The sequence below is a fragment of the Ostrinia nubilalis genome, chromosome 6, assembly GCF_963855985.1.
Source record: "Ostrinia nubilalis chromosome 6, ilOstNubi1.1, whole genome shotgun sequence".
NCBI lineage: Eukaryota > Metazoa > Arthropoda > Insecta > Lepidoptera > Crambidae > Ostrinia > Ostrinia nubilalis.
This window is the reverse complement of record NC_087093.1, coordinates 1240927-1313015: the sequence shown is the minus strand read 5'-3', so window position 1 is coordinate 1313015 and position 72089 is coordinate 1240927. Positions and strand designations below refer to the sequence as shown.

At 36.8% G+C, this 72089-nt stretch overlaps 1 long non-coding RNA gene across 1 annotated transcript; it reads right to left on the bottom strand.

The window, feature by feature from the left end:
- Nucleotides 1–70467: 70467 nt before the first annotated feature.
- LOC135072867 (uncharacterized) lies at nt 70468–71123 on the bottom strand. Its single transcript, XR_010257497.1, has 2 exons — nt 70926–71123; nt 70468–70750 (listed from the first exon to the last, which is right to left on the bottom strand). It is a non-coding gene; the product is annotated as an uncharacterized LOC135072867 (long non-coding RNA).
- Between the last annotated feature and the right edge of the window lie 966 nt (nt 71124–72089).

Here is a 72089-nt window from a genome sequence, read left to right as displayed (position 1 = left end):
ACCAGCAACCAATCACAGCATTCTATTCGGTTAACGTCAGTCGCGCTTCGACCATTGGGGAGGTGAGATAGGTCGATCGTCGCTCCGCGAAAAAAATACGTAACTTTTTGTGATTATCCATAGACATACCGTCGCTTGCTTGAACAATATTTTCTACCTCTAAAATTTAAACAATTTAATTGAAACTTTGCCATTGAATACTTAACATGTTAGACTTATTTGTGTAGTATTCAACTTGAACCGTTAAATTCAAATTTAAGGATAATTCATAAAAAACTAAAATTTTCGTCACCTTCGTGGCATCACCTTCGTGGTGTTTTATACACGAAGGTGATTTTAGGCCACGAAAGTGATTTCTTGCTTTAGTTTATTTTAAAATATAGTGACTGGTGTTTATGTTTTTACAATATTTTAATAACTAATAAATTATACGTGGTTGGTAGAGATCAGTACATCAATAAATAAATAAGGGTATTTTTGTTGTCTGTCTGTATGTACTCGTATGTCTGTATATGTGACTGTGTAGGTATCTGTTTGTAAGATAAATTTAATCTGAAGTTTGAGTTAAAAGATTGGAATAAAAATTATTTTTGAAAAACAAGCTTTTAATGCGCTAAAAAGAATAAAATAATATACAAATTGTTTCAAACCCATCAACTTATTACTTTACTCAATTTATATGACTAAAAGCTTGTCGCGAGATTTACTTGTACAAATAGAGGCTTTGGGTTTGGCCTGTGGGTCGCGACCCCCTGGGGGGTCGCGACCCACAGGTTGAAAAACACTGATCTAGGGCAACGTACTCTCTAAGACGAATTAAATGAGCCCAAAGTCAACGGGGCTGTGTCGCTTTATTGCGGAGTTCCTATGGCCACCTTCCACTCCATCATCAGACTGGTTAACATATAAGTAGGATTGAAGTCGTACTCGATGAGGTAGTGTCGCTTTAGTGCGGAGAATTCGTATGCCCACCTTTCAGCTCCATCATCAGACCCTAGTTATCATATGTGATTGAAGTGCTCGTCAATACGAATTACCAAACTTGATGTAGTATTACGTAGTTATTATGGCTACCTTCCAGCTCCATCATTAGACCCTAGTTAATACGAATTACCAAACTTGACGTAGTATTACGTAGTTATTATGGCTACCTTCCAGCTCCATCATTAGACCCTAGTTGGAGGATTGAAGTTCTCGTCAATACGAACCAAATGAGCCCAAACTCGATGAGGTTGTGTCGTTTCAGTGCGGATTTCCTATGGCCACCTTCCGGCTTCATCATCAGACCCCGGTTACCATATAGGATGGAAGTTCTCGTCAATACAAATCAAATGAGCCCAAGCTCTATGGGGTTATGTCGTTTTATTGCAGAGCTCCTATGGCTACCTTCCAGCTCCATGTCATCATAATATTGCATTGTCATCCGACTTACACATGCATGAAAAATTTCAGCTCAATGGGAAACCGGGAAGTTGGTCAATTTTAAGTTGCAAGATTTGCCTACACCAGACATGTGAAAGTAAATAAAAGCTTGCAATGATAATAAAATACGAGGCCCTCTGGCCAAAATAAAAAATATATTTTTGTTGAGGGACTGATAATCAGTAAGAGTTCTTTATTATTGAGGTACTGATAATCCGTTTTTTGCTTCTTTAGCATTTCAGAATGCCACCAGTGTCACCCTTAAAACCAATTGCGTAGAATCTTGTAACTTAGTAGATGAGTTAATCGGTAAAATTGTATCTTGTATTTAAGTAGGTACCTATTTATATTATGTAATTGCTATTTATCTATGAAAATAAGACAAAATATGTGTTATATAAACACTTAAGAGTCATTTACAGTAGTAAAGTTTGAAAAAAATATTGCTGTGAAATACAGAATCACTTTCGTGGCATCAAAAAATTCAAAACGTTAAAGCTTCCAAACGAGACTCACTATTTGACTGATTTACTGAGAATACAATCTTCACATCAAGCGCTACAATTTTTGTTTACAAAAAGTTCAAATAAGTTAGAAATAAAATTCGCCACGAAGGTGACGATGAGAACCGTGGCGATGAGAAATACCCAAAAACAAACAACACAAATGCACGCCATGTTGTATCGTTGATTCTATTAGTAAAATAGAGTGGAACAAGAAAATAAAGGAACAGCATGTAAGGGTGTAAAAACGTGGACAAGCCCACAAACTGTCATAGCTCAGTAAAGAACAGTAAGACCACCTGTATCAAATATTTATCCGATAAAGTGAAAATATAATCCGGGCCTTTTCAAGGCCAGAGTGAATTAAGCACTTACAGGGCAGATTATGTAGCATCCTACACAGCATATTATTATCATCAGGTGCGATTGCGGTCAAATACCTGCCTTGTTCTGCATAAAAAATATAGGTATTTAATTTTTTTTTTGTGTTTTTTGAACTGGACTTCAACGTCAGATGTAATTTTGTGAGCATACACATTGTTTAGTTTATCTATTTTAAAGGGGCTGAAACGAACATACGAATGAACGAATTCAGAATCTACTGATTGGGTGCAATAAAAGATGAAAGTAAGATGATTGCCGTGACAAGGTTAATCAGAAGTACAGATGAAAGAATATCCAATTTTCCAGCTAAACACTTTGAGTCTGTGACATCTTTCGCAATTGTAATAGGTGCTACTTTGCAACATAAATGTATATTCCGATGTTATGTCAACTGTATAAAACAACTACCTATTATTTTCTTCTGAAACATGAAAAAAAGACAAAAAAGCCTACTGCATACAACCCTTTTTGACTGTGGCGTTAATTAAACGCTTGTGTCGCGGCCGCGGCGCGCGGACTAGTAAATCAATCAGGCGGCGGCCGGTTTTCATTTAATCAAGCGTTTATCGGTCGCCAGTAGGGTCACTGTGCATACACATAGCGAAAATAGAACGGCTAACCAATTTCATGAAAAAATCTTCCGACAGTCACAATACACGCGTATATCTTTGACTTAATGATGAGCGCTAGTCTTACAAAATAATATTGAGCAAAGTAGGAATCGAACTCGCGACCACTGACCATTTGGACGCTCGGAATTCCAATATGATGCAGAATAAAATTGTAATTCAAAGTATTTCTGTAATATTCAACATCTTTAGTATTTTAGGCGAGATATAGACGTCTAGAGAGAGTCAAGGAACTAGGTGGTACTCAGAAAACGTCTGTGCAAATAGACCTAAATAAAATCGTTTACCTAAAACTTAGTTCTAATTCTAGAGAATGTATTTTAATTCAGTCACAGATTTCATAAATATATCAGTCTTAAATATTAAATCCAATCAACTAATGACGTAACGTTTGTGTTTACTGTTCAGTTTGTGCTACGGCGGTTCCGCTGTTTCGTCGCATGATTGATTCGTTTGTGATAATATTTCGGAGTTCAACAAGTTAATGGACTTAGTAAGTATATCTCCCGCGATTTTACGCGAAATTAATTTGCCTTTTTACCTTGTTATTTTGGGCGGCTTGAGATAATTTTATCCAGGTTGGATGTCATTAGTAACAGACTTTTTGACAGAAGGACTTAACACATATACACCGTGTTACTTTGCATTATTGCCATATTCACAGGGATAAAAGTAGGGAACAATACCTATTATTTACGATAAACAAAATACTCCCATAAAGAAAGTACACTAAGATTTTAGTAAATTTGGTTTTTCAGTACAAATTGGAATAAACCAATTTTGTCTCGCACGTTCTACAGGTGCAAGTGGAATAAACCTAGTGGGCGTGGCCTAGTTCTTATTAATCTGTTGTTTTATGGCTCTGGGTACCAGCCTTTTTATCCAGTCATAATAATTATTTTAAAATACTCTTCAGTTGATTTCAGATTTTCCTTTCTACTTTACGGGCTTAGGACCGTCAAAAATACGTAATAATTATTAGGGTTTTAATTAATTTATAACATTGTACCCTATTTTTGCAAATTAATCAATTAAGTATGAAATGAAATCACCTTATTCACAATTAATTATTTATTTATAAGTTCCTACTTACAAAGTTTACGTACTGCGAAGCAAGTGTTCAAAGTGTCCTTCTTTCTGATGAAGGCACAGTCTAGCACGGCGAAGCGTAGGTTTTTCGCTTTAGTTTTCGCAACACATAAACGTTTTGTCTCACAGTTTCACTAAAACAACCCTTTCATGTAATGTGTTTACACTGTTTATCTCTTCTGCGCATACCATTCGTTTCAAGTCACTCCAAAAATCCATTGGTGTCAGGTCCGAGGATCGTGGTGGCCAAGCTACTGGACCACTCGTCCAATCCACTGTTCACCAAACGTATTATTCGCGCACTTGACGTCCTTATTGTGGGGGAGCACCATCCTGCTGGTAGTAGAGCATTTGGTGTAACGCTAAGAGTACGTCATCAAGCATTTCGTCTAAGACGTCTTGCAGACACTCCAAGCACCATTTTGATTAAATTATTCGCTGTTTGAATACACTTCAGACATTTTTGTATTATTTATAACGTGATTTGTGATTGATGGATTTCTCAGTTTTTTACAAGTGTCAAAAAGACATTTTAAAGACAATAGATTGCAATAGATATTTAAAAATACAATAAAAAGTAAAAAAGTCTTCATCGCCATCGCCAACAAGTGATGTGCATGCGTTACGATAATTAGTGATGTGTTTAACAGATTGTCGATAAAATAAAATACTCAAGATTAAAAAAAAATTTTTCGGGCATTATTTTTTTACGGATTTGTGTTCAGTATCAGTAATATAGTAACCTCTGTAAATATGGCAAGAATGCAAAGTAACACCCTGTATATATATATAGCTAGTATATATGTTACGGCTAAAGATAGGTGTGAACATAAACTTAAGATAAGCCGGCTAAACTTAAGTCTATCTTCGACGAGGTGTTAATGTTAGTTTCTTCTATCTTTAGCCGGCTAAACTTAAGTGTAACCGCAGGCCCTTGGCTAAAAATGTAGAAGGAAATGGAAAAGGAAACAATGTAATAATGTTTACTATTTTGACACGAAAACTTTATTAACACGTTCCGACGCTGTACTCCAGTCCACCATGACACTAACAATCTTCACATAAATGTTTCATACACCTATACCCGTACTGTTGTTCACAATATTTTGCAACAACAAGTCTGCTCTCTATGAAACTCTAATGTAAAATCGACTGTTGTTGCCGTAGTGATTTTTAGATTGATTTTCGTGAAAACGGCGAGACCCGTAGGTACTGCCATAATATGAATAAATTCCACCTGAACTGTATGTGCTGTTACCGCGGCGGAACGTGTTAAAAAATAATCACTTTCATTATGAATTAACATCACTTAAAACAATATCTACCTAATCATTAAAATAAAATAATAAGGAACCATTTGGTCATTAAAATTGAATCTTCTGTAGGTATTTAAAATTACAAAATAAAACAAAATAAAACTGCGCGCGCGTTGTCTCCCCACCGCCCGGGCGCCCCCTCAAGCCCTCCGCCGGCCTGGGCGCGCCCATCGAATACATTTTTAGCCGTTTCGTTTTGGCTAATGTGCACATTAGCCGGCTAAAGATGGAATATCACGAAGCAAACTAACATGCTATCGAACTTTAGCTGCTTTTCGAAGATAAACTTAAGTTTAGCCGGCTAATCTTAAGTTTATGTTCACAACTATCTTTAGCCGTAACATATATACGTGCTATAGCAACTCAGCCTAAGCTTCTATCTATACTAGCTATAGCTAGTATAGATAGAAGCTTAGGCTGAGTTGCACTACCTAACTTTGACCATAACTTTAACGATAACCGGTGTTTTTGTATGGAGTTTGACAGATTTTTGACGTTTGTCAAAGTTAAAGTAAGATGGTGCAAACCAGCTTTAGCTATACGACGTTACAGTACCTATGTATTTTTATGTTAGGCACATTTGAAGTTTTCTCAACTTGATATTTTACTAAAATGAGATCAATCTTACATGTCTATGTAAATCATCTTAATTGAAGGCAGGTATGTCATGTTGGTTGATACATAAAATAATATTAGGTAGATTTTTCATCAGATCAAATGTGAACTTAAATAGAGAAAATAAAGCTAACTTTAAAGCGTTAACTTTGAACTCCTAATGCTTTTAAGCACCAGTTCTTATCACTGAAAATCTCTTTCAAACGCTAACCTATTGTTTAAAACCACTGCGTACTTTTAAAAGGACCTCTTGTGCTAAAGACAAAGATAAGGTCTGCTTCCTAATGAAAACTAACAGGTTCTTTGTAGAGGTCGTTCTTGTGATAGCGCTCTCCACACTTATTTTTTTAAAATATCCTTGGACATTTTACACTGCGCTTCTAGCCCCAAACTAAGCAAAGCTTGTACTATGGGTACTAGACAACGGATATAAACATACTTAAATACTTTTTTTTTGTAAATACATACTTATTATACATAGAAAACACCCAGTCCAATACAAACAAAATATGTTCATGCACACAAATGTTTGTACTGTGCGGGAATCGAACCCGCTACCTCCGGAATAGTAGTCCGTTTCGAACCACTACACCAAACGGCCGACATAGTTTGTTATAGGTGATTGTGGATGGGAATTGAGTACAATCTTATTCTGTTTATTGTTTTAATGTAAAGTCGACAACACATTTTTTAGGCTGGGTTGCACCATCTTACTTTGACTTTAACAAACGCCAAAAATCTGTCAAACTCCATACAAAAAACACCGGTTATCGTTATAGTTACGGTCAAAGATAGGTAGTGCAAGTCAGCCTTAGATTTCATCCATTATTTTTTTCAAAATCGCACTAATTACAAATGAAATAAGATGATACTGGGCTCAATAAGCTGTTATCAGTAGTACAGAATAGCTCTACCTATTCTTTGAATATTTAAGTTGAATACTTGTATCGATGGCGCCAGAACTTTGGACTCTATCGACTCTGTGATTCAAATTCCAGCTGGTGGCATGGCATACACAGTAAAATTAGTTTTTACAGGTATTGTACAACAAAAAGCAGAAGAATTGTTCAAGAGAAAGGTGTTTTGCAAAGGCAAAACTTACATAGTGATCTATCAACGCACAGCCCAAACCATTGGACGGATCGGGCTGAAATTTGGCATGCAGGTAGATGTTATTATGACGTAGACATCCGCCAAGAAAGGATTTTACGAAACTCCACCCCTAAGAGGGAAAAACGGGATCCACGCGTACGAAGTCGCGGGCGGCCGCTAGTTATAAGAATAAACGCTATGTCATATGATAGTTCCACCTATCGCATTTTCGATAGCCTGTAAAGTTAAAATGTTGTACAATACGTAGATATAAAAAGCTTTTAAAATACAAATAAAGCATGAATGACGACCTCAACAATAAGCAGGCGGCATAAAAGATAACACCCGCGGATGAAACACATACATTGTCACTTCAGAGTAATGTCACGTCATTGTCACAGAATTATTACGCTTCTAGACGTCATAAGATGCATTTTTGAGGCCACTTACATTTTAGAGCAAATAAGTGAAGGATTTTAATATACCATAAACCAGGGATGCCATTATCAATGTGGCATAGACAATAAATCAACCTTATTATTACTGTGATAAGGCTGAGTATAGGAATTCAGTCTTCGACGTGAACGCGGTAGGCGCGATTCTTGCAAAGTTGGGTTGCGTCTGAAGTTTTCAGGTTTTAAATTATTGGTTCTTAAGAGTTTTCGAATAAGGTTGACAATGGATTGTGTAGAGTTCATAGTGGTTTCGGTTAGAGAGTTCACAGACGAGCAACTGCTTGCGATAGTGGGAGCCAGCTGTCAGCGACTGTAGCGGACTGTTGGCGACAGTCCCCAACTCGCGTCTTTCGCTGTCTTGACAATATGTTGACATTCTTACTAAGTATACGTTAGTGACTGCGCCCGTCTTCGACAATGCCGCTAGAGGCTGCGTGACCGCAGTGAAAAAGAAAACGTCAAAGAAACTACGGTGGCTTGCAGTTTGCGGTTGCAGCTTGCAATCTGCAGTCCATCTTGGACTTGTAACTTTAAACCCCTTATTAATATAAAGTTACACCTAGGATGAACACTGGATTAAAATGACATTTCCATACCAAATGACAATTTAAGCCAGAGTTCAACTACAACTTTCATTAATAAGGGGGATAAGTCTCAAGCAGTCGCCGATATACTGTCGCTCGTCTGTGAGCTCCCTTAGTGGAACAGTTAGAGTGCACACTGTCCTTGCAGCAGCTTTATGTCTTGATTTTATCGGCAACTGTCGCCGACTTAAGTCGCTAGCAGTCACCGGTATACTGTCGCTCGTCTGTGAGCTCCCTTAGTGGAATAGTCATAGTGCACACTATCCTTGCAGCAGCTTTATGTCTCGATTATCAGCAACTGTCGCCGACTAAGTCTCAAGCAGTCGCCGATATACTGTCACTCGTCTGTGAGCTCCCTTAGTGAAACAGAGTGCACACTGTCCTTGCAGCAGCTTTATGTCTCAATTATCGGCAACTGTCGCCGACTTAAGTCGCTAGCAATCACCGATATACTGTCGCTCGTCTGCGAGCTCCCTTAGTGGAACATTTAGAGTGCACACTGTCCTTGCAGCAGCTTTATGTCTCCCCGAAGATGCTGCAAGCGGCTTACTGTTTCTCAGTAAAATGTTTTCCTAGTAGAACATCGGACGTGCAAGACATGCACTTATTTCTTTGCTTGAAGCGTTAGAATGTTGCTGTTTTAGTTCATTTCATATCATTGGGGTTTCCATTAATTTTAGAATTTAGAGTTTCATAGAAATAACTTTCTCTAGATTGATAGTTACCGCAATAGACATCTTAAAAATCGACGGAAAAAATTTGCTGTGCCTTTTTAACTATAAGGTTTTAAACTTTTTGAACTAATTCAACTATCATTAGTGCCAAAATACTGGTTAACATTGAATAAATATTTTTGATTTGATTGTGTATTTTTCTACTATGCTACATACGAGTAGGCACATACGTGTGTGAAAATAAACACTACCTACGAACTTTTCAAACAATCATTCAATTTATAACACTCACACAATGCTGCCTAAAACATCGAGCGTACCTGTAACAAAACAAAAATATTAAATTAGATACAAAAATTCTGTCAGTCATTAATTAGGTCAGCGGACCGTGGGCCTTCATTTAATTACGAGAAAGATTAAATTTTCCGTGTCACAGAGTTATGGCTTTCATATGCAAATCGCTGGATGAGAGGAGAGCGATGAGTATTTGTGACACATGGGCCGTTAGTTCGGAGAGCTTTGCTTATCATAATTAAATCAAATCAAATGATTTATTAGCATTACATGTGTGGTTTGACAGCTAAAACTTCATCACCAAGCTCCATTCGCAGACTGGCCTTATTTTTAAATCAAATCTTGTTTATTTGCTTGTTCGCTACGAATCAGTGGTAGAGTTATGAACGACGTTCTGTGTACTTACCATGAGTTTACGTTAGGTGTGCTAGCTAGCGACTGCGGCAAAAAATCTATGAAGATTTTAGTTCTTGAAAGCTATACAATTTGTCAGCACACCTAACGTAAACTCATGGTAAGCACACTTCTAAGTAGCTGTTTGCTTAGTATATTAAATTTTGACATGTTACACCACACTACAATAGGTACACAATTAAAAATAAGAGCCAATAGTTTTTTTTAAACTAGATTCCAGTAGGTAACCGTCCTCTCCAGTACTTATTATGCTTTAAAAGACAGCCGCCTGATTAGTGTACTTCTCACTTTGTTTGATTGTTTCGTGCAACTGCTTGGTGTAAGTGTAAAAAGGAACAATTACTTTTTTTTAGCATAACAAAGTTAAACTTTAATAATATCATGAACTTTTCATTGCATTCCATGTACTCGTATGATAGGTCCTTATTTTGCTCGCCACTCTGTGCGGCTGTGTGTCGAACCACAACAGCCTATGTAATATTTATTTAGTCTTCATATCAATTCCCTTTTGTTGAAAAGCGAATAGCCAAATTTGCATTGCAATAACCCGAGCATTGTGTATTGTGGGCTCTATCAAAACTTAAAGTAATTCAAACCGTATGTGTATTGGATTAAGTATCAATGTAGATGTGACCGACCCTCAGTTTCAGTTTAACCCATTTAAATAAACTTACTGTATGAAGATATTACCATTACTAACGGTGATTAAAAGTAGATATACAATATTAGTCGTTTATCGTAAAGTATGTTTATATGTTTGGCTTTAATCACCAGGAATTTAATCCTTTTCAGAAAAAAATCAGCTTATTTGAACGTAGATTTTCAATATTTTAAACACATTATCATTTTAACGATTACTTATCGAGACAGGTATTAGTAAAATTTAGCGATTGCGCTTAAAGTTTTGATAAACACGTAAATAATTTTGTTAAAAGATACAAGCATATTATCTATGCTTCAGTTTGTTTTCTATCGTTTTGGCATACGAAGCTTTGATGCCTGAATTCACATCGAATTTTTCATTACCTACTCAGATGAACAAAAAGCATACAGACTAACAATTTTATTATTTTTCAAATACAAGCAAAAAACACTTAATGCATTCCATTTGCAACGGTCCACCTCACGTAGTTTGAGTGACAAAAACGTGACAAAGTTTCGAGTGCTTTCCAGATTCTTCCATTACGAAGAACGAGCGAAGTTCCCCCGGCCCATTTAGGGCACGTTAAAAACAATTGGACGCAACTGTTCTGTGCCGGGACGGACCGGAGTAGCACACAGGATCAAGGTTCAGAAGACCCGTTCCTAGATTATCTTTGGGCATATAAAACCTGCGTAAAGGGATTTCCAGAATTCGAGAATTTTACCACCTCTTGCTCCTACTTTTTTAGAAGGGGAAAAATGATTCAGACTGTATAACTTGCCATAAGTTGTGTAGAGAAGACTATGAAGGGCTCACCAAAACAGAAAGACGAGTTATACCTACTAAAATGACCCCGTTGTTCTACTTGCTTTGCTTGGGAGGTCAATATGGGATTCTAGACAAAAACTAGTAGCCAGGATTTACAGCTTCATCGCCAAAGGGATTCCAAAAGCGTAAGGTAACGTCTCTCTCGAACGACCCATGTTAAGCACACAGCTGGCATTAACTGAATGAGAAAAGTCTTTAGTGGTACTGATCCTTGGGGGAGGCTGCAGCAGTGGAAATGATGACGAAGGCTTCTCTTCGTTCCGAAATAATTCGTGTGATCGTGTCAAGACATTGAATTTGAGTTGGTACATTTATCTTGGAACCGGCAAGCAAACCTTACTTGCTTGGAATAGAGGTATTTTGGTACCTACTACCACTACCGGTCTTACAACGCTACTCGTTTAACGCAGTGTGCACACTGCCCTACAACGGGGTAAACATCGAACTGCGAACTCGATCGAGGCTACCACGTATCTTAACGACTTATAAAATATCGCCCCTGTTTGTCTTTTGTCGTCGCTGCACTAAAGTTTACTGCATTTTTACGACGCTTTAGCACCAAAGGCCAGACAGGTTTATGTGCAAGTAAGTAACATTAAAATTTAAAATGCAATAATACAGGGAAATGGTACAGATATTTACAAAATGTCGTCTCACACGGAAATTTGAAATTATTATAATATTTATTTGAAACAATAGTGTGCCTATACAAAATAAGTCTTAATAGTAAGTATATTATTATTTTTCCTTCCACATATTTTTAATTTTTTTTTTGCCCGATAGAAAAAAGCTTATTTTACTATTAAATTATATATTTGTAAGCTGTTTGTTTTCTGAATAAAACAAAATAAAATAAATAATTAAATTGAGTGATTGAGTTTTTACTACTATGCGTTTTGAAGCACTAACAAATACGGTTGTTTCTATAAAGAATTTTTTTTGTTAAAAATGAATGTTAAATGATTTAATTTTAGTGGTCTCCAAAGCAATAATATAACAAGCTTTTACCTAAAATCGAATCCATTCAACATCGAGTATCGTTCGAGAACGTCTCGTACCGCGCTGGGGGTAAAGTGCACTTGGAACGAAATGAAAGTTCTTGTTTCTTCGCGTCGATCTGATTTATCGTTCGCGGCGGCGCCACCGTCGCTGTTCGCTGCAACATGTTGCGATGCGAGAAAAAATTGCTTTTATTTGTTGGGCCACTGTCGCACCAGATGTTCGAGATTAACATTATAAGTTCTATGATATTTTATGTGCTTTAGAGTTTATTTAGAACTTAATAAAATTAATGTAGGTTTTTTGTAACTTAATACGAGTCTTTCTGAAACTTTTGTTACTGTAAACTTTCAGATATACAATACGTATTTGTGATAACATGTTCTTTCGCCTGAAAAATTCTACATAAGTGGGACATGAAACTTTCGTTTGACTGACGTCTGTTAAATAGGTGAATACTTAATTGATATCTTTATTAAGGAAAAAGGTCGTATAAAGTTAGATTTTTAACTTCTATTTTATTTTATTTATTTGATCACCAACAAGGTTACATAATATATCAATTGACTTGCACTCTTTTAACTTAGTATCATTTCTATGTATTTGATTTGAACAAAAACGATAGAATACTGTGCCTTCATCAATCTCTCAGCACTAACCCTCCTCAATCATCCTATTTATTACATACAACTGTAAACTAAAAACGTATACAAACAGAATTTACTCCCATTCAAAGAATATCCATAAATCATACAATAATTACACAGTCACCGCCACAAAGGTTAGTTACTCGGTATTGAACATAGCTAATAAATTGCAGGTAGTGCGTACAAAATTAATCTGGCCAATGCTATGCGTATGAAGTTATTGTATGAAGTTCACGCGTTATTATTATGACAGTGCGTAGTAAACGCGGGAGCGGACGCGAATTTTCCAACTATGTATTGAAATATTCAATTCTAAATTATAAAAAATGCAACAAAATACATTAGTTAAAAATATTTTATAGTGAAATATTTTCTAAATATCATATTTCCATATTGGCGATAGCGGCTTGTATCCCAGCCAGTGCTTTCCTGCAATTCTAAAAATCATGGAAAGGCCTATGTTCAGCAGTGGACGTCCTGTAGCTGAAATAATGATGATGAGCCGGAATCTATAATCTGAAAAATCTGTCTTCAAAGCTCTCCCTTTTCTAGGTTGATTAGTATTTTATCATTTCAGGCCTGTATTAACTTGATTTTCTCGTATCAAGTTACCTGTGGCGTTACACTGGTTGGTCCGATTGAGTTTCCTACATCAGACACCTATGGTTTCAAAAAATCAGCTACCATGGTGTCATATCTCACTCAACTCGTTACTGTAAACACGCGCTTATAAAGCTTACAACCATAATTATGTGTTACCATAATGTTTAGCAATCATGAACAAGGAACGGTCAATCTACGTCAGTAATAAATCGTTGTGAATGTGTCAACAGATTGGGCCATTAGTCAAATATTTACGTGTGTATTATTTACCAATAGATGTTCTAATTATTATTATTATGTAACAAGTTATAACACACTTCGTGATAAAACGAGAAGAGAAAATGCGCATCTTCCAAAACTGTATGGTTGGACACATAATTTTCTATTTCATTTTGCTTATAATAACTAAAAAGAAAAAAACTAGGTGTATTTGTGTAAAAAAAATTAATATAAATCTTTTGGTTTAAATAAACGTGAAAAATGGTACCATCAGCAAACAAAATAGTCAAAATGACAAACAACACAACCTACTTTTTGGAAATTTTTTACTTTGGGTGTCACTAACTATTTGTCGCTGACTGTACATAATCTCTTTGATCAATAAAAAGTTTAGTTTTGGTATTGACCGATTTCTGTTATTTTTTCCTATACTGAATTTTCACTGGGAATCAAAATGTCAGGCTCAAACCGCCAACCCTTGGGCATTCCAGCTCAGCAAAGGCACACGCTCTGGGAGCACCCATTTTTTGCGGAGGGATGCATTATGCATACCTTCTGCCGAGGACGACTGCGCTCGCCTCCTTTGGAGTCTACTTTACATAGAGTCAACGTTATCCTGTATACCACTTTTACCCTATTCTCGGCTGAATTTTTTCCACCTTTCAAAAGTTAAGTTTCTCACTTACGCCCGTATTCACAAACGATGCTTGCTTGAGTGAAGCAGCAACTCGAACGCGCAGCGTTGAATAGAGCTCTGTGATTGGTTCGTGTGTCACCCTGTATTAGAGACCTAAGTACTTATTATTATTCTGTGGCATTAGTTAAACCTTGTGAACGTGAATAATGTCGTTCAAAATGGATAGTTCTGTGTGTACTCCGTGCCAGTTAATTTTAAAAATATCCTAACAATGATAAAAGCCTGAAAGTTTGTACGGATGATTATTACTCTGGAATATGATGAAATTTTTCAGCCGCGGGCAGAAGCTATGTATAGTTTTATAAATTACTTAGCCAGGAATTGAACAGATTAGCCGATCATTGTCGGTGTAAGTCACATATTTATCGATTCTTTTCGTCTCCTTGCATGGTCGGTACCTACTGCCGACAGTCGCGACGTTCAGATTTGCAATAGCTCACTCGTTTCCTCTTTGGAATGATTTAGAGACGGTAGGAATAGTTTTGTCGATAGGAAAGTACCTGGGTAACAATCGCTTATCCTTGAAAATTTTGGATAGAAACATTTGAATATAACTGTAACTTTTCGAGTTTCTGGCGATAAGTTATTTCGGTACGGCTAGCACGAAAAACTTTCGAGTTCAAATCGTTTGCGTTCTCGAATCGCCATCAAAAGACTTAGTAAGAGAACTACAACAGCGCCCTTGTGAACGTGTCGTAAAGTGAACTTAGTATGAGATGTGGTTGCACGAAACTTATTTTGAGAATCAAAATTGTCACGTTATCGTTTAATTCGAAGATTGAGTATCGAATTTTATCGAATACGCAAACGATTCGAAGACGAAAGTTGTTCATGCTAGAGGTACGGAATTAAAGTTTCGCAGAGCTAAAATCATTCAAGAAAATCTTGTCAAAGTCTCTAAAATTAACCGAAACATAGACCGTAGGGCAGACCGACAAAATAATAACTAATTGATTTATACACCGTTGCATCTAAGCTGACAACTTTACTGAGAATACAAATTTATATTTTCTTTTGGCATCTAGCAAGCAGTTCTAAACGAATGTTTCCACTCTAATCTAAGTTTCCTGATTACAAATCACATTACAGATTATGCATGGCACTCAACTTCCGATAATCTGTAAATAGCCCCCATCCATCTCCCACTTAAAAATATGTCGGCGCTTGCCTGCCTTTGATGCCGCCATCATAACAACCGTCTGTAGTGCATCACGGACCATTATAAAAAGATCCTTTATACAGGGTGGAAACGATAAGAAGAACTATTCCCAGTTACCATCTCTCGTTCCCACCGCTGCAACTCCTGTGTAACCAAGATCTACTACAGCTTGACGGCCAGCCAGTGAAGGTCAAGTTTGTCCCGGGGAATGTAAAACTGACATTGGACCCGCAACGAAATTAATCAGAAGAATATAGGAGGAGTTCGAAGTTAAGGTTTGGCTTTAAAAGTGGAAACAATAAGTGATATCATTCGATTATTTCTTAACTATACAAGATATCGAAAAACTGGTTTCTGGTATGCTTCACGAGCACTGGATCTATCCGAAAATTCAATGTTTCCAGCTTTCATACATTTAGTACAGCCACACAATAAATAGGTGTTAATTATTTTTATTAAATAATAAACTGAAAATGAACTCGTGAATTGCATTCTTATTTAAAATTATTTATACAAAACATTGTTTTCAGGTTGATACTGTTTGATAGAGCTCGTGAAGCTCTTTCAGGAGCAGTAACCAGTTTTTCGATATCTTGTATAGGTAGTTTATAAATAATCGAGTAAGATCACTTATCGTTTCCACCCTGTATATCTGTAGGCATGAATCGTTCCTGAAATCTAGAGATCTGGGGAGTGAGGGATCAAGTAACTTTGGTGGATTCGTTCTGAGAAGTACACGGTGATGCATCAACAATGTTACCGTTGCTGTCAAGTGTATTTAATTGATCTGTATTGCATTGTAATAAGGTTACTAATACAATGGTTTGATAATTTGACTAAATGGCTAGGGTGGCTTTTAGTAGCTTTTAAATAGATGTTGAAAGAAGTCGACAGCCAGTTCAAGGAGCCTAATAGGCGTTGCTGCGCCAGAAATAATTTACAAATTACTTTGCTGGTGGGTCTTACGCTTGTAACGGTTTTAGGATATTTTTGGAATTTAATTATCTATTTGTCAAAGTCAATGCGAGCTATCAATTTTGGACTAGGAATAGGTTTTGACTGAAATGGGATAAAATAGAAATAGAGCCAAAATCAAGTGTAGATAGTTACTGTAGTATGACGTTCAAAGTTCAAACGTTTATTTGCCAGAAATACAAAAGAGCATTATCGTTTAAGCAAAAGTTTGAATTGTATTAAATACTAGCTGACCCGGCGAACTTCGTACCGCCTTAGCGTAGAGATTTTCTTAATATTTTTTTCCGTAAGAACCATCCTTGGACTTCCACAAACATTTAAAAAAAAGAATTATCGAAATCGGTTCAGCCGTTCACACGTGATGCCGTGACAACGCGAAACGGGTTTCATTTTTATATATATAGATAGATAAAGCCGAATACAATAATTGATAAACATTCTGATAAATCTAGGGAAAAAACAAAACATCATTTAACTATGATTAATAGATATTTTGCCGTGAACTTTGGATAGGTACTTGCATTACGATAAAACTTTTGCTCTTTGATGTTTCGAAAACATTTAACTATCATCCTAACTTTATTTTTATTTCCAACATCGCCACTTAGAACGCGCTCCCAATAACTTAGCTGGGGGCATTCCCAGCCGTAAAACGTATAACAGAAACATATTTCGTGAAAAATAAATAGAAACGGAGTCTGTCATAAACTGCTAAGTGACGTGGAACTAGGGCTGCCATCAGTCCGGGTTTCCCTGGATTTGTCCTAGTTTAGAGGGCGTCCGGGCGGGGATTCATTTGGTGTCCAGGTAAAAAAAAAATAAGTCTTAGGCCAATACCGGGTGATGCGACTAATTTTTATAAAAATCTGTTGACATATCCGGGTTCTAGGCTCTAAAATCCGGGGTTTTCACGCGTTTTGCCCTGATTGTCAAATTGTAGAGATGGCAACCCTACTGGAGCGGACCCGCCACGTGTTGTACTTATTTTTAGGGGTCCCTGGAGATCGTAATTCTCATCGGGACACTAAGTGACTGCTCTATTTTTGACATTTGTAATAAAAACATGTGGTAATAATGGTTAAAAAACTTTCAAGGTCTAAATTTGCGCTGGAAATCAGTGGTTTGCCCTTTTAAGGGCAGTGTGTACGCGGTACAAACACACTTAACGCAGGAAATATAATTTAAAAAAAATCTCTAAATTTTTTTACCTACTTTTGTTGTTTTATCTCCTATTGTTTGTCCACTAAAACTTTGCAAATACCTATTTGGTTAGTGTTTGCAAATATCAATCTGCCTGATATCTCATCTAAAAATTTCAGCTATGTCACCTGAAAATTGAATTGAATATTGTGATTATAAACACCCAAGTCCATTACCATTAAAAACAATGCCTAAAAATACTCGCAAAATGCAAAAATAAGTTGAAATACTTATTTATTGTTAGCTGAAAATGTATATTGCTGTAATTGTTTTGAACTCATACCTACTTAATTCTCAGGAAAACCCGCAGATAAATTTTTAACTTTTAGTACAACGCGTACTTTAAACCTGACAGATCCAGTTTGATTTTGACCCTTATTGCTTTCCACTTAACGGGATAAAGTTCAAAATGTCACGTTGACATGACATCACACCCTACTTTTCCCATACAAAATGGATTAGCTCACGACTCGACTGAACCCATGCAAATTTAATAAGAAGTGAGAATGTCTGTCAGGCTGTCTATGTGACATGAGATTGCTTTCCATCCACTCTGCCGGTGTGTCGGGCAAGCCACGTGGATAATCTTTGAGATTTGGTTACACACGGTTGATCAGAATGGTCAACAAAATAAGTACGTAACTAAAAATAAAAAAATTAATATCAACAAAGAAACGAATGTATTCGCATGCATTTCTAATAATGAAAAATGGAATACACCAAAAGTAAGTATGAATGTGAAATGTAAAGTAGCTATTATCGTCGTGAATAGGTAATTTCAATAAAATCAGGGTTACAATAGCAATGAAATAAAGAAAAGTTAATATTTTTTGAAATATTAAGCTCTACATTTTGGAGTGCAATGTGTATCAAATCCTTTAATGTTATGAATCAGTTAGAATGAAATTTGCATGGATTTAAATAATTTAAACTACTTCCTATTGTATTTTACAGCTTGAATTCGTGTGGACAGACTTATTAATTTAACATAGTTTTGTCGGTCTGGGCTTGATACCTAGTATATTTATGTTTAATTTTGCATTTTCATATAAATTACTTTACAACACATAGGTACGGCACTGGCGGCACATTGATGATCCAAAGCAATATGAAATAATAAGCATAATTAATTAAATTAGAAACCGTTATTTTGAAAATAAACGTTTAGATGTTTCTAGAGTACTATTGAAAAAAAAATCTTATTTAGTCTAAGATAAAAAAATAGAAACATGCATAAACATATTTATAAGCTAAGTAATTTAATCTTTTTAATATCTTATAAGAATCTTTCATGATATTCTTTACAAACAAAATAAATCATTAATTATGCCCTCAGCGGGTTTCGAAGCTGCAACCACTTCTGCGTTATAGTTCGATATGCAGCCATATTTTACTAGCCATCTAAAATGCAACCAAAAATAAAATCAATTCAAGCGATAATAATCATCCTAAAAAATAACAAGAAAAAAAAACATAATACACAAATCATCAAAAAGCGCCATCTACACGCAGAAGATAGAATTAGAGCCCATAGCATTCCCGACTCCCAAGCTCATCCCGGGGGAACTCTGTAGTTCTCAAACGCGCCGCATGGAGGCGCTGCCAGCTTTCTTCGCGTAACTTTTACACAATGTTTCAGGATACTCATAATATGGCTTAAGTTTTTTTAATGAAATAGAAACACAAATATGGCAAAATCATTCGATTTCGTAATCGTTCTTCATGTAGGTCAAATCATTCAAACAGTTTTCAGACCTCAATTCGTAAGTAAAACCTCATTTTCAGCTTATCAGCAATAATCATAAGACTCATCAAACGAAAATTCACCGCAGTATAGGTATGATGGAAAGCTCATTTACCTACTGATGGATACGATCTTATTTTGAACCTTAAATGCTTATTCAGTTAGGAAAAATTTTCATAAACTGTCATGGTAATCAAAAATAATGACTGAATTTATTGCGCTACTTCTTCTCAGTACTGGCTGGCCGACATATTGCCATGAATAAGTGGTAGGGTTAAAGACTTTTTCGTGAAAAAAAAATGTATTTTTTAAGTTATTTCATCTGTTAGAATAGTAACGGGACTAGCTATCCTTATGGGGTGAAAGATTTTAAAGAAACAGTTGAACCAATTCATTTTTATTTATACCGTAGCCTTCACTTGTCCATTTCTAAAGAAGCGAATCTAAAATTCTGTAAGACGCAATCTACTTGAGTGGCGGTCCCTTATATTTTCATTGCCTCTATCCGGACCTTTGTTTTCGATCGCTGTCTTTCAAGGCTTGAATAGTGCTGTCATGGTAATCGATTAAAAAGCATCGATTAAAATTTTCAATTTTAACTGTATGTAGCTGATCATAGAGAGAGAAAGAGCGAGCCAGGAAATACAGGATGTGATCAGTTTGAAAGAAAGTTTGAAACAGATATCATCAAAGACTTGAAATTGAAATATTATATGGAGGAAGAAATCAATGGATGCAGCTCGCGGGTTTACTCGTAAATCTCGCATAATAAACGTAAACAGCAATTAATGAATTTGTATGCGGATGTTATCCGTTATCTGGTCACTACATACAATCAAGCTGCTCTTAGTCAGATTAACGTAGGACCTGACCAAAGACGTCATTTGGCTGAAACGAACGAACGTACGAACTTTATTTTAGGACAACGTGATTTTTGTAATTAATGAAAATAAATATCTAAGAGGTTAACAACATAGAGCCATCGATGCTTACTCCATCGATAATTGGACAACACCAGTCTTTAAAAGTAAAAATGAGCAATGACAATAAGGATGAGGAAAAGGAATCGGACGCATTTTCCCGTTTGATGGGGAAAGCGTTGTTATTGTGAAATCACGTTTGTCACAAAGGTGGCATTTGGCTAATCTTCTAAATATATAAAAGGAGAAACTGACTGACTGACTGACAGATCAACGCACAGCCTAAACGGCTAAACGTAGGCACTTGAAATTTGGAAGGGACGTAGCTTAGGTACCGTAGAGGTGCACTAAGAAAGGAATTCCCGAAATTCCCACGGGAACGGGAATTAGCGGGAAAAACGGGATTCACGCGTACGAAGTCGCGGGCGGCCGCTAGTAATTGTATAAAGAGATGTATTGGCACACTTTGAAAAACGCATTAAGGGTTGCGGTACTGCGGGTGACACATTTAAATATACAGACATCATCATCATCGTTTCAGCCATAGGACGTCCACTGCTGAACATAGGCCTCCGCCAGTGCTTTCCATGTTTCCCGGTTGGTAGCGGCTTGCGTCCAGCGCCTTCCTGCTACCTTTATGAGGTCATCGGTACAGTGAGTACGTGTTATTATTAGGCCAGTAGAATTAAACACAAAAATTGATTAAATCGGAAATAATTCCTACAAAAGATTTTTTTGCTTTAATGGCTTCATTGGTTGCCCATTAAGACTCTCCTAAGTTTTCGACTTCGACAAAGTTGTGCTTAAGTGGTGGGGGCCCCCGAAAGGGGCGTTTTTTCGGTTTTCCGGTTATACCGCGTAAAGGACTTACCCTATCGAAAAGTGGTCTTCATGACGGTTGAAGGGCACTTAATCCTGCATTGAATAAGACCAAATTCAAATGTTTTGGACAAACCGTTCCCGCGCTAAAGTTCGGAAAAGTAGAAAATATACGTATAATTAATGACCCTCTCCACGTCCAATGGCTTGTTACCCACAGGCTTCCAAGTCTTGAAAAGGGCCACCTTAACCAGTGTAACCCTATCAAGGCTTACGAGCTTGATGCGCCTATCCTTGTGCGTCCCAGCCGTTCCTTAACTGCGGTTGGTGCACCTCTTCCTTGCACTCTCCTGAACGACCCTGTGTTACCTACTGTGGCTGTCTCTCTTCCTTGCAGCCTCCTGCACGACTACGTTGCCTAGCCGTATGCCTGGTCCAAGGTTCGACGCCACAAAATCAACTTCGCACGCGTGAAAATAGTTTAAATACTATTTTCCGTGCTTGCAACATTTTTCTTTACTGCTTCGGCTCTATTAGTCGTAGAGTAATTGTATATATCCTATAGCCTTCCTCAATTTATGAGCTATTCAACACAAAAATTATTATTTCAATCAAACTAGTAATTCTTGAGATTAGCGCGTTCAAACAAACAATCAAAAAACTCTTCAGCGTTTTAATATGAACTTGTTGTTGTTGATTTTTGGCGTCAAACCTTAGACCAGGCATACGGCTAGGCAACGTAGTCGTGCAGGAGAATACAAGGAAGATGGGCAGCCACAGTAGGTAACACAGAGTCGTTCAGGTGAGTGCCAGGAAGAGGTGCAGCAACCGCAGTTAAGGAACGGCTGGGACGAACAAGGATCGGCGAATCCAGCTCGTATGCCTTGATAGGGTTACACTGGTTGAGGCGCTCCTTTTCAAGACTTGGAAGCCTGCGGGTAACGAGCCAGTGGACGTGGAGAGGGTCATTAATTATAGACATATTTTCTACTTTGCCGAACATTTGCACGAGAACGGTTTGTTCAAAACATATGAATTTGGTCTTATTTAATGCAGAATTAAATGCCCTTCAACTATCAGGAAGACCACTTTTCGATAGGGTAAGTCCTTTACGCGGTATAACTGGAAAACCGAAAAAGCGCCCCTTTCGGGGGGCCCCACCACTTAAGCACAACTCCGTCGAAGTCGAAAACTTAGGAGAGTCTTAATGGGCAACCAATGAAGCCATTAAAGCAATCAAATCTTTTGTAGGAATTATTTCCGATTTAAAAGCTAATTCTACTGGACTATATTAGTTTGGTTTCATTCAAAATGAAAGTGAGGATTGTAGTTGGGTTTACTGGTAGAGTGAGTTGGTCCTACAGATTCACTGGTTCTAAGAGAGCTTAAGGTCATAGAGTATTAGGAGCTTTATGTTAATTCAATAAACTTGCTTTCAATGCTTTCCATGTTGATCGATTGGTAGTGGCCTGCGTCCAGCGCTTCCCCGCTATGATACAGACATGATAGCAAATATTGTGATAGGTGTTGGGAACCGATAGGTGAACCAACCTCTTTTGATATTTTGTCTATGTTTTATACTTTTTTTTTGATACCTTTTGTTTTTAAGTCTTGAAATGTATGTTTTTGATAGCCGTCTGGAAATTTAATGCAGAAATAAACCTTTATTTCAACTGAAGGTATTTTCTTATTTTTGCTCGCCCGAGCGGCTGTCCACCACAATAGGCTTTCAGGAAGTTGCATTACCGTGCATAATATTTTGGACTCTGGAAAGATGTCTGCCAATTTAGTAACACATTTAGGATTGTACCTGAACTATTTAATGATTTTTAACTGTTTCATATTAAAAGCACAAAAAATGTTGTGCAAAAATGTTTTTCTGGATCAACAAGCTCACAGAGGCTTATAAAGTTTTAAACCTGTCCGTCAAAGCTTCATACCGCGAGCTTTTTGAATAAAGCTAACGAGTGAATGAATGTCACATGTTAATTACATTCTGCCTTGCCAAAAATAAATCCTAAGCTTTTAAATCTATGGATATTTTTGCGAGTTAGAAATTTTGATTACGCATGTAAAATTTTTAATTAATTCTTTAAAAAATATAGGGCAATCGTATGCTATTAGCATATACTAGTAGTACTATTAACATACATCTAGGAACTAGGATAGTATTCCTCGTTCCTAGATTTATGTTAATGATGAACTATATAGTAGTGCAGTGTTGAAGAAATTAAGATTATTAAAAGAAAAAAAAGAGAGAGATGAAGCAACGATCATGAGTATTTTAGTAGAGTGACTTTACTTACATTACGTATTTTATTGGTATATGTATTTGAATGTGACTTTTATAATCTGTTGTTTATGTTTATCTGTCACTCTGATAAAATATATGGTCGTTTCCTCATCTCACTCTTATTTTCTTTTAATAATCTTAGTTCCATCAGCACTCTGCATTACAACCAGTTCCTAGGTTTCCTAGTTCCTAAAATAAATGAATAGGCGTAAGTAACCGCTAGCATTCAGGTAACCATAATAATTTGATCATATAAGAGTAGGCGTACACCGTTGATTTTTCGTCGGCCGATAGTTTAGTCGGGCAGTTGATCAGTATGGGCATGTATGGGAGTGCGCACACTACGCCGATTCGATTTGGCCGATTCTTCATACAATTTAAAATCGGGTACAACTATCGGCCAACTAAAAATCAACGGTGTGCGCTTACTCTAAGAGTGACCAGTCGATTCAATTTACGTTATCCCAAGCGACGTGTTATAATCGCCTATCTACCCTGAAAATGTAATTTACAAGTAAAGAATTCGAATAAGATTCGTCTTGCAGTTGCCGACGGGTGTCATCCACAGAAGCGCCGTCATTGTGAGCACGCACCTGGAATACTAAGCACATCGTTTGGGCAATCAGCGAGTTGATAACTGGGTTAGGACTTCTTTTCGTAATCGTCTAATTTCTATCAAAATGGGATGAATAATTAGGGCAGTTACAAGTTTACTTATAAAATTAAGATGTGAATTAATAAGCGGGTTACAAGGATTTGGAGACACCCAACTGTAATCTTATGTCCTGTTTTTTTGCGCGCTCAAACGCTGTTTTCGATATTATTATGAGCCATAGGCATTTGAGGATCTCTACTTCAAATTCGAATTAAAATTCTTTATTGCTTTTCTACGCGTAAGCTTAATATCATAATGTATCTTCAAAATAAGTTTCGCCTATAATATGGACCCCGTCATCGGACACAGCAAATGTGTTAACAGTACTTTTGTACCCTATGTCCCATATCTGACCCACACCAGGTGGCTGTCTTATTATTTGTTATTCGGAATCCATCCGTGTCCCGTCGAGCCTACAAGTCTCGAGCGGCCATTTTTGGGCAGCTCCTCGAAGTGTCAAAGGGCCGCGTTCCAATCACGGCACGGTGCGTGCGGAATACTAATGTCCATGGTTGTCCAGCCATGGAATATTGTCTAGTCTGGCGGAACAGCGGAGCTGGATTTGGAAAATTTGGGAGTTAGGTCATCGCACTTTGAAGCCTATTGAAATGCCTTGTAAACATATCACGAACAAATTCAGGATCTAGAATCTTACACCTTATTTCTAAAGTATAAATTGTTTTTTTTTTACACTTTATTTACTCCTTCGGCAAATAGTATCATCATCCGGAGCTAATAAGATCTATTGTTGCAAACGAATTCAATACTGTAAATATTAAACAGTATAAATAATGTGACCGCTTCGTAATTAAGATCTTTTCAATATAACATTTTTTTGTAAGAATAGGTCAAAATAAGTTAAGTATGTGGTAGGTTAAATGTATAATTTATGCCTTTATGATTACCATGCGGAGTTGTGCGGCACTCTTTCTTTGGTGGGACGTAGTCGTGACCTTTCTGATACTTCCGACGCTGTTTTAATTTCGTTTTTATATTCCATATGACTATCTAAGACCCCCTAAACCGGTTTTTCGTGACAAGCATCATAATTAATTTTTATGGAACTTTGTTATTAACATTATAAAAATTAGATAAGTAGATAGGTAAGGCTTACTTTGCGTCGCATTTAAGTAATTAATCAGTACTTTCCTGGCTTACGAACTTGCCAGAATTTTTGAAAATCAATAGCTTACAATGTTTAGTGTGTATACCTATATCATATTAATTTTAGTGCTAGATATTTATGTAACTAGTATACTAACGAGCAGAGTACTCAATCATGGTTTGAAGGTACCTACAGTAGGCGCGCGAGTTCATGTCCATCCTGAGGAATGCGGTAGTGCTGTTACCTAACTAATTATGCTAATGTCGATATCGATAATTATTACCAATTAAGTAGGTCAACCTTATCTACTTATTCCATATTTTTTGCAACTTATAAGTAAGTATAAGTAAATAAGTAAGTAAGTAAGGTAGATCATGTAAGTCCCTGGCTGTTCCAACCTCCAAACTGCAAGGAAACGAGTTAGCAAAACGCTAATTTATCTCTATTATGTTGAATTATAGCCAAAAATGATAGCTAATAACAGGTAATCGGTCTCTCTCACTCTCATTGCTGTTGCATTGAAAAATTACATCCACGAATTGCAGATAAAGATCGCACAAACGCTCGCACATCAACTCATAAAACAAACAAAAGTATGGAGGGGTATAGGCACTGTGAACGATGAAACCGTAGAAATAAACGCTTTCGTTACTCGTTAGAAAAAAATTCCATCAAGTCACACTGTTACTCTTTGGACATTTTTGTTTACGGTACTTAATGTGTGACCGATTGGGAATATAGGTAGGTAGTGCAGTGTGACTGATTACGATATTTTCCCTACGAGTGAAAGTGTTACTCGTCTGGATGTAACTCGTTGCGAACAAACGAAAATAACTCTTTATCGCAAGCTTTTTAAAGCGAGTCAGTCACCTTCAGGTTTTTCTTTACCGCATTCCGAACCTTTAACAACATGAAACATAATTACTGTAGATACTTGTGTGCCTTTTTCGTCAGTGGAGCAAAAGTTGGTGATACACACGGCCGCAACCAACAATGAACAGAGCTAAACTGTGGGGTTACTTTAATGTGATTGGCGCAGCGTCCCCCGTCTCGGCTGGAGTTCGTTCGACGCATTATTAATGCATCCTTTACACCAGCGACATACGGACGGGAAGGATGGCGAACTTTGCATTGAAAGGGTTCGCTAATGAAATAGTAATGTGACCGTTAGAAAATTCACATAAATGGGCCATAGCGATTTTGATAGAGTACCTAGGCGTATTGTTGACGCTACATTATGTAAATGCACTGGACTCTTAAAATATCTATCTAAATCCGTATACAGCAGTCCAGTCAAAAATACATAGAATGGTATGGTGATCCTACAATAATTCGCATAAAGCTAAATTCTGGCACAGGTCTTCTGTGTTTAATTCGTTTCAGCCAAATGACGTCCACTGTTGGACAAAGGACTGCCCCAAGGATTTGACGACCGGTCCTGCACCGCATCTAGGTACTTTCAGCGACATTCACCAGATCGTCGGTCCACATAGTAGAGGACTTGGCCACTACGTATTCTGAATTTACAGTAAAACACTTATGCCAAAATTAAGCTCTGAATTATTATTCATTGGATGTGTGTGTGTATTTTGACCAAACCAATGGCGATATTAGGTAACTAATTAGTATTATTCGAGACTGTCGGATAACGTTACATTGTTCGCTAATCCACAGCCTTGTGTCGTATCGGATTGCGCTTCTAATTATTTCGCCATGTTCAGGAATTCCCTTTGACGAGCAAAGCGCCGAAAATATTGTTATAACTTTTAGGGCGTGTCTATATAGAATATTTGTCAAGTTTTTATTACGTTTAGGAAGTGTAGACACAATAGGAACAGGTTGGTAAACAATTTGAGTACTTTATTAAAAACTAGCGGTCGCCCGCGACTTCGGACGCGTGGTTCCCGTTTTACCCCCTTAGGGGTGGAGTTTCCAAAAAAATCTTTTCTTAGCGGATGCCTACGTCATAACATCTACCTGCGTGCCAAATTTCAGCCCGATCCGTCTAGTGGTTTGGGCTGTGCGTTGATAGATCACTATGTCAGTCAGTCAGTCAGTCAGTCAGTCAGACAGTCAGTCAGTCACCTTTGAGTTATTTAAATGAAGTTTTAGCTATCTATCCTATTGATTAGCTAGTGTTGAAAAAAGATAAATGTTATTTTTTATCAAATTCGAGGGTTAGACATTAAAAGAACATATTTTATGTATATGTTACGGTCAAAGTGATAAATGTGAAAATTATGAATAATCGCCGGTTATTATGAATAATTACCGCATGATTTGGTAAATGTGATTAATATGAGGTCATTTATGTGTGTATAAAACTAAATAGGCGGCTTAGGGGTGGCCCAAGAGCCACCCCCGCCGCACCTCAACCTATTTTTCACTTTAAATCAAAACATTATGTTATAGGCATCATGAAAAAGTAATATTATGCAAGAAACATTCCAAACTCATTATGCCAAATTATATTAATATATGATATCAAAACGTTCAAAAGTTTGGCTGTAGGTACACGAGCACGTACACAAGATGTTGTTCTCTTTTATGAAATTTGTTAGTACTAAGGTTGAATTATTAAATAATCACTGTTAAATGTGATTAATTTATCACTTTAACCGCGACTGTCGGTAATTATTCATAATAACCGGTTATTATTAATAATTTTCATTTTATCACATTAACCGTAACATATATTTGAATTACTCTAATTATTATTTTCTGTTTGGCCCAAAGGTGTAACTGAAAGATAATACCATATGGCATCATGTTCACTTGTTGTGCTCTACATTTGGAAAATTGGTTCCTAACTCTTCAGTTTTCTCGTTGTGTCCTCTTTTGTAAATTATAATAAAAATAAACTTTTTAAAAACAAGCTTTTATTCTGAATTTCGAAAGTTTGTATCGCGCATGGAATTTATTCCTCTTTTTCTCTGTTTGCGCTACAAGCTTTCGAAATTCAGAATAAAAGCTTGTTTTTAAAAAAGTTTATTTTTATTATAATTTTATTTTACACTTTTTAGTTATATCTTAATCTCAGGACCCTGGACATTATCTAACACTAAAGTGCTCGAAAAGAAAAATCCAACGAACCCAAACTCGATGAGTTTCCGCCGTTTTGTTTAGGAGTTCCTATGGCCACCTCCCGACTCCATCATCAGACCAGCTCAATGGTACCATAATATTGCATTGTCATCGTACTTACATAAGTATACCAAATTTCAGCTCAATCGGTTGAGGAGAACTGGTCTTAAATTCAGTTGCAAGATTTGTCCCACACATACTAACAAGTGAAGTCAATATAAAGCTTGTAAAAAATACCGTTAATTATAAAAAGTCGCCGCACCTTTAATCTCACGAATTCTGTTATATTAAAATACTTTTGTTGCCGTTATGGCCGGAGCTTAAACGCTAGACTTTTGAATTTTTCATCGCTCAGACAGACTACGAAAGGTCAGCCTGAATACCAGATGTGGCTAGAACAATATTGAAAACTTATTACTAGACTGGAATATCAAAATTTCTAAGAATTATTCTTCAAGGTAGAACAACCACGAGGGTGGAAATCAATATCGAGATCGTATTAACTTCAAGGTAGAGTCTTATGAAACTGCTCATCAAACTTGAAATTGTTTTTGAGTTTATTTAGTAACAAAACAACATAACAAAGAGAATACTTATTACTAACAACATTTCAAACTTTCTTCATTTCCACCTTTGCATGCCTGATGGTTTATTATCACACTAGAAAGCCATCTGCAATAGTGGATTTGATTCCTACTAGAGGCAAATAATATTTCATGTTATGTTTTAACATGTTTATGTTATTATTCGTATGTATATTACAGCTAGATTAACTGTCAGGATAAATGGAATAATTTACGACTATCATTATTCATAAATGTGTCCATAACTTGAAATGAATATGCTAAATAAACAAACTAGTGCAATTTAACGTCTAGTTGGACCCACCTTAAACACATAACAACCATCTATCGAGAGTGCAAGCTTGCATAATTATACATACATGCTGAAATACCTAGGTATACGGTAAGGTATGGTAAACTCTGAGATACCTAGGTATTAGGTATACACGTTTAATTTGAGTTTAGTTGCCTCCAACCCCAAGCTGACTCGTCCCAAACCGTCCTGCTTTGTGGGGTAAATAAGACAATAGAAATAATTATCGTCGGTCCAGCATGCCGGGATTCCGGTCGGATAGCTCTCTTTCAAGAGACAATGCTCCCTGACCTTTTGTAATGTATGAAATCTAATAGAAAGAGCCCCACGATTAGCGAGCCTTAAAATGGGGACAATGAAGTCATTTTACTAATTGCATTTTATTGATCTTAATATCGAGAATGAGGACATTAAAAATGGAAACTCAATTCGCAAGGTAATTTTATCGCTGGAAGTAATTTAGGCACTTTGTAACTAAATTATACTTTTTTGTAAAATTGGTGAAACTGTCATTCCTTAGAAGTATTATTTTAACTAAATACGATCAGCTTTTAATATAATAGCATATATCTTTGAAGCAGGGATAAGCTTGCATATTTCTACATTTTAGTAATTGTGACGTAATGAGAAACTGTAAAAATTCATCTCCGTAGAATTAAAATTTTACCAAACAAATTATCACAAGCTAAGCATTTTACAATTTATTATGGTCAATTTTGACACCATATGGCACACAAACAATAATTAATATTAATAGGAAACGTCAATATGATAAATTCATGCCTACTAATACTTACACATCTATATGGTAATAACCTGATGCAAGTTCCATCGATTCGGGTGACACTAAAAGTTTGACAGTTGAAATGAATTATTATTTTTAATTAGTAATCAACTGGAAGTATGATTTATTCCGTCCCAAATGAAGAGGGCTCGGGGCTGCGTGAATAATAACTACGAACAAAATTAAATTCGAAAACTGAAAACTAAATTTGTCTTCTATTTCAGTTCGCGTGATCGTTTTCGCTTACGTTATCGGTGTACCGAGCTGTCGGCATTCGATAAACGGGTTATTAATCGCTTTACTATTTACAGTTAAATAGTTGGAACGAATGTCCCTCAAAATTTTAACGAACCAACTACAGTTAGCGGTCACGCAATATCAAACGGCGTACGAATTAACGGTGCTTTATTGCAGTTTATACAACACGTATGTTTGGTAAAAATATGAATTATAACTAATTTAGATACCAAAAAATATATTTTACTTGAAATTTTACAAAAAAAATGTGAAATAGTTTATCGACAGTAAATCAGACTTTACAATTTTGATGAAAATGGCACCTATTTCTTAGACATTTTAATTTGTTCAGATTTCTAACAATGTACGAATATTTGGACTATTGCAATGCCTACTTGCCCAGTCATAAAAAGTAATAAATATTTAGATAGATAGATAGATATATTGTTTATTTACAAAACACATTGACACACAAGACGCAAAAAGTAAGATTAATAAACACAGGAGTTTGGAAGTATCATAATATGATTTCTCACACTTTAATTATTGTATTTATTTTTAATTCTTTAACCCACCACGACTGGTAGTTATTTCAAGTTAAAAAGCGCCCACACACGACGAAAAGAAAACACGTGAACGTTTCCATGAACTGAAATCATTTTCGTTGCATCCATAGCGTGACCCACAAACATGGCGGTAAACAAAAAATCTTATCGCGACCAAACAAGCCATTGTGTCCATAAAAACTCGCATTATTCTAACGTAATAAACAACTCCAAAGCGCATTACATTAACTATAATACGGTTCATTAACAATACCTTATCGGGGCATACACGTTTAATGATACTTTAAAGAGGGCGTTACTATGAATATCGTTAGTTATTTTATCGTACCATGTTTCAACGGCATGAGTTAATGTGTGGGGGCACGCGAGTGTGGTGATTAAAATTAATAAAATTAGTTCACAGGTGGAGTGGTCAATATTTGCCGAGTAAAAGTTTGGAAGTGTACAACTATTCAAGCACGAGTGGGGAATGTTTTCAACAAACGGCACACGCGCGGTGAGTAAAACGGAACGCAAATAGGGGCGTGTAAATGGTTTTTCGCGCGCTTTTTGTACACATGTGTCAAATCAAAAGAGAAAATACAAAATACTCCGAAATTACAATTTTAAACAACTCCCATAATATTACAAACATTTTATGGTTATGGCCATAGCTAAAACACTCAATTTACATGTTTTCGTTTTTGATTTCACTACTACCGACTGTTTTATTTTCTCTTCTGTCAATAGTTTTTACTTTGGTGATATTTTCTTTGATAAATCAAGCCTTTGAGTTACCCTAGACAAGCATCCCTTTATTCATATTTACTCTATGAAACCCGGAGGGTTTAGAATCAGAAAGTACTTTTAGCAAAAGGTGTCAACTGTCAATAAATTGTTCATTATAAGTAGGTAGACTACTTACTTTGGAAGGAGTAAGGTGTGGTATTCACATCATTTTTAATTTAAAGAATAATTCAATAGAAAATTGCGTTCCCACGCCCTAAAAATTGAGGTATTTGATCGTAATATCGTATGGCCTTAAAAATGGTATTGAAACTATTAATAAATGATAGGGGAGCGGATATCGTACCCTTTCTCCCCACTTTATCAATAACCACCCGGGTGTAGTGATGCGAAAATATCGACTATTGTCTGTTATTGTTCAAGGTGTAATCTACAATCGATATTAAGGTCTTCGGGAATAGAAATTGTATTTATTGATTGCATTACAATGATCATTAGCATAGAGACATTCTTCTAGATCTCAGGAAGGAAGATCTTGACAGGATAAAGGGTTGGGTAGATGGGTGATAGATGTAGCAAATTGGAGGGTAAAACAAAATTATTTTATGATTTTAGTAATGAGAAGGAAAAAGCTAGACATAAGTTTAAGGTATTTTAGTCTAATGTACCAGTGACTCATCGATGACGTTAGCAGCTGTCAAATCTTAAGATTGTCGACATCATTGTCACATACCATACTGATATTTGTTACTGTGCTAGTTGTTGTTATTTCCAGGCTATCGACAAATTATCCATGTTGACACATCGAGGAGCATCACTAGTTCAGTCCTGAATATTGCACAAGCGTTTCGAATGAAGATATCGTGAATATTTTATTTGGGAAGGTAAAGAGGCTGACAAAGAAATGCGAGTTAGAACGCGGCCTAAACAAACTGAGGATTACTAAGGACTCTCGAATTGAGCACAATTTGCGCTACACTTGTTGTTTAAGTATCGCACTTGTACGTTTTGTAGTTTCAGCTGAGGATTTTCTTAAGGTGTTTTATAAATAAGTGATAAATTGTCCCAACTCAGTTCCTGAACCCTTTAAAATAAAAGCATGTCTGGGAAATTTCGCTTTACCATTTGTATGTAGATCACTTTTACTTTATCTCAGATATCATTATTATCTAGATCATAATCATCAGCCATAGGACGTCCACTGCAGAACATAGGCCTCCCCATATGATTTCCATAAAGGTCGGTTGGTAGCGGCCTGCATCCAGCGCCTTCTCTCTACCTTTATGAGGTCGTCGGTCTACCTTGTGGGTTATTGTCATATCTAGATATAAAACCAATATCTTATTCCAAACTAAACAAAGCTTTTAGTGTGGCAAATGATATTTAGGTACAAATCAAATCATTAAAATTCTGCTTTACCGTAAAGGGCGTTATAGTCGTACCAGTCCATGTCAACTAACAGGCCAATTTACAGCGAGATGAGCAACTCTGCAAAGCTTGAAAAGTTTGTAGGCGAGAAACCAGCACTTGATTATTAACGTGCGCATTTTTTACATGATTTGAAGATAATGGAAGTAGACGGAAGACCACGCTGTGTCATAGTAATTTTTGTTCCTCTAAAGCCTGGTCCGTGAGCACGTAGAATCCCGTCCAATGACCCCAAGCTACCCATCCCTATCGCTCGCGCGTAATTATGTTGCTGTCGTGCTCGCACACTCACTGCGGGCGCCCGTCGCACAGTCGCGACAGCAACATAATTATGCGCGAGCGATAGGGATGGGTAGCTTGGGGTCATTGGACGGGATTCTACGTGCTCACGGACCAGGCTTTAGTTGTGGAATTGTAAGCCTAGGCGCAGACCACCGACTTTTAGCTGGCCGATAGTTGGGTCGGGCTGTTAATCAGTATATGGAACACATTACACCGATTTGGTATCGGCCGATTCTTCATACAAATTAGAATCGAGTCCAACTATCGGCCAACTAAAAGTCGATGGTCTGCGCCTTGGCTTAGTCCTTTTTACATTAGTAGGGGTCCTGAAAGGAAGCAGGTCGGCGGGCGAGCCTCAGGCCCCGAAATTATTTATTTAATACACTCAAAGGCCTCACAGTAGTTAGATAATTGTTTCCGTGCAATTTACCTTGAAAATTTCAAACGTAGTTTCTCGGTTCAAAGGAATTTTAATATGCTAACTGAATATCTGGGAAAGGTTGATTGTTTTATGGACGTAGAAAAGTGATGTATAAGGCTGTAGCCAGACAAGACATGCGATACGCTGCGTTTCATTCAGGAGGCAGGTTTATTTCAGGATCGATTTCTGAATCGTAATAGTACAACTCGATGGCTCATCCTCACCAAAAAATTTTTCGAAGTACGCGCAAGTAGGTAACTGTGGGTAAAAAGCCTCGTATATTTTCATCGTAGCGCATCTATGAATGAATAAGAATGGAAGACTGAATAAAAATAAACTTGCTAAAATAATTTTCCACAGTAGCTTTTGACGCTTTTAGTAATATAAATGTACACAACGTTTAGTGGTAGGTAAGAGTAATCGCCTGGCAAACAAATGGTAGTTCAAGTTTCACCTGAACAAATTAATGTATTTTAATAATTTAAGTAATTAGCAAATAATATTAAAACACTCGAGCTAGTTTTGTTTGTTTTAATTAATTTTAAGTTAAAATTATTTTCGTCCATTATTTCTAGCATAATGGTATTCTCTTGTACATTTATTAACTAAGTTGAAGTTAATTTGCTAACTATGCTCTCAGACGAAGTACATTCCACTTTACATTGGTGATTTAGGGTTTTAAAGTTCTAAATGAATGGACTCCTTTGGATGCTATGTTTTTAATTCATAATAGAATAAAAAATTAGGTAACAGCAAAATGTTGTGTACTAGATAGAAAAAAACAGTATTTGGGAAAACTAGAGTTTTGAGTTTGAATAGATTGACAGAAGTAATGATTGTAATCTGCAGTGAACTCCAGTTTTAATTCTTTCCAAAATGGAAAAAGTCTATGGAAGAAGTCTTTTGAATTTGATATAAATAAAGCAACCACTCGGGGTGATTTAATTATCAAATAATATGACATTCACACCTTTAGACTCCGTGTAATTTGTCCGTGAATGTGGAGTCGCATTCAGATGGAGGAATAATTAGTTTTTTTTGCAGTCGCGAACTGAAGTAGAGACGGGCTTGGCTTTACACTATCCTACTATAATAATTCTATTTTAGTTTTGTTCAAAAACCCTTTTATAAAGTCATTGAGAGTCCTTTTTCGTTAAAGTAGCATGTGAACGAAAAATAAATTAATTTCTAGTATAGTTTTGATATTGATTTTCTACTTTTTACCCAAACTGATATTATGACCTGATTGGTTTAGACAAAAAGTATAATTTTAAGTAGAGCTTATGACATCGGTGATATTTGTCAATAGTTTTTATCGTTAGGTAATTGGGTGTTAGGTAACTGTAATAATTAATCTTGAATTAAACCTTAGAACCTCAGAATTCCTGCCATTTCCTTCCTATATTTGTGGAGCAACTTTTTTTCGTTCAAGTAAACTTTGCTAATAAATCCATCACGTCTTAATTTTATTAAAAGTTATATAAATAACATTCTTCTATGTTTCTTTATAGATAGAGTCCGTTAAATGTAAACGCCACTAACGTTCGTAATGGCAGTCGCATAATTAGATACTTTGCTTTTAATTAAATAACGAAGCCAATGTAGTCTGGCCTACGAGTTTTAAATATTTAAAGGACGGCGCCACTCGAAATAGAAATAGTTTCGTGAAAATAAACAAAGGACTTCTGTTTTTTGTTCACCTGTTAAATTATAACTAAGTAGTGGTACTTAGGTAGCTGTGGTAATAATAGAAACTCTGGTTGATAAATTGATGGATTTTGCATTATAAATACATAACAATTACTTGACATTGCTTTTAAAAGCTAAGAAGTAGAAATTACTACAGACTGAGTAGCACCGCCTTTTTTAGCCGTGACTACGTGTTTTTTTTTGTATGGAGTTTGACAGACTTTTGACGTTTATTAAGGTTAAAGTAAGATGATGCAACCCAGACTTATTTCCATATGCGTCTTCACAGAAGCTCGTTCAGACGAGATACTTTAGTTCGGAGAAATTAGTCAAACACGAGAACTAAACTTAACGTGGATTCTACATTTGATGCCATTAATTAGTTGGACTTACAAGATAGCACAGTCTTAATTAGGTATGTTTAATGACAAAAATATAGTAATGTGCGTTTTGACGTGGAAACATGATTGACTAATTTAATTTAGTTTTTTATTTATTTAATGTATTGGTAGTAAACTACTTATGTCTACCTAGTATAATGAATTAGCTTACTGTTCTGTCTTTCTGCAGTGCCAAATAAAATTAAGTACCTGTAACAGAAGAGAAATAAAGAACATTAATTATTCGTCCAAAAAATCCAGCATTGAATTTAAACAAAAATACGTAACCAAAAAGTTCTACTGGAAAAACATTAACAATGGATTAACAAGCTAAAAACTAGAAAGGCATATTATCTAAGAACTAAAGCAATGGTCGATTTGCAATGAAAGGCGAATCTGCCCGATGGACGGCCGACCTAATTAGTCCGGGAACCAAAGGACACACGCTGCCATTGTCAGTCCGGCCAATGTCATATTATGCCGTATTGCATAGTGGACATCGATGTGATTACTGGAGGAGAATACCGAATGGCATTAAGTTCGCCTTATGTAGTGTTAGTGACTTCGTGCATATAAGTTTAGAATAAATAAATGTGTTCAGATAATAATGACGATTTTGACAATGAATCAATATTGAGATAAATCGAGAGAAGTTAAGAAATTATCTCCTACGAATCCCAAACAATGCAAAAAATTATACTTTTAACTTTTTCTGTATCTTTGTAAATCAAACCCAAACTATACTAGTAGGTAGTAGGTTATATGCGAGATACAAGATTTTACTTAGTTTGGAACTAAATGGCTTAATGACTATAGAATGTAAATAAAATCAACGAAAACATAAGGATTTGTCTATCTTTTTTATGTTTTGTGCAATACTTATATTTTACCTAGGTAAATATAAGTAATATACATTGATAAGAGCATTTTCCAGAATTGCATCTAGTTAATTAGGAGAGAGATGCTAAGAGCTCTTTGACTCGAGAACTAAGTTATTTCGGAGATGAAAGGAACGGCGGAAGAGGTACTGAAATGCTAAAACAATTTCATGTGTTTAAGTAATTTGATGGAGCAAATATTAACATGCAAGTTGATAAGACGAAGCAAAGCTCGATCTCAATGATTTTGCACAGCACAAAAAGATTTTTTTAAATCTAACCAGTAGTTCCTGAGAATGACATTAGAGTTAGCGTTCCAACAAATAAATAAACAAACTCTTCATGTTATAATATGTCATTATAATATTAGCGTAGGTACATAATATGTCAAGAATTTGAAAATTTTTGTTTGGCTTTGGGTTAACCGTTACTGTTTTTGAATATTATTTATCTCGTCGTCGCACCTGCTTTCTGTTTGCGCAAATATGAAATTCTTGAAAAATAAACCGCCATCTTGAAATCGAAGTCTATTACCAGCTGTCCGTATCTCGGTCGAAATTAAATAGCTTTTACTGTCAATTCCGTCCGTTTACGTCTCATTTAACGTCCGGCGTAAAACGGGCTGTAAAGTCTTACTGTCAAATTACTGTGCGGATTTGATGGAGTTATTTATTGTTTTCAGCTCGATGCTGTAAAGTTTTATAATTGCATATCGACGTTTTGGAGTAATTTCTTAAGATTGATTGAATGTGAGTAGACTGAATTTATATTAGGACGGCCATAAAATACTTACCTATTAAAAACATTTTTAAAGAAAAAAAAATATGCAAATGGATACTTTCTAAATAATTAAAGAAGACACTGAGATGTTAACGAAGAGCCTCAAAAATAATTCGACTGTTTTTAGAGACATTTTATTTATTTACTGACTTTAATTAAAATTAACAATCAATTACTAAAAAGGTTTAGAGGTGGTCCGGGCGGAGCCACCTTGTATGGAGTTGAAATGAGTGATGAATGTGATGATGATGATGAAGATCAATGGAGAAGGCACCTACAAAGGTAGGTACCACCAAAATAAATGTTTTTAAATAAGACGAGCCCAAAGTTAAAAACACCCGATTCAAACGAAAATGCGTTTCGTTTGAATCGGGTGGTTTTAACTTTGGCATAGGCATACCTTTGCTAGCACAGCTATGTTCTCCAAATGGTCCAAATACCTCCCATAGCTTAGGTATGTCATACTCCTCAAGACCTAAGTTTATCACCCGGGGCGTTCAGCCGAACAAGACCGTCTTAAACCCAAACCCAAACGCACCGTAGCGGTGCGGAGACGAGAGATGTGCGGCGAAGCTGGCAGGCTATTTACACCAAAGCGGAGCGGAGAAGAGTGGAGCGGTGCGGAGACAAGAGATGTGTGAGCTGTGCGCAGCTGTCCGTCTATTGCTATTTATGAAACCCGCACCGCTCCGCACATCTCCGCGCCGCTCCGCTCTTCTCCGCATCGCGCCGCGCCTCCACCGCTGTCAAATTCTATAGAAAACAAGTGCACCCGACACTTAGTCTTCTCCGCTCGATCCATTTCCACCGAAGCGGAGCAGAGATGTGCAAATAATGGAATCTGATTGGTTATTCAAAAAACTTCTCTGCTCCGCTCCGCACCGCTCGCTCTCCGTCTTGGTGGAAACCGGGCCTTAGGCACTAAAGCGAAATTATATTATTCTAAGCTGAGCTAAGCGCTAAGATGAATAAATTAAAGCGAACACCTCGTTCCTCCTACCTCAAGATTTTATTTCATTACTGACATAGCATTTAGGATTTTCGACTTAAATCCTAGAGAAATGCAATGGATTTTTATAAAATTAACAAAATTAAATTTATAATTTCGTGACATTTATAATGTGGGCTTGAAACTTTCAAGGCAACAAAAAAGTTTTGAACTTTTTAGGTTATCTTTCAACACCAGTGATGAACATTGTTTTGAGGCTTACCCTGAATTCAAGAAAACATTGTTTGTACATACAGGATTATTCTACCTCTCTTTCGCGTTCGTGTAGCCAGGATCTACTCCTTGTCACGTTTTTCCCAGGGTAAAGTTAAACTGTCTTTGGACCCGCAACGAAATTAATAAAAATATTATAGATATCTTAAGAGGAGTTCGAAGTTATGAATGGAAAGTCCATCATTTATGTGATATTTCTGTCTTTTTTTCGTATACGTTCTCTGTCCTTAACTAAGTGATGTTCATCGTAATAAATGTTTATTTCTTTCTTTCTTTAATTTAACCTCCCCGCAGACCACAGACTTTTTGCCGGGCGATAGTCTAATCGGACTGTCGACCGTATTAAAACAACGTGATAACGGTTTGACTTGGAATGAATTGACCACAGACCAAGTTGAGTTTTATTTTCAATAACCCTAACTTATAACATAGTCACTAGGTGGCGCCAGCTGTACATTTGATATTATTTTTATATTAAACTAACACCCCCACTATATAAAAATAACACTAGAATCTATTTTTAGTTAAACCAATAGCATTTACAAAAGCTTGATGCTTAACTGAAGGTAAGCTTTTGGTAAGCAAATCAGCTGGCATATCAGCCGTACATAGGTACTGAACATTTACCAATTTTTGAGCAATTATTTCTTTACAAAAATGATATCTTATATCTATGTGCTTTGATTTATTATGGAAAACAGGATTCAATAATAATTTCTGTGCACTTTGGTTATCATTGTACAGAACAATAGTGTATAAATTATCAGTAATTTCACATTGCAAGTTTTGTAAGTAAATAGCTTCTTTACAACATTCTGATATTCCTATATACTCTGCCTCTGTACTAGAGAGTGCAACAACCTTTTGTTTTCTGCTTTCCCAAGATATTGCAGCTCCTGACAATTCAAAAATGTAACCTGTATAAGACCTTCTGCTAATTATGTCACTACCCCAATCTGCATCAACATAACCAACTATTTCAGAGTTCAGTTTTGAATCATATTTTAAAGCATAATGTTTTGTCTTCTTTAAATATCTCAAAATTCTTTTCGCATGATTCCAATGTTCCCTGGTATAACATTTATTAAATTGGCTCATGTAACTAACTGAATATGATATATCAGGCCGACTTATAACTGACAAAAACATCAAACTACCTATCAGCTGTTGATATGGTACGCTGGTATCACACTTTTCATTTACATTGAGATTCAATTTACATTCCATTGGTGTATTTCTGTTGTATGTTTTTGGCCAAAATAACTGCGGTTTTTGATGATTTACATTTTTATATTGTTTATAAGACTATTTAAACAATATTAAAGTGTAAATGCATCGAAAATTTTGGAAATATAATCTAAAACTGAATTCAATTTGACAGTTGTAATCCGGATTTGGACAAGGATTGAATATGGGAATCGGGCGTTAGTGACTGCATTTGTGAACACTAAGTTGTCTTGTTTCTACCTTTTCTGTTCATTTTTACGTAGTTGTGTTTCTTTCGCTACTTTGATATACATAGTATAAAAGAGGCGATAGAGCGAAACCAAGGTTCCAAATAACTTGAAAGAGACAACTCTATCGAGCAAAGTCAGCTGACGATGCTGAAGACGGCGGACGGTAACGTCAACAAAAGCCGAGGTTCTGGGTGAGATCGAAAAGATCTATGGACAGCTATACTATACCTCCCAACCTGTAAATAGCTCAGCGACAGACGCAAGAGCTAGGTTAACGCGACACTATACCAAAGGCATCCCGTATCAGGCCTGGCTCACTCCGCGCGGTACATCCGATAATTACCTACAGCGAAGCGCCCCGCCGGCGGGTATTATATCAGTCGAGTGTCACGCGCGCGCCCGTCAGGACGCTGGCGTGCGTTGTAGTAACTAATTCTATGATCGAAGTATTATTTAAAAATGGACATAAAGAGAAAGAAATATTATTGTGCGGCGTTCGGGTGTTTAAATTCGAAAAGAAATCTACCGGATTTATCTTTTTTTTCGCTTCCCAAAGATGCTGAAAGGTAAGAAAGGTTTATTTGCTGATGACACATCTTTGATTTTTAATATTGATAGAAGTAAAAATAACTTTGACGATGTAAATAATGCACTAACAAGAGTTTTAAGTTGGTTCACTACAAATAATTTACAACTCAATGCAAAGAAAACAAAATGTATAAAATTCTCTTTGCCTAACGTAAAAACAGTTAGTACCCAAATAGAACTTAATAATAATGCAATCGATCTGGTAGACTCTACTGTATTTCTGGGAATTACCCTGGATTCAAAACTCCAGTGGGGCCCCCATATAGAAACTCTGGCGGGAAAGCTCAGCTCAGCGGCTTTTGCAATAAAAAGGATACGGTCATTAACCGATGTTTCAACAGCTCGCTTAGTCTACTTTAGCTACTTTCATAGCCTAATGTCATATGGAATCATGCTATGGGGCAAAGCTGCAGATTTTGAAACAATATTTATTTTGCAAAAACGTGCGATAAGATACTTGTATAAAATGAAAGCAAGAGCGTCCCTTAGAGAATTGTTTAAAGAAATTGGCATTCTCACGGCCGCTTCACAATACATCTTAAACTGTATTCTATTTATTCAACAAAATATTAACAAATTCAAAAAGAAAAGTGATATTCACCAAATTAACACTAGAAATAAAAATAAATTGGCTATACCCGCTTTTAGACTTAATAAAGTGTTTGCCACTTTTATGGGACAAGGTATCCATTTTTATAACAAAGTCCCTGATAAATATAAAGAGCTACCGTATAATAAATTTAAAGGTATAGTTAAAGATCACATGCTTAAAAAAGCCTATTATACAACTCGAGATTTTCTTAATGATAAGTCATCCTGGGAGTAGGATTATGGTCCTCTCATGCTCGCACTAAAAAGAATTAAAATGAAAAGTAATATTGTATAAACTAATAATAATTTCTCAAATGTTAAAGTGTCATGCTTCTCAATCTGGACTGTTACTTAGCTTTATTATTAGTTTTTTTTTTTTTAAGAGATAACTTGGCATTGTCATTCTCACTAAAATGTCTCTGGGGTGGTGGCGTAGTGAGGCGGGTCGTTACATTCCCTCTAATATGGTCGAGTGAAGCGATGGCTGGTTCACTCGTCATGTCTGTGAACAGGCGCTGCTTTCGGGGACTGGTCAATCCAAGTTATTCAAATTTATGTATGCGAGTCATTTCCTTAGTACCTTAATATGTAAGTCTAGATATTAGCACGTCACTACCTTGTTTAATATACCACGCAATCTTGTATACCCATTCTTATGATACACCATACAAGAATGCATGGTAAATTCAGTGAACTGCTCCTGAATCGAATGTACCTACTACTACTATTTCTATTTATTTATATTAACCGGCAGACAGTGGTGACTGAGTTTGTTGCGGCGCTTCTTCTCAGCACTTGCCAAATGTTGGTCTCGAAGCGCTGGTAGGGTAAAAAGATTATGGGACATGTAGAGGCTCCTTAAGAGCATATGACGATTTGTAAGAACTATTTATTAGTCTAAACAAATAAAGAAATTTTTACTTTACTTTACTTTACTATGTTGACCATGTAGGTAATCAATAATTCTTAGGATAGTATAGGAACCTAACCTACCATGACTACTGCTCAGAATGCGTTCGTTCGTTTCAGCCAAAATAAATGACGTCCACTGCTGGGCAAAGGCCTCTCCCAAGGTTTTCCATAATGAATGCGTACTTACCTACATACGTACCTCATAACAAATAAGTAGATTAATTATTTTTTTACTAGACACTACTAGACAGCAACCCTATCAGCGTAAGAAGAGTTCAGAGGCACGCGATAGAAAGAGACAAAACTTGTAGGTGAATAAAATTGTAGGTACGTAGTGCTGTGCGAGCTGAATTCCACTGTATCGCGTCGTAGCAAGACTCGCATTTATTTAAATCGTCTTGCGGAGTAATCCTTCTGTACCTGTACTATTACTTATTCTGTGCCCGTATATCAGCCTATACGAGATTAGGAAGGCTCTCAAACAGCTAAAGAACAACAAGGCTCCAACAAGGTGATGACGGCATAACTTCGGAGCTTTTGAACGCAGGTGGAACACCGAAACTCGTTTAGAGACTCTTTAACTCCGTCTTACTTCAGGGAACAACGCCAGAGGCATGGAATAGAAGCGTGGTGGTGCTCTTCTTGGACTATGAGAAGGCCTTTGATTCGATCGAAACTTAAGCAGTGCTGCAGTCTTTCCGACTATTGGTATATCGAAGTGCTGAAGTGCCTGTACAGAAACGCTACCATGTCGATCCGAGTACAGGAGCAAAGCACAAGGGTGATTCCTCTGCGGCGAGGCGTGAGGTAGGGAGATGTTATATCTCCGTAACCGTTGACTGCTGAATTGGAAGACGCTTTCAAGCTCCTTGAATGGAAAGGATTCGGCATAAATACCTATTAATGGCAAATACATCACTCAGCTGCGGTTTGCTGACGATATTGTGGTCATGGCAGAATCGCTTGAAGACCTTGGCACAATGCTCGAAGACTTTAATCGAGTCTCCCAACAGGTAGGCCTTCGGATGATAATGGACAAAACGAAGCTTATGTCCAACGTCCATGTTTCGGTTAGAACTCGATTCTCGAGACTGTTGACTGTTGACAAGTATGTCTACCTCTGACAAAACGATTCGGCTAGGAAGATCAAATTTCGAGAAAAAGGTAAAGCGCTGGATACAGGCCGGTGCCAACCGGTCATTGTGAATGTCATTGGGGGAGGCCTTTGTTCAGCAGTGGAAGTCCTATGGCTGAAATTATGATGATGATGAGAATTTTATAACTGTTTTAAAAATAGAAAACTATCGAATATTTGCAATCTCTAGATGCAATAAGTGGTTGAATATTAGTGGTGTTAATTGATTTGTACAAGAAGAAATTTCTCATTTAATTTTCATTTTATAATCTTAGTAGGTAAGTATAATTTGGTCTCATTATTCCTAACGATTACTATGATAAAATAATTTTTGATTATTATGTGGATATTTCATTTAAAAACCTTTTAAAATGCCTATTTTTTTAACAATTATAATTTCTTGGACACAGTAATTTTGATAGGTAATGTTATCGTAAACGCCCGAATATCTATAGACTGTGACAGCAAAAATATTGTATGCGCCATAAATGGTATAAATACTCATTATTTTTGTTTTATTTTCAGTCATATATTTAAATCTCTAAAAATCATTAACGTATGTCATTTTTCTTGTTATTAGCACACTTCTGATTAAAGATATTTAAAAAAAACCTTCTCCTGTAAAATTTGGTTTTTGTCGGTTGCGCTAAAATGACGGTAAAGGCTCGATTTGATGTATGACTATCTAACATATTGAATTTACTTAACAATTGATCTATATAATTCTCCTGATCTAATGTTACAGAATTTTCATTACACACAACTCGCATACCCAAACATTGTTTTATAGTACCCAGGTCTTTAATTTTGAAATTGTTCGCTAAAACCTTTTTCAAGTAATTTACCTCATTGCAATTATTAGAAAAAATGAAAAAATCATCGACATATAAAGCAATTACAGTTATAGATTTGTTGTTTCTTTTTATAAACACACAGGGTTCATGTTTAGACTTTACATAACCAATATTGCTCAAACAGTCATCAACCTTTTTATACCACATTCTTGAAGACTGCTTTAACCCATATATGGCCTTTTTTAATTTTAAGACTTTACCATCATTTAAGTTACCAAAACAATCTGGTTTTTGCATAAAAATTTCTTCTTCAAGATGTCCATTTAAAAAGGCTGTTTTTACATCTAAATGTGTGGTTTTGAAACCCAATTTTACAGTCAATGCAAATAATAATCTTAAGGTTGAGTACCTGACCACTGGAGAGAATGTTTCAGTATAGTCCACTCCGTGTCTCTGTGTAAAACCCTTCGCAACTAAACGCGCACGATATAATACTTTACCATTCACATCACTTTTTTTCTTTAAGACCCATTTACACTGCACTACACAACCACTGGGTGGCGCATCGACAAGCTCCCAAGCTTGATTCTCTTGGAAGCACTGAAGTTCATCCTCGATAGCTCGTTCCCAAAACTCTTTTTCAGGTCCTGTTAGTGCCTCCTGCAGTGTTAAATCTCCGGCTTCCTGAAAACTGTCACTTTGGAGACTACTGAAACCATATCTGTCTGGTTGTCTTCGTGTTCTGGTTTCTCTTGTGTTTACCACAGGTTCCTCTACAGTCTCTTCCACATCTTCATACTCGCTGGGTGTATACTCTGAATCTGAATCATTTGTAGAATCTTCATGAGATATCAGAGTATCGGACAGTTTTTCCTTTGTATCCCCCACTGAAGATGTCTGGTCTGGATCTACCAAAGTTTCATTCATGTTTTCTTTCTCGGTTACTGCTATGGTAGTGTTTTCTTTTTCAACAATGATTACATCTCGGCTGACAGTAATCACTTTCTTTACAGGATCATACACTCTATAGCCTTTACTCTCATTAGCATAGCCAACTAGTATACATTCTTGGGCTTTCCTATCCCATTTGCGTCTCTTTTCTTTGGCTATGTGTACCATTACCTTGCTACCGAAGACTCTCAGATGACTTATATCCGGTTTGGTATTATGCCACAGTTCATAGGGAGTTTTTCCTTGTAATACTGACAAACTTGTGCGATTATGCAAATATACTGCTGTGTTTGTGGCTTCAGCCCAGAATGCTTTGCTTAACTGTGCATCAAAAAGCATGCACCTTGCTTTCTCGACAAGAGTTCTGTTCATTCTTTCGCATAGTCCATTCTGTTCTGGCGTATATGGACAGGTGGTTTGATGAACTATACCCATTTTCTTTAAATAGTCACTAAACTCAGCATTGCAAAATTCTCTTCCATTGTCACTTCGCATAATCCTTATTTTTTTATTTGTCTGATTTTCTACTAATGCTTTATATTCTTTGAAACATTTTAAAGCATCACTTTTGTTTTTAAAAAAATATATAGCTGTCATTCTGCTATAATCATCCACGAACAATATGAAGTATCTGGAACCACCAATAGAGTTGCTCTCCATCGGACCACAGATATCTGTGTGAATAATATTCAACACCTCTGTGCTTCTGTTGCCAACATGGGTAAAAGGTAATCGAGCTTGTTTACCCTCACAGCAAACGGTGCATGAAGACTTTGTAATGTCAACTCTCTCTTTCAAAGTAAGTCCATCAACTGCACTTTGCATTTTATTCAGACATTCACTATTTACATGTCCCAATCTGCGATGCCATAGTTCACCAGAAATAATTGCTGCTGCAGACATGTTTTCTTGAAGTTGTAACTTGTATACTCCATTTTCCAACAATGCGTATGCAACCAGTGTACCATTTTTATTGTATATTTCACAGGAATTCGTAGTAAATACAACATCGTTCCCTTTGAGAATTAATTGACTCACTGATAAGAGGTTTGTTGTCAATTTTGGTACACAAAACACATCTTTTATGTCTACATCAAAACTGCAATCACCGGCTATGGTTGAAATCTTTATATCACCGGAACATACAATCGGCACTTTTGTTTTGTTGGCGACTACAATAGTCTGCCCTTGCTTTTCGTAAGAAATGTTCGTGAGCCATTGTTTATTTGGCGTCAGATGCACACTGGCCCCGGAATCAACATACCAGTCTTGGTTATTAAAATTTCCACTAAGAAAGACAGCACTGAATGCATTATTCGTTTGTTTACATTCATTTCCTTTGTTATACGACACTTCAGCTGTACATTGTGATCGATAATGTCCTATTTGTTTGCATCGATAACACCTAATTTCTTTCTTCGTCTTTGTTGACGTTCTACTTTGGCCGCCATGATTGTTGTTTTTTACAACCATAGACTTTCTTGCCGACGAGTGTTGCCAACTTTTGTAACCACTGGCCAATGCACCATTCGATTCATCATTCGTTCCGTTTCCTGTTTCCATGTCAAGTAGCTTACTTTTAATGGCGTCTGTTGTTATCTGAATCCCAGAATGTTCAATGGCCATTATCATGGGGGCATATTTTTCTGGTAGCCCCGCAAGTAATAACGAACCAATCCATTCGTCATTTAACTGGAATCCCGTACTAGATAACTTCTGTCCCGTTTCTATAATTTGCGTCACGTAGGCAATCATGGAACCACAATTTTCAAGCCGTATTGAAATTAAATTTCTTAGTAAGCTTATTCTTCTTGAAAAACCGGTATCGTCAAACAAAGCCCTCAGCTTCTCCCATAATTCCTTAGTAGTAGCAACGTTTCTTATGTGCACATACAATGAAGAGTCAATCGTGAGAATCAACTTGGCTTTTGTTTTTGCGTCATCCTCGGCAAACGTTCTTACATCTTCCTCTGGCTTGATGCATTTCATCATCCCTTCCAGGATTAAGAAGTTTTCCGCCGCAAATACCCATTCACTGTAGTTTTCTCTCCCTCTTAACTTCGGCACGTTGACTATGTAATTTGCCGACATTGTTATCTTGCTGCACAATCACAACGTATGATAACTTAGCTATCTAATTATCGTACTGCGAATGAAAATAACTTGTCTTGTAAACTTTCGCGAGATAATTTACTAAAATTATGGGTAATACTGGGCCCATAACCTATTAAAACAACGTGATAACGGTTTGACTTGGAATGAATTGACCACAGACCAAGTTGAGTTTTATTTTCAATAACCCTAACTTATAACATAGTCACTAGGTGGCGCCAGCTGTACATTTGATATTATTTTTATATTAAACTAACAGACCGCGTCCGAAATCGAGAACCTCATACATTACTAGAATTCCTTCTCATAGTTTTAATTCTTTATCTCAAGCCATCCGTATTAACAAAGCAAACAATCCTGGAAACAATCTAGCGACATCTGGACTGCACGTGGAAATTATATCCAAAGCGCTAGGTAAGCTCAACCTGCTCTATACCTAGCCTGCACTATCGCTAACGTAAATAAATTATACCGGCGTGAACACGCCGTAAATATGCCGCTAGTGAGGGGATACTGCATTAGAGTATCGATAAATCTGTGCTAAAATAATTACAGATAACAGATAAGAAGTAAGTAAGTTTGATGAACACCAGCCGTTGACTGGTGTCAGCTTGTATGAAAATGTTTTTATCTCTTGTGGATAATTTTAGTCGATAATTATTAACTAATCTGGCATTCTGGCAGTTGCTAAAATGTTTTTTTTATTAATTTAAAACAACTTGCTGCTTATTTATTACTAAATGTATTCTGTGTTTTTCTTATAAGTGAATATTATTTTCTTTTAGAAAAATAAATATCTAAAACCATAAAACGGAACATTTTTGACGAGCAAAATAATATTTATTTAGCAATACTAGTATTCAACTCATAATTTACAGTGTAATATTTTACATCGATATTTACATGATCGATATCGAAACCATCGACAATCCAGCGTCACTAGCCGGCGTTGCATCGCGAGCGGGTAATTTACCCAAACATACGTCTTATACGACTCGAATGTGTTTCGTCTGCTAATGTTTTCCTTTGAATTGATGGGATTTGGAAAGTACTTGCAACGATCCTGGTCGAGACACAGTTTTCGTGTACCTAAGCCTTACAGCTCATTTAGATTTGAGATTCCCTCTTTATGTAACAAAAGTTTCAAAAACTTTTCAGCCCATAATGTTGTCCCGAAGTGGTGGTAGGGCAAGCTATATTTGGGACGTGTATATGTGCCCTAAAATGGGCATTCATGCTAGGAAAGAATTTGAATTTGAGAAACTTAAATATTTAATGATCATGGACACAAACCAATCTTGATAAGGTTTGTTTAGACCCTAGAAAAGAAAAGCGCTTTTAAAGGAGTAGTACGAAATATATATTTTAAAAAAATGCGTCATAACCCTTCAAGTACCCGCGAATAGGGACACTTTTAAACCTAATTTGTGTTATTTACAACTTGTATTCAACACAGGCGACGTCAGATTGGATCGCTAGTACCTACTTAACATAATAATATCTTTAAACACAAACTCTGGATACTATATTTTTGTGGGCAGCAACTCCAAGCCTCTAAAACCTGTTTTGGAAGATTACTCCAAACAACTTATCCTAAAATACTCTAAGCACAATGATTAGGGATTTCGTAGCCCGGAATAATAATTACATTATATCCAAACTCCATTATTTCCACGATAAACATAGTTATGTAGGTTAATAACAAAACAGAGGGAATTTATTTACTCCGCTGTAATCATCTTATAAACTTAGAGAACAATATTTTACCGTTATTATGTTATTATAATCAAGGCACTTAGTAGTATCTTGCAATTCAATTTCAATGTTCATAATTTTGCTGTTAAAATGTATTTTGTTTATAAAATGAGTTATGAAAATTGGTCAAATATCTCATAAAATATTCAGTGATATTTTGTAAGTTTTCGTCAGTTTGGTGCATTTCCCGCCATCTTGGAAAAATGGCGATAACGACGCACTTTCTTCGGCATTGTTTTTTTATTTCAATTCACTTAAAACCTAATCAAATATTTTTCGAAAACAGACAAAAATTGTAGTTTTACAAAAATTTATGACAAAATTAAGAAACTAAACTAATTTTTATGCGAAGGGAAACAGTCAAAATGAGGCTCTGTGAATCTTAAAGGGAAAAAATCTATGTATTTACTTGTAGTTTAGATTATTTGCATAAACATGACGAAAACGGAAGCTTTATAGGTTATACTAACTTAAATTGGACTACAACAGAACTGTATCCAGAACCGGAAAATGCAGCGTGGGACTTTCACCCACAAGGTGGACTGAGGACCTGATAAAGGTAGCAGGAAGGCGCAGGATGCAGGCCGCTACCAACCGTGCGATGTGGAAGTCATTGGTGGAGGCCTGTGTTCAGCAGTGGACGTCCTGTGGCTGAAATGATGATAATAAGAAGTATCATGGTTCACAGACACACCAATTTATGCCTTAAAGTAGGTAGTCGTAGTTATTGATAAATGTTCTGAATAATTGCTGGTTGTCTACTATTTTAATTCAAATTACTCTATTCACGTAAACGTTTTAATAACAGTTGATAGCCGGAAAATTGTACTTAACCGATGCTTTCGATTAAAATGATAATGGATCTGACCCGGAGCGGATCGATTTACTATTAATGAGATTAATAAACATGCCCCAGGTATTTATTAATAACGACCATTTAACCTGGAATTTACATAAGTGTTGTGTTTAGAATCAGCGAGGCATTCTGGAGTAAATTGATTTAATTGCGCTTGCAAAAAGTTGATCATTGATGTGTTTAAGTTAAAAATGCTTAACATTTTGCTGTTATAGGTATACTGTTGATGTTGTACATAAAAAATACAAATATGTAAAAAGCTCAAACTAAATTTATAATGCGACTCTTAACGCTTAAAAAATATAGTTAATATGTAACTATAAAGTTAGGAGTTTTGGGCTGACACTGTGTAGGTTTGTTGTCGACACGAAAAGAAGAAGAATAACTATAAAAGCTTTTACGTAATCCCCCTAAAAGATTTGTGAAATTTATTTAGCTACTTTATAGGTAGGTACACTAGCTTCTGCCCAATAATATTTTATTTAAAATCATTGTAATCAAAATGTAACAATTGGTACCTATCACTAACTAAAAAATAGAGATTTCCATACACTTCAACATTATTTTCACATTTTTAGCTATTCCTGACAATAAGGTAGTTCACAAAATATTCCAGATAAAGGTTTCACGTTTCGAAATAACTGCAAATGCAACAGAGAAACTGATAAAAATTTAAGCAGTTACGTTCTTGACTATGCAATTGCTACTCCTAGAAGCCAAGTGAGGGTAGATCATTTATTTACGCCTGCATACAATAAACGAGAAGCAGATGCTTTTAGCAGAACGTGAAGGAAATAGTCTTAAAATAAAAAAAACACAAAAAACAATTATACAATATTATGAATCTTTTATTCCCAATTGAAAACTAAATACGTTTTCAGTTGGTTGTAAAGCTACAAAATCTGTATAGCCTTTTTATCGATGGATTGGTGATGTGAACCACTCAAATTGGCATCATGTCGGCGATTCGAACCGCGGTCCGAAAAAACTAAGGATCCTATTCAAACCGCGGTCCGAATCACTGGTGGTGCGAAACGGCTAAAGATCCTGTATGTTTTCCCATGAGCCGGCTCCAGGTCAAGTCGGGTGGAATCGTAGTAATATTTCAAACGGATGATCTTTATATTATTGTGTGCATGTTATTTGTTTGAGAACAATGAGGGATTTTTCGCTTGGAGCTAAGAGCATTGTGCATGAGACTTGCGTGTCAGGCGCTGTGGTTTGGCGCGTGGTCCAAGTTACAAAATATATGGTGCATTTGAAGAATTACTTATCCAAAGTTTAGTAACTTTTTTAAGATTTTTTCAAGTTATATAAGATTTTAAACTTTCGCGTTCCATTACAATTAAAATAGTATTAAATCTTCAAGCCCGCCCGAACGGACTACGCCGCGAACCGCCAGTCTGCTTGTGACCACGGCTGCAGCATCGCAGCCGAAACGTCAAGCCGTGAGTAACTCATGTAACTCATTAATAAACGTCGCGTTAAGGCCCGTGTCTTACTATTTTTCAAGTTATTTTAAAAATATTTACTTATCCAAGTCCACAAATACTACATGACGAATCACCTACAACTATCAATGTTTTCTCATTCGAAATAATATTGCCATATTTATGAAAAATTTTACGGTTAGGTATCTCAGTAGGCAGGCGGATTCAGGTGTTTCTGGCATTTTTGTTTCCATTTATTTGTCAAATTATGAATCAAAAATTTTCATAAATCGCCTTTTTGGGGCATAATCTTATTAATTATTTTGATAGTGGCCATCAATTAGCTAAGTAAGTACGAAGCTGACAAAACTATGATCAGAGTTTTCTACAAGCTGGAAATTTGTCGCTTACGCCTGTCCCTCGTACCACACAACAAGAGCAGAGCCGATAGCATCTGCATCGTTAGCTATCGCCCCCGATCTATTGGCTGATGGCACACGTGAGGACCGTGGGACATAGGCTTTCTAATCGTAAAGGTTTATTGCCCAGATGATATTTATATTTGTTTAAACGCCTAGTTTTGTCAGGCATAACTTTCCAGAGCACTACCTCACTACAGGATGTGTCATCATCATCATCATCATTTCAGCCATAGGACGTCCACTGCTGAACATAGGCCTCCCCCAATGCTTTCCATGTTGATCGATTGGTAGCGGCCTGCGTCCAGCGCTTCCCTGCTACCTTTACGATGTTTACAGGATGTGTGACTACATACAAATCCCACTATTTGATGCGATCACTAACGAATTCAAAAGATAGCTATAGCAGTAAGTACCTGGATGAAAAAGCTGGAGATAGTGCTTTATCTTTTCCGCATTTCTATATTTTCTTTGGATTTTCTGTAAGAGATGAATTCCTTGCGATAAGAAAGGCTTTAATAAAGCCTTTTTATACTTTGTATTTCTTTTTAATATCTATCTATCATCCTTCTAGAAGACTAAGTTCTTAATATAAAATCCTTAGCTACCTTAATAAATTCTCATCTAAATTTCAGCAAATTCCAGGTGTTAGGCGTTACGTCTAATCTTTCATCAAGATAGCGTTAATCCAGTTAACTTAATTAGTTATCTAATTTAGGTCACAGATAAAGGCTTAATAACTTAGCCTGACGTTTCAGCTTGACAAAGATTAAGCCACGTCTAAGTTTCATTATCTTCATTGCATTTGTAAACGGTAGGATTAGTCTTAAGACTTGGTTTTAGGGAAAATTTTCTCTCTTAGTCAGTGCCTAGATTAAAAGTTCATTATTTCTTTTATCCTCAAAATGTCTGGGTTCTCCCGTGGGAGGATTTTAGAGTTTGAATATCTGGTATATCTTAATGAAACCTTAATGTGCCAGTGATGGATATGTAATTCTAAATACACACAATAAACTAGAGATCTTATGGTGGTTTGATAACATCTTAGAGTGAGGTTGGCCATTTAAGGTACTTTTTGCCCATGTGGTGGAGTATGGCATTGAATCAGCTACTCCTGAATAGTTGTTTAAAGCCTGTATCATAATACTAGCTCACTGCCCTTTGCTATTACAGAACTAAAAGCCACAAATCCTGTATTTTCATAACCTTCACATCTGTTCCTGTAATCCTGAAAATTCAAATCCACTTTATTACAACCTTTTATGAATATATGTGTCAGCGAGCGACTCCGGCGCCCCATTCGGAACATCTCGGAGTTATTCGGAGCTACTCGGAACTAATCTCGCGAGCGCTCGGGGCGCGCGCTCAATGCGCTTAGCTCTCATGGCTCTCAATGCTGAGTGAGCGACGGTATATTTTCTTGTATAAACAGCTCTAGGCAATCCTATTATAAAGCTTGTATGTCAAAATTTAAGGGTAATGCAGATGCACCGACGATTGGAGTAAGCAAATTGTGCCAGAGAAGGCACTATTTACCTATTTGACATAATTTTGTGAATAGGGTTTCAGTGGAAAATTCTCGAAACGAAACTAAAATACACATCGAAAGTCCCATGATACAGTAGTTCCAAACATCTCCTTTACGATAATCCGAAAACGTGTTACGATATCGCAGCGATCTTGCGACGAGAGAGATCACCTCGTCCACTATCTGTAATCGAGGCTTCCAGTCATTACGAATGATTAATTGCTTTACCATAAGTGCGAGGAAAGTAAAAACTGGTTCAGACTGTTCTGGAAATTTTGAAGGCTGTCTAGTGTTTACTTTAAATATAAATTATCTTTGCTCGGTTACGAAACTCAATTTTACCCTCATCTATTTTAAAAGACAGCTCAATTAATAAGGTAGTATTGGGAATAGAAACAAAACTTCTTGAGCTATAATAGTGGATCGCATAATCGTAATGTTAAAAGCTCTTATTTAATGATAGTTAAGGTATTTTATTAAAGTCTTTATCAAAATGTTAAAATATTGATCGGGGTACGTCATCATAATCAGCGCATTAACTATGTTTTTTTTAAATAAAGTACATAATTAATATCCACAGATCTGTGAGTACCTATTTTCCCTGAAAAAAGCTTTTTTTCTCTGTGATATTTGACCATTACGTAATACGTAGGCTTCTACGCTAAAGAGTTCAGTAGAATGTAACTTAAACTGTAACTTTTTGCCAACATCTCTACACTGTCCACGGACCCGTATCTTGCCATTGTTTTTGCTGCCGATTACAGACGTATTAATCACGGGTGTCATAAAAGGGCCGGTTGAAATACGGCGCAAAAAACTATGGACCCATGGGGGCCATTTGTTGATTTATCGGCGAACTCGAAAACATCTGTCGACGGCCTTAATTGGGCCACTTTCGTATTGGTCAAAGTTTACTTTGGTTTGCTGAAAAAAGTTGAAAACAAACTGTAGCAGAAAGCTGAATATTTTGCGTATTGGGAGATTTCTGGGGCATAGAATTGACCATTGACAGATCTATGAAAATGTTGACATAGTAAGGCTGGGTTGCACCATCTTACTTTATCTTTGGGGCAGCAAGGTTCTGGAATGGAGGCCGCGTACCGGAAAACGCAGCGTGAGACGTCCACCTACAAGGTGGACCGACGACATCGTAAAGGTAGCAGGGAAGCGCTGGATGCAGGCCGCTACCAATCGATCAACGTGGAAAGCATTAGGGGAGGCCTATGTTTAGCAGTGGACGTGCTATGGCTGAAATGATGATGATGATGATGACTTTATCTTTGAAAAACGTCAAAAATCTCTCAAACTCCATACAAAACACACCGGTTATCGTTATAGTTACCGTCAAAGTTAGGTGGTGCAACTCAGCCTAAATGGTAATAGGTTGGTTGGTAGGTTTTAATAATAAGACGATTCTCATTTAAAATATTTGCTTTAAAGAATCTTACTTATTGTAAAAGCTATGCCACTTCTGATTAATTTCGTTGCAGCAGTTCAATTTTCCTCCGAGACTAACTTAGGAAGGTACTTTGCATTGTTCGTTCCTTTCAGCCAAGGATTTCCACGGCGACCGGTCCTGTGCTGCTCGCATTACTTAGGTTTTATTGGCACCCCAGTTGTGGATCTAAGATCAAAGCTGGAATTGTTGCTGAATGTGGGACTTGGTTTGTATTCGTTTAAATAATTTCCTATTGATTGTTTCAATTACCCACTTAGGATTAGTAGGTATGTGTGAAACCTGGGTGTCTGGTACCTTTTTTCATGGATTAACAATCTTAAATTTATTTCAATTGATTAAACTTATTATTACCAGAGACCTAGATTTTACTGGATAAGGTTTTGTAGTTCTGTATTAATAATGCCTGTGGTGGCAGCAGAAAAAAGTAATTTAAAAGAAAAGAATAAAACGTCACTTTTCCGCCAAACAAAGAAAAATATGGTTTCAATTTGCTCTCTTCTTATTACGAAATATTATGCAGAAAATCACTGAAACATGTTGTTTACATAATCTATCTTCTATCTAAATAATTATAACTCAAAGGTGACTGACTGACATAGTGATCTATCAACGCACAGCCCAAACCACTGGACGGATCGGGCTGAAATTTGGCATGCAGGTAGATATTATGACGTAGGCATCCGCTAAGAAAGGATTTTACGAAACTCCACTCCTAAAGGGTTAAAACGGGATCCACGAGTACGAAGTCGCGGTCGGCCGCTAGTATTCTATATTTCTAATTAGTATGTGAAATGCTAAATATCTCTGTGACATAACGAAATCTACGCGGGCAAAACACTACAGGATAAGGCTATATACCTATTTTTATTGCGTCTTTAAGAAGGTCACTCCAAAATAGACAGTATCAGAATACAGCCGTCAAGTTTGACGAACGCGCTGCAAAGTGATTGGTCTCAGTCACGTGTCCTGCCCCATTCAAACCACGTATGAAATTCGTAAACGACAGACACTTCGTGCGTTAACGATCCGTTTATGTTTCGGTCCCGGCACGATCTTTGGATAAACTAGTCGTGCTTCCAAAATCGGTAATGATGTGTGGTTTTAGCTATTAAGGTTTGAAGAGTAACATACTGATGACTTTATTAACTGAGGGTAAAATTAGAATTTCTTCTTTTATACCTTTTTGAAATGGACTTGGTAATAGGGTTCTGTTGGTCAGTTTGTAAATTACTGAATTTAAATATTGAACTCGCGAATAACTCAAGTGAGTATTATGTATTCAAATCAAAAATTTAACCAAAAGTTATATCATTGCACAGATGACACATCAAACACAGATGGCACTTTTGTGACCGAAATTATCACCGAAAATTATATTCTGGCATGGTGGCAATAAACACCATCATTATCCAATTTAAATGCCCTGCTCTTAATAGCTCTGAGAGCAGGTTAAACATTTCGGCATTCAAAGCGCAACAATTTCCAATTACAAAGTGAAAAGTTATCAAAAAATCCGCATTCTTCCACTTTCAATAGTGCTAAAGTATGAACAACTCCGATTCCGACACAATAGAGTTGAGAAGTTAGTCTGTCCGTTGCATTTTTATACTTTTTATACGTTTTTCTCAGTCGCCTGTTGTTTCCTTGCTGGTTGCTCTTTTGGCTCGTTTTTCCGAATTTACATGTTAACCGGTTTTCACTGGAGCGCCGGTTTTTGCTTTTAACTCTTTGTTATTAGTTTTCGTGAAGTTTTTATTTTTATCTAGTTTGTTGAGTGATAAATTATACAAAATGAAGATTTGAATAGAAATGCAATTGTTTTATGATTTTATTAAAGACCTTTGTGGTCTATGGACGAGTTTCAACAATTATCCGTGACTATCCGGTATTTTTTGTATGGAGCTTGACAGACTTTTGACATTTGTTAACTGTTTGTTGGCTGTTAGAGTCCCGATGCTCATTATATACAAAAAGTAAGTATGAAATTCCAACTGATATTACTTCAAGTTCAGCAACTTTATGACGGTTGAATAAACTGACTTTAAAAGGGTATCTACCATCAATCCCTTAATTTTGGCATTTGATGTAAGCCTATGTGTTACTCATACTACGAGTAAAAGCACAACTTTACTTTAGAAACATGAATATCTTCATGTTGCCAAATTACTCAGGGACATCAAAACTTTATTTCAGTTTTTTTTTTTTTTTTTTTTTTTTTTTTATGCTAGACAAGGCATTTTTTTTTCATTCATCCGATCCCACGCCCACTGACGTGGAAATGTGGAATGGCAAGAAAACTCCAAAATGGAATGTTTCGATCAGAACTTTTATTATTAAAGTTGTCAACGGATCTCGGCATTCCTGAAACTTGTGTAAACGACACCACAAATAATATCACGCACAGTAATCACACTGTTTTTTTATACTTAATAAAGTTTTAGGAATGCTTCTCCCACTAGGTGTACCGACGCAGATCGTAAAGGTCGCGGGAGGTGTCTGGATGCGGGCGGCGCAGGACCGGTTGTTGTGGAGATCCTTGGGGGAGGCCTTTGTCCAGCAGTGGATGTCATTTGGCTGACTTAAACGAACGAATGCTCGCACAAAGTTTAACATAAGGCACAGAATAATTACTAGAGCCTTATAGTTCTAAAGCGAAGAGACTTACGCTCGTATTCACAAACATTACTATGAGGTCTCATAGTGCGCGTGGACGCACAGGGTGACACATGAACCAATCACAGAGCTCTATTCAACACTGTGCGTTCGATTTGCTGCTTCACTTAAGCAAGCATTGTTTGTGAATACGGGCGTTAGAAATATAGCAAAGTCAAGGATCTACTTTTTACGAATACCTTCTGCATGTTTTAGGCATACCTACTTATATCAAAACTTGATAAACTGTTATTTTGGTGTGCATTTAATTTCAATCTGTCTGTTACTAAAAGTTCTGAAAAACGAACCTTTAATCCAATTCTACTGCATCTACTTATTTTGTGACATTTCTTAACTCGAGCAAATCAAATAAGTTGGTAGTTTTTCACTACTTTTTCAGGTCACGAAGTTTGGAGCGCTTTTAGTACCTACTCAATTTGTTCGGAAGGGAACTACTCGTAGCCTATTTGCATGCTATGTTAGTATTTAAGATTTAAGAGGTAAGTTTTAGGATTATTTACATGAAAATTATCTCTTTTAATTTTAAGACTGCCATTTGCATCTGAGATGTCTTTTAATCGGTCCCGGTAATTAATTTATGACAATAATCGCTTGTATACTTTTTGGTTTTGGTCTGACATCATCCATTGAGCTATATTTAAAAAAGGTCATCTGGTTATAATTTGCATAACTTCCTACATAGATACCTACGTGGATTAAAGATAGATATAGGGCATAATTTTGTATATGATATGCGAGGCGATATTGATCCACTATTATCGATCATGGAATGACAAACTTAAAAGGAACCATTTAAGAACGATAACGACTACTTACTTATATTACTACTACTACTCGTGCTTCGTGTTTTTAGTTAACGTTTCAATTTCCGGACAAATAATACCAATTGATTTAGTACAACTTTAATCTGTAGCACTTGACAAACATTCGTGCAACTCTTGCGAAACAGCGACAACTCACGCCCAATAAACCAAATTCGACTCAAAAACGCGGACTTCCCGAGTCTCCATCGCATAAAACTTAGGAAGTTCTCTATAAATCAGAAAGGGCCGAATATGGATGGAATACGGGGGATGGGAAATGTATTTTTATGTTTTCAACGAATCGGGGGTAGATTGTAAATCTTTGAAGCTATTTGGGTCAAAGGCTTAAACAAAAAGGAGAGATTATCTGGTGAGTTGGCCGTTTTGGAATAAATGTAGTGACGTGATCGCTGATGAAAGGAATAAGTAAAAGGAGTCTTTGTGCTTCATTTATTTTTCCTGTTAGTTTATCCCAACTTCGTTTTAAGCGTAGAAATATATTTACAGTTAAATGCTCAAAATATTTCTGCAATGGAGGTGAGGTATGAGATTTCAGATTTGTAGATCTTACGACACAGTAATGTGTTTTTGTAATCACTTGTATTTTTTATGTGAACGTGTTCGCAATATTTGGAATCCACGCTAAAGAAGAAAAGGTAATAATTTGTATGTAAACTGTAGGTACCTATTGATAATTACAATCTTTCATGGTCATTTGTAATAACAGAGATGTTCTTGTTCAGCCAACATCACATTGAGCTTTACATTTTTGTTGCTAAATAGCTCCTTTTACAATTAGTTTTGTTATGGCCTCATAATCCTATTCAACCCAATTACCGTAATCGTATCGTATCGTAAATAAGTAATTCTTGCCCAATTCTGTCCTCTATTCTCGGCTACTTTGCTCAACTTACTTCTAAACTGAGTATTGCTCAAGTTTTATTAGAAAAGTGGGAATCAATACCCAACAAAACTAAGCACAGTAGTCGTATTCCGAAAATTGTCCAAGTAAGAAAAAAGCGGTCTATATTTTATTCTTTTTCTTCAATTTTAGGGTTTAAAATTGTTGACAGTCATAGATAGAAGTGAAATTATTAGACAATTTTGAATATCTGACACAATTCAATGTCTGTTTGAGTTGATGATGAATTTAATACTATTCTTACCACTATTTTACTATTTTATTTTCTACCGTTTTATTTACGAATAAAATTATCGAAATCTAGCTTAACAGAGACTAATAACTTTTGGTTACAAAACACAGAATAAGCACTATTTTTGCACTACAATTATTTATTACACTCTGTTCGTGTGACCACGTCAAGGCCAGTTGTTAAGCCGACATGGTGTAGTTTAGATGATACTTATTTTGCTTTTTTCTGTCGCGGAGGAAATGCTTTGAGCACCGTCACCTCCGCCGGGGGACAGGATGGTGTGTGGGATTCCCGGCGCCCTGAAAAGGGCGCTGCTCCGTCCTGAAAAGGACGGGGTATACCCACTAAAACCTCCGCGGCGCGTTCCGTCATCGCCCGAGTGGGGGTGTTGCGAGTATCCGGCCGTAGCCTTAGACAATACTTATTTTACTAGATCAAACCTACGGAACGTATTTGAACTGTGGCGGGAATTAACTCCACCACGTGAAGGGATTTAACGGTTTGATTTGTTATTTCCGAGTTGTTTAGACTCGGAATCCCGCGGATTTTCTTGGAAACTTTCCTTTTGTGGGAATGTAAATATAACAAAGGCTCTTAACATTTCGCCGAAGGTTGAAGATTAACAGAGGGTTTTAGTAGATTTTCATTGTGAGTATCGAAATATAATTATATTATGTAAGCATAGCTGGGCACCGTTAATCAAATAGTTAACTTCGTTAATCGTTAAACCGTTAATAAAAAAATTAACTTCGTTAAACGTTAAAACGTTACATTTACCAACATTTAACGGAAGTTAACGTTAATCGTTAATCCGTTAACACATGATAATAAAACGAAAAAAGTAATTGTATGCAAGGTTCAAATAATTTGGAAAGCTTGTATCGCGCACGGAATTCATTCCTCTTTTATTTATGTTTGCGCTACAAGCTTTCGAAATTATTTGAACCTTGCATACAATTATTTTTTTCGTTTTAGCACAGAATAATAATAAGTACTGTTTTAGTAACAACTGCATTTCAGAATAAAAGCTTGTTTTAAAAAAATGTATTTTATTATTATAATTTTATTTTACACTTTTTAGTAGAAGACTAAGAGCTAGTGAACGCCAGACCTACGTCATTTTATAAAAGCTGAAAGTTTGTCAGCGTATGCTCGCAATGTAGGTGAATCATGAAGTTTGGGTCATCGTGGCTTTAGCAGTTATCCTAAAAAAACTGTCTGGCAAGGAGTTGGAACTGTCAAAACTGTCTGGCTGATGAGGAAACTACTTCTAATTATTGCCCTAATATTTTATATAAAAATAAGCTTTTATGGTATAATGCAAGCCTAACTTTTACGGTGGCTTTTTCTGTATTCAATAGACTAATTGTAATTCTACTTACGTTATACCATAAAATCTGATTTTTATGTATAATATTTAGGCAATGATTAGAAGTTGTTTCGACATCAGCCACACAGTTTTGACAGTTCCAACCTCAGTTCCAACTCCTTGCCAGTTTTTTTAGAATAGCTGCCAAAGCAACGATGACCCAAACTTCATAATCCACCAACATTCTAACCTATATTGGGAGCATACGCTGACAAACTTTCAGCTTTTATAAAATGACGTAGGTCTGGCGTTCACCAGCTCTTAGTCTATAGTATCTCAATTACAATACAATTTAGCACCAAAGTGCTCGAAAAGACAAACCCAAGCTCGATAAGTTTCCACCGTTTCGTTTCGAATTCCTATGGCCACCTCCTGACTCCATCATCAGACCAGCTTAATGGTACCATAACATTGCATTTTCATCTTACTTACAAAAGTATACCAAATTTCAGCTCAATCGGTTGAGAACTGGTCTAAAATTCAGTTGCAAGATTTGCCCCACACATACTACAAGTGAAGTCAATATAAAGCTTGTAAATAATAAATAAAAATGTTCGTTCTGGTTACAAAAACTGTTGTTTTTGGGTTCTGGGAGTTCTGGAAGCCCGAACGTACTTGTCAGAACGCGTTTTTCTAGTGATTTTCAGCGTGCCTGCTGTATCTTTTTGGTAAATAGTAGGTACTGGATTAACGATTAACGGACTTAGGATAATTTAACGGAAGTTAACGAGTCCGTTAACATTTTTTAAAGTTAACTTAAAAGTTAATCCGTTAATAGAAATGTTAACTTCGTTAATTAACGATTAACGGATTAACGAGTTAATGCCCAGCTATGTATGTAAGTAAGTATTCCTGAACAAAGATGATTCTGTAGATGGTAGCTGAACAAATTAGGTAGTACTTAGTAGAAATTTCCGCTTTGATTTATTATTATCAAATTATTAATTATTAGCATCTGCTGTTGATTTTTATTTTAAACTATACTAGCTGACCCGGCGAACTTTGTTCCGCCTTGATGGCAATAAATAAGCAGACTTTTTTTTTTATTTCGAACGGGATAAAAAGTATCCTATGTCCTTCTCCTGGCTCTAAACTACCTCCCTGACAATTTTCAGCTAAATCGGTTCAGCCGTTCTTGAGTTATAAGTGGAGTAACTAACACGACTTTCTTTTATATATATAGATAGATTAGGAAATTAGTAATTTGAAAACTTGCGAATATCATGAGATTATCGCATGGACGAATTGCATTGAATCCAATGGTATTTCACTCAACTAGAGATGGGTTATACTAGGTAAATTTGATACTAGGTGCACCTATTCCTAGTATTTATTAATACTTGATCCAAATACCTATTCCACCTAGTACGTAGTAATTTAGCATACTTGACGCGACTAGTGCGGACTAATCCACGTAATAATATTACGTGGATTAGTCCGCACTAGTCGCGTCAAGTATGATTTTAAAATACAATTTTCTTTTAAAAGATACAACCGTAGTATGAATAATGCAATTTGAAATTGATTAATAATGTTTTTGCTGGCTGTTGATTGATTGATATCCTCCCTTCATACTTCAACAGGCTTAGTTGGCGTATTTAAAAAATATCAATTTCATAAAAATATAAATGGTTTGAATACGTTTGTGTGCGTTTGCTTCGTCGCGCTCAAATTTGTTTGGTCAGACAGAGACGGAGTGAATCTCTACGTTCGCACATGCTTAGCGAGAAATACTCGGTGCGCGTAATACACGACTACGGATTACGCAATAATAACCTCTATTACTTTGATGGTAGGGTCGGAAATCGTGTAATTTATAAAATAATAGGTGGATCAAGTATTTTAAAAATTGGAATAGGTGCCGCCTAGTACTATAAAATACCTAGTGTGTGGATCTGTTCTAGTAAATACGTCTCATCTCTACACTCAACGTGTGCAAGAAAAAATACTAAACGAGATTTGGCTGGCGTTAAAAAAAACTTTAACCACGTCCAATTATAGCCCCTACTTTTAGAAGCAGCTCAAAAATGTGCGCGAAAAATACCGCTCGGTCAATATAAATATGCATTTTCCGCATCGACGCGCCCAAAACAACGTTGCAGTTTGAAAATATTTTTAATTTACCACCAGAGGCACGTTTTCATTACCGGCAAATGCATAGCTTTGAAGTCAGGTATAGGTGCAGAGTGCAGGAATGCAGCGCACTTCCATTGTAATTCCGCCCCTTGCGAGCGATTGTTGTGGCTTTTTGATGTTCGTAATGTTTAGGGGGTTATGATTCGCAGATGCGATATTAATTTCAACCCTTTTGGGGGTTTTCTTGGGAAAAAATGGGGTAGTTTTCCCAAAAAGTTCATAAATAACTTCGGGAACTATTCGCGCCGTGGGTAAAATTAGATACATAAAATGTTTCTAGATTAAATAAGCTGAATATTTAAGATTCTTCCCTCAAAAACATCTAGATCCAAGTTAGACTTTCAAATGTCATTAACGACGTTACCGTCTCAAATTAAATTACGTATTCATACCTCATCTGGCTGAAAAATCCTCATTTCCATTTCCAGGAGAATGATTCGACAATAATACAATAAAGCAAAATTTGCGATTCCTTTTGCGATCGGTCCATCAAGCGTCACAGCGGGCGCATTAAAAATGTATGCAAACGCTCCCGTGCTCTGGGGACGGATTGCACTCACGGGACGGTTTTCGCACGCACCTGCCGCGGTTGAACGCAAACATGGGTATTAAAGGAAATCTAAACCATACTGAAATAAAAAAACCAATATCTGGGACGCAGACAGTAACATGTCATGATGACATTTAGTCAAAATAATGCAACATTAGGGTAATTATTTCTATTTGAGCAAGTGGATCCAAGTGATCCATTTCGAGCGTCCTATTTGTGGTGGTTTTCATCCGAATTAACCAATTACAGACTGGACCTTGACCTGTTATCAAAAACATACTTAAGTATTTATTTTAGAATAAGTGAAGGTAATAAATATCATAGAGATAAAATTTACCCTTTCCACTTTTTCACCAAGACACGCTAGCGTTCTTTGTATGCCCATAACGAGAGTTTTTTCAACCGCAGCGTGCGCGGTTGCAAAATCGCACCGTGTGTTCCCTCGAAGGGCGCTCGAGCAAACTTGGCAAAGTAGGTTGGGTAACTTCGTCTTTCCAATAAAACTTGTCCTTCAGAGTAATCTCGACGAGCGTGATCACGTGTGTACCGCGAATAAATATGTTCCTGGTGCGGAACAGTCGCGGGACTTTTCGATATCCCTCATTGTTATTTGAAGTGGGAAGTGGGAAGTTCTTAGCGTTGTTGGCTGTTCAGATAGTTGTCAGTTAATGTGGGTATTAAAACATTTCTACATCCTATACGCCCGTAGGAATTCACAAACGATGCTTGCTTAGGTGACACACACACACACACACACACACACACACACACACTCACTCCGCGCGCGCCATCCCCCTTACTTTGTTACTACAGAAATGATACTTAGTATACCTAGTTGATATTATGTAGTATTAGTGCTTACTTTTATTTTTGTATAAGTACCTATTGAACTGTATTTACGCACATATAATATTCCAAGGAAGAGCGATGTCTCCTGGCACAGGCTTCTTTAAGCTTAAAAGGAGGCATCGATCACTATTAATTATAAGCAAACTTCTGGTAAAACTTCTGGAAGCCGCAGGCAACGGGCAGTATCAAAATAAAGAAAATGTCTGTGACAACCGACAGTCATTAAAGAACGTGTAATTAAATCAACATTTTGTTGTCTTTTATTGATTCAAATCCTTCTACTTCTAAAATCACTTACAGGAATTTAAGCACCTACAAGAAATGAGGTACCTACCTAATTGTGATAAGCAAAAAGGTGTCAATGGTGAACTGCTAACAATAATGTATCACATTGTTTTGACACAAAGCGGTCGCTATAAATGGCGGTCGATGTCATTTCAGGTGTCAGCTGTCAATGAGCGTGTAAGGGGATCATCACTGTCACAGTTTACACAGACTGTTTAGTCTATCGATGTTAAGCCTTTGAACGCCGCGGGTCACATAACAATACAAAATTAATGGGTGTTTGTGGCCAACGAGGCAGTTAATGCGATAAGGATATGATAACAGGTAATTTTTAAACCTGCGCAACTGCGTTAGAGCACCATTATTAACATGAGATGCATCTAAATGGATAAAAAACGTAAATGTAGGATTAACGAGTTTGGTGTGTAACGGAACAGTGGGATGACGCATGAAAGATAGTTTATAATTTGAACGCTGAGTGATAGTCTATGCAGGAAACGGAAGTGATGAGTGAGGAACGAGGAAAAGTGGTTTAAATGTTTAAAAAAAAGAGGAGTCTGTTGCTAAGCGGAGTGTGTTGTGGACGACGTAAGACGAAAGACGTAAGACGATCCAACTGTGTAACTATTATAGTTTAAGACGTGTAACTATTCGAGCGAGAGAAATACAACCAGTTATCACATTTACTCCTGTGTTATTCATTGGAGCACTCCCATTTCCCACAAATTGGTGTCAGAAGTGTTTACGACGATAAAGAAGACGAACGACGACTGACGACGCCATATTTTTCCGGTGTGTCAAAAGAAGACGTTAAAACATGCCGAGAGAAAGGCGAGTGGAAAGAAGACAAGACGATTTCACCGATTGTTTAGAACAAAGTGAGACGACGATGGAGCGCGGCGGCGTAGGAAACATGCTGCAAATGACGGCGGAGCTGATTCCAGCGTTCAGCGGGTGCGACGACACCTACTCAGCAACGCGGTGGATAGAAGATGTGGAAAGCAATGCGGAGATATTTGGATGGTCCCCATTACAGCAGTTATTGGTGGCACGAAGGTCCTTGATAGGCACTGCACGCCTATGGTTACGTGCCGAACAACCATTCAAGAGCTGGGAAGATTTAAAGGCCGCATTAAGTAAGGAATTCACAGATACACTTGACATAAAGGCCATACACGAGCTGATGAGCACCAGAACAAAACGAGCGAACGAAACTTGTCTGGACTACATGTATTCAATGAAAGAGTTGGGCAAACGAGGAAAGATGTCAGATGACGTTGCCATAAAATACATTATAGATGGCATTGTGGACATAGAGACCAACAAAATTATGCTATACGGTGTAACTACATATTCGGAACTGATAGAAAAACTCAAAATTTATGAAATGATCAAAAAGAAACTGCAGAAAACGTCAGTACAAGAAAATAGAGAAGTGTCATATAAGCATCAAGGTAACCGGCGCATCAGATGTTATGGCTGTGGCGATTTGGGTCATGCGTCCACCGATTGTCCACACAAAAGTAAAGGCCTGAAATGTTTCAAATGCAACGAATTCGGCCATGTTGGTTCGACATGCACACGTCAAGTCATGAAAGATGGAGAGGTCGTGAAACATCGAGTGTCATCGGACAACGTCGGCAACGGCGGGAAGACACGGCAACAGCCGAACACGACTTCGGCCAAACGAGCAATGTTCGGAATGTCAGATGTCACTCCAGCGGACGACGGTAGCGGCCCCAGCGGACAAATGGCGAATGTCAAACCAAATACGACCTCATTTGTCGATGATAGCAATGACAGCGACAGCGACCTGTCAGTGATGACTGAAGTCATGCAGATTGTCAACAATAACAAAATTAAAAGTGAAATGAAGCCCCATAAATTGGTAAAAATATTAGGAAAAAATGTAAATGCGTTAATCGACTCAGGTAGCGACATAAACTTAATTTCAATGAAGTGTTACAATGAACTGAACGCGCCATGTTTCGAAAAATGTAATATTTCTCTATCGGGTTTGGGTGACGGAAAAGTGTTTTGTTTAGGGCGTATTCAACTGAACATCGAAATTGACAATCAGTGCTACAACGACGTGATATTCTACATCGTACCTAGAGACGCTATGCCCTATTATATGCTATTAGGTCAGGAGTTTTTGCGAAATTGTGTGGTTGTCATGGAACGTAACAAGGTTATTTTGAAACCAGCTTCTAGTTGGGTGTATGAAATAGAGGTGTGCGATTCTATTGTTGTAGGTAATGAGGTGAGTTTGAGTATTCAACAACGGGTAACTGAGCTAATGGAATCATACAAACCTGAAAGAACCAAAGAGGCTCCGATAAAGTTGAAAATACTGCTGAAAGACGACATTCCAGTGGTGCAGCGACCAAGAAGGCTAGCTCCAATTGAACAAGTCAAAGTAGATGAACAAATTGCTCAGTGGCTGGAGGAAGGAATCATACGGGTAAGTTACTCAGAATATGCTGCTCCAATCGTGTTAGTTAGGAAGAAGAACGGTGATCTTAGGGTTTGTGTGGATTACCGACCTTTGAATAAAAAGATGGTCAAGGATGAATATCCCTTGCCTATTATTGAGGACCATATAGATAAGTTGGTGGAAGCAAAAGTGTTTAGCACTTTGGACTTGAAAAATGGGTATTTTCATTTATCTGTAGATGAGAGTTCTATAGAGTATACGGCCTTTGTTACACAGACGGGACATTATGAGTTTTTGAAAGCACCATTTGGTCTTTCCATTTGTCCGAAGGTTTTCACTAGATTTATCACAATTATCTTCAGAGACCTTATTGCAAGAGGAGTAGTGATCATATTTATTGACGATATTATTATTCCAGCAACTATTGAAGATGAGGCAGTGAATCGGTTGTCAGAGGTATTGAAAGTAGCAGCACAGTATGGGCTGCAGATTAATTGGAAGAAATGTCAGCTGGTTCAACGAAGAGTGGAATACTTGGGGCATATTATAGAAAATGGTGAAGTTCGACCAACTCAAGATAAAACAGACGCTGTGGTAAGATTCCCAGAACCAACTAGTTTAAAGCAACTTCATAGTTTCGTTGGATTAACTTCATATTTTCGTAAATACATACAGGACTATGCCAGCATTGCTCAACCATTAACAGATTTGCTAAAAAAAGATAGTACGTTTGAATTTGATGACAAATGTAGATGTGCATTTACTGGGCTAAAGGCTAGATTAGCCTCCCACCCTGTATTAAAGATATACAACCCAGGGTTGTCTACAGAACTGCACACAGATGCCTCAAGTGTAGCTTACTCAGCTATATTATTGCAAAGAAGCACTGAAGATGGACAGCTTCATCCGGTGTTTTATTTTAGTAGGAAGACGAGTATTGCTGAAAGTAAATACACAAGCTATGAGCTTGAATCCCTAGCAATTGTGGAAGGAGTTAAAAAATTCAGATGCTATTTGTTTGGGAAAAATTTCAAAATAGTAACCGATTGTAAAGCTTTTCAGATGACCTTCAACAAGAAAGAGTTAGCAATGTCTACAAGGGTGGCCAGATGGATTATGTTGCTGCAAGAGTATGATTTCACAATAGAGCACAGGCAAGGAAGTCAGATGAGACATGTAGACGCTCTTAGCAGAAATCCGTATGTGGCGATTTTGGATAATACAAATAAAGCTCTACATGAGAAAATCAGACGTGCACAAGCAACTGATGAGGGTCTCAAGGCGATTATGGAAATTTTACAACAAAGGAGTAATTATGAAGATTATTACATGCGAAATGGTTTGCTCTACAAAGGCAATGAACAGCATCTCGTTATCCCTTGTAAGATGGAGAATGAGATTATAAAGAGAGCACATGAGAATGGCCATTTTGCTAAAAAAAAGATGTTGGACCTTATTAGTAAAGACTATTACATACCAAAATTGGAAAAGAAAATTGAAGAATATCTGGTGACTTGCATTCCATGTTTATTGGCAGAGAGGAAAAGAGGAAAGGCTGAAGGATTTCTTAATCCAATAGAAAAAGAGGAAACACCTTTTCACACGCTACATCTAGACCACATAGGTCCTATGACGGAAACGAAGAAAATGTATAATCACATACTTACTATGGTGGAGGCGTTTACCAAGTTTGTTTGGATGTTTCCAGTGAAGAGTACTACGACTAAGGAAACCATCACTAAATTGGAGATACATCAACAGTGTTTTGGAAACCCATCAAGAGTAGTAACAGATAGAGGTACTGCATTTACAAGTCTTCAGTTTCAAGAATATTGTGAGAAAGAGAACATCAAGCATGTTCAGATAACAACAGGTGTACCAAGAGCCAATGGCCAGGTCGAGAGGATACACAGAGTGATTATTTCAGTGCTCACTAAGCGTTGCATTGAAGACCCTATGCAATGGTACAAACATGTCAGCCAAGTGCAAAGATGTCTCAACAGTACATACCAGCGAAGCATTGATACTACACCCTTTGAGTTACTGATGGGAACTAAGATGAAGTTTAAGGAAGATGTTGAAATCTGTGAGTTGCTAGAGCTGGAGAACAGAGACAGTTTTATGCTAAAAAGGGAAGAAAATCGAAAGAAAGCTAAAGAAAGAATATTGAGAATACAAGAGGAAAACAAGAGAACGTTTAACAGGAAACGCAAGGAGAGTACTAAATATAAGGAAGGTGATCTTGTTGCAATAAAAAGAACACAGTTTGGAGTAGGGATGAAATTGAAACCCAAGTTTTTAGGTCCGTATAAGGTAGTAAGAGCTACAGGAAAAGATCGATACCAGGTGGAGAAGGTGACTGAGGCTACTGAAGGGCCCAGGTTAACTACTACTTCCTGTGATAATATGAAGAGGTGGCCTGGAGCTGTTTAGGTATGTTTTGTACTATTTTATGTCCTATGCGATGGCGAATGTTTGATTTATTTTTGGATAAACATTTTTATGTCACTTTTATTTACTTGTTGGTATGTGCTAACCAATGTTTTATTTATCGTTCCGAAGTTATAAATAAGAAAGGTTTGTTTTGTTTTGTGTCAAGCGCGGGTAAATAGTTCGTAATTAGCGGTAATGTAAATGTAAATGTGTACTTAAGGTAATGTCAGAAATAGTCTGAGGTCAGACTAAAGGCAGGACGGCCGAGAGTTAGATATAGATTTATAGATAGTCTGAGGCCAGACTAGGTGCAGGACGGCCGATCTGTAGGATTAACGAGTTTGGTGTGTAACGGAACAGTGGGATGACGCATGAAAGATAGTTTATAATTTGAACGCTGAGTGATAGTCTATGCAGGAAACGGAAGTGATGAGTGAGGAACGAGGAATAGTGGTTTAAATGTTTAAAAAAAAGAGGAGTCTGTTGCTAAGCGGAGTGTGTTGTGGACGACGTAAGACGAAAGACGTAAGACGATCCAACTGTGTAACTATTATAGTTTAAGACGTGTAACTATTCGAGCGAGAGAAATACAACCAGTTATCACATTTACTCCTGTGTTATTCATTGGAGCACTCCCATTTCCCACATAAATGTTAAGAATCTTACCCGCAAAGAAGAACGGTCACGCCCCATACAAAAAAAACCCAGACCCGACAGAAACGAGACATACCTCAGTTTTTTTGTTATGTCTTAATTAGTTAAATTATATATTTTTTATATTCGAAATCTATGTATAACACCAAAATATTACCCTTTGTTTTTGTTCAGGCGTTATACAAAAACTAATACAAAATGCCTATTTATCACCAAAATTGGTAAATGTATGTACCTAAATGTCTATTACAGCTGCTATGGAATATATCTAGGTGACCTGGAGATACAACCGGATTATACAGGGTGGTTATACATATGGAACGATAAGTGATCTCACTCGATTATTTCTAAACTATGCAAGATATCGAAAAACTAGTTACTGATTCTGAAAGTGCTTCACGAGCTCTTTCAAATGGTAACAATAATAGGTTACAGATTATGGAAGCTGGTAACATTGAATTTTTAGATTTTGTAACTTCTCGTTTCCACCTTGTATAATCCGGCTGTATCTCCAGGTCACCTAGATACATTCCATAGCAGCTGTAATAGACATTTAGGTACATACATTTACCAATTTTGGTGATAAACAGGCATTTTGTATTAGTTTTTGTATTCGCTGAGTGCGAAGTACTAGGTGGGGGGGACATAATCTATCGCAGCGCTCATGGTGGTCAAAAGTAGAAATAATGTAAGCTCTGTCATCAGATGTATCTGTCAATGGCAAAGCGATTCTACATAATACATTTTAATATCATTAATTAATCGCATGAAAAGGGTCCTACTGGGAACTTAAATAAAAGAGTGGACTGTATTTCGATAGGGCTGTTTTAATAGCCGTTTACAATTTGGAAATAACTAAACTATACAACGTGGTAGTACAAAAATGAGTCACAGTAGTTGTTGTGCACAGATGTTTGCCTTATGATGAGAGCGTGAATTATTGAACTCTGCCCTTGTTTTGTTCTTAATTCTTCTACATCTCGGACTTGTCCAGCCAATACCAACAACTTTCCTTTAAATACGGTTTGTGGTTGGAATTTGATATTGTAACTCTCACAAACCCGGTCTTCAAAACGATACTCATTTCGATCTGAAAACGATATTTAATTTATTACTAGCGATACAGAAACATTTAAATATAATTACTGTTATATAATGAAACCGTTAAAGTAGCTTTTTCTTTTTGTTTTACTGTAAAACTACAACTATAAATGAAGTAAACAAACCCTGACACAATCAAAATTAAACACACTTTTTGGACTTACCTCATTTGATTTGAATGACCAAAATGATTTCAAAACCTTTTTTCCACCCAAATCGTGGTATCACAACAATTTATTAGTTGAAAATATTTGTTATTTTTTCATTTCGATATTTTTTCACAAATATACGACCTAAATGTCAATGTGACAGAACCCACAAAGTTGTGGACGCTAGTTGGCGCTGTAATCGTGCACGGAGCCAATAACGCCTGAACAAAAACAAAGGGTAATATTTTGGTGTTATACATAGATTTCGAATATAAAAAATATATAATTTAACTAATTAAGACATGACAAAAAAACTGAGGTATGTCTCGTTTCTGTCGGGCCTGGGTCACAGATGACCGTTCTTCTTTCCTCAGTTACTCCGTGACCATGGCGCTTGCATGCAACAGTGCCGAAATAACGAAACCTAAAAAATTAAGGTACATGGTAGCAATCCCGTCAGTAACAATAATTATGTTAGTGACCATGAAAGCTTAAAACAATATAATGTTAAGAATTCTATAAAATTGTCCAGTTATTGGTAGAACTATCATAGTACCTACTTTAAATGTACGAGTAGTACGCTTAAATGCCAATGAGCCAGTTAAATTATCTGTCGTAGAACCGCTAATAAGTGGAGTGATATGAGGAGAAGCTGAAAAAGCCTTTGAAACTTGCGTCCATCAGTTGACTTTTGGCTGAAGTGATGACGATATTCGAAGTAATTCCGTATGGGAAGGACCATGAATAAGTATAAGTATTTTCTCTTGCCAACTTCTCAGGCTTAGGTAGGTTATATCAAATCTTACGTATATCAATTGCTTGTCGATGAAGTAGACGTGTTATAGAGTGGAGACCGTGACTTGGCAAGCGCAACGCGACGCGTGGAACAAGAATATCCGAAGATTGGGAGATATAGATACACATACAGCTTTTTAGCGACACATCAATCTAAAGACTTTGAGCTTTGTCGTCTTATAAATTGTTTTCACTTAATCTAACTTTTCTTCAATGCATTACAAGCACCAGTCATCTTTAGAAGTTGGAATAGATGGTATTGGGCAATCAAAATTTATAACAAATTAATAAAAACCGAAATAACCAGTAGAGTTCGTAATCAAATACCAAAAGCTGTTTTACAGCTTTATGTATGCCAATTACAGCTATCCTAATACCAATTAT